Source organism: Anguilla anguilla, chromosome 18, assembly GCF_013347855.1.
Source record: "Anguilla anguilla isolate fAngAng1 chromosome 18, fAngAng1.pri, whole genome shotgun sequence".
NCBI lineage: Eukaryota > Metazoa > Chordata > Actinopteri > Anguilliformes > Anguillidae > Anguilla > Anguilla anguilla.
This window is the reverse complement of record NC_049218.1, coordinates 22,638,490-22,710,578: the sequence shown is the minus strand read 5'-3', so window position 1 is coordinate 22,710,578 and position 72,089 is coordinate 22,638,490. Positions and strand designations below refer to the sequence as shown.

The 72,089-nt window shown below is 43.3% G+C and overlaps 1 protein-coding gene across 2 annotated transcripts; it reads left to right on the top strand.

Moving 5' to 3' along the window:
- The first annotated feature begins 36,459 nt into the window (after positions 1-36,459).
- LOC118218034 (sprouty-related, EVH1 domain-containing protein 2-like) lies at positions 36,460-69,397 on the top strand. Of its 2 annotated transcripts, none has more exons than XM_035400377.1 (6): positions 36,460-36,910; positions 55,651-55,828; positions 60,687-60,855; positions 62,112-62,176; positions 68,053-68,202; positions 68,718-69,397. In XM_035400377.1, exons 1-6 carry the CDS (start codon positions 36,885-36,887, stop codon positions 69,390-69,392), a joined length of 1,263 nt encoding a protein of 420 aa, XP_035256268.1. In that variant the 5' UTR covers positions 36,460-36,884; the 3' UTR covers positions 69,393-69,397. The 2 variants fall into 2 exon arrangements, with proteins under 2 accessions (XP_035256268.1, XP_035256269.1); XM_035400378.1 differs by lacking the exon at positions 36,460-36,910 and adding an exon at positions 44,520-45,035.
- The last annotated feature ends 2,692 nt before the right edge of the window (positions 69,398-72,089 follow it).

Sequence of the window (72,089 nt, the reverse complement as noted above, 5' to 3'; positions counted from 1 at the left end):
TCTGTCCACTAGACCTTTTTCCTAAAATGGAGGGGGGTCTGTGTATAAAAACTGCTGTAATTTCTACATTCTACATCTAGACTTCTACATTCTACATCTAGACTTCATAAAACATCACACCAAGTTCATAGCACAACAACATTGCCTTTTAGAATTTAACATGCCTGATAGCATTTGTGATATCATGAAGTAGGCCAGCTTTAGTTTAAATAAAAAAATAAGGGGTATAAGGATGCATTTTGAATGTATGTGAACTATATGTGGAGACATTGGGCTTTGTGTACGAGTACTGTACATGTACTGACTGTTAAATCAAATTTCCTCATAGTGTACAATAAAGAATATATCTATCTATCTGTCTATCATTTTGTTTCAATATCCATTATCCAAATAACCCACGCCATGTTCAGAAAAACATAATGAGAGTGCTTTCCAGTCAAAAGTTGCTCCGTCAGTGGGCTGGACAGACAGGCACTGCTACTGGCCATCTTTATTGGAGGCAGATGCCAGTTTGGTGTATGTCTACTGATTTAGTCATAAAACTCAACAGTGATGAGTGTCACGATTGTGTGCCATTTATTCTTATTTGTGCCTCTCCTACTCAACAGAAATCATGTTTGTGTCAGTGCACTGTGGATTAAGAGCAGGTCCTGACTGCCCCAATTTTGCACCCAGCAGTGCAGATCCAGTATTTCAAGCCATCACTGCAGTCATGTCTTTAACATTTATTTTGAGAAATGGGATGTGTAATTTCTGAGAAATAATCAAAGAGGGCCCCTTTTCATTCAGTGTTGTATTGTAGTTCCCACACCTGTCAGGTGTATCTCAGTTGCTTTCATTCAAAAGACATTTCACAAAAGCTGCACCAGTACATATTTTTTTAACTGTAGAATTAAAAAGAAAATTGATGAAAAAGGTTTAAGGAGAGTTTAAGAGAAGTTGGGTGGGAATTTCAGGTGAGCAAAACATCACATCAATCAGGTAGCATTGCAGATGCTTCCTTGAGGAGGGAAATATTCTGAATGAGTTCTGCATAAGGGTTCATATTTACTGAAGGCAGACACAGCCAGCAGCATTGCGCCTCCAACCTGCATAGCCAGTGGTCCATTTCCCAGGCTTTGATACCTAGCCTTGAGTGTGCTTTGCTGTTGGCCTGCCATGGACCCTCAGGCTCATTTGCATGTCGATGGCAGGACGGCCGGAGAAGGAGGCAGCCTCCAGATTAGGGACATTCCGCTGCACACAAAAAGGCAGCCCCCTCCCAGTGACAAAAAAGAGCAAATTTCAATCCTTTTTCCCACTCATTGCATTCTCAGCCTGGACCAATCATGAAGCAGGCTGTACAATACCGCTCGGCCTGGACCGTTCAAGATGCAGCCTGTACAATACCAGAACGCAGAGTAAGATCAATCCAGCTGTCTGCCTCCTTTCCTTTCAGAGAACAAAGGAGGGAATAAAAGGACCTAAACCCTGGAATTAAAAAGCTCTGGAGACTAGGGGGTGGAGGTAGGGAGGGGGTATAGGGTGCAGGTGGAGGTGGGGGGGGTGTATGATGAAGGTGGGGAGGGGGTATAAGGTGGAGGTGGGGAGAGGCTGTATGGTGAAGGTGGAGAAGGGAAGGGGCATAGGGTGGAGGTGGGGGGGGGGGGTACACAATCTGAAACCTGAAAGAAGACCTGGTTGAGCACAAAGTGATTTGTAGAAAGTCAAGCAGGCATTTGCTGTATAGCAAACCACAGTTAGATCTATCCTAAAGGTGTTCTAAGCATATATACAAGCTCAGTGCAGGTTGCAAGATCTCACCAAGCAGCCAGTGAGTAACCCACGCTAGAGCGGTAAATGGTCCTCTTTTCTAAAGTCTGTCCTCCAATCCAGATGTTCCAAAATAGGACTTGGGGAATTCGCTGACTATCCTAACAACCTGCACTCTTATTCAAAATAATTTTGTATAACTAATAGGTAACACAAGGCTACAACTGGCAATTTAACAGGCATGTTATAGAAAAGTTAGTTAGCACCGGGTGTTGTCAGGGTCAGCAGACAGCAGAACATGGAATTTGGACATGGCGTCTCCTCTCCAACGCATCTTCAGATCAGGATCTCCACAACCGGACCTTAACATCATACCTCCACCTGTAGGGAAGACAGAAACAAACAGAAGCAGCACAGAAAGCAAAATGATACACAAAGCAGGGGATACAAAAACAGAGGGATGCAATAGCAAAGCCACTGGGACACAGCAGTGGGAAAAGGGGGAAAAGTGTATGACAGGCATCTAGAAAGAGTAAGCACATATAGAAAACTGACATCCCCAGCTGAGACAAAGTCAGCGATGATTTGTACTGTATCTTCTGGGGATAAAGGCCCCTCTATGGGATTTGGTTGGACCCAGCATGTGGAGGTGGGGAGAGAGCTTCGCTTCTCCCACAAACAGAAAGAGAGAAATTCCCATCATTACTGAGGAGTGTTACACATCTTGGCTGTGTGGCCCTGTACCTGCGGTCAGGCCCTTCTTTAGACCCCTGTGCTGGTTGATGGCACTGATCTGGGAACAGCACAGAAGTGCACGTTAGGCTACCAGGGCAGCTATTTCCCTCTTTTTCATGGCTGTTGCTTCTCTCTCTGTTTTCAGCCGACATTCATGAGTTTTTTTTTTTTACCTTTAGGGTGTAGAAATGATGCCTGGCGAGACATCCAGGTTTGGCAAAAGAAAAAGCATTCATGACAAAGAAATGGTATCATGTCCATGAAGGAGGGTTCTCATTCACTGGAGAAACGATATCAAAGACATCTTAAATGCCGCAGGGCGGAATATTACACTGTCTGTCTCTCCTCTCTCTTTTTTTCCTCTCTCCCCTTTCTCGTTCCCTCTCTCTCCCGTCCGGCACAGAGACGGGAGTTCACCTCCATCGGGCCCCTCTCATAAACGGCACTGAACAGGTGACGGATGTGACGGATGCGACAGGGATCGGCTGTGATCAGCACCTCGGCCTCCGTCTCGGGCCCCCAGGGTGCTCTGCCAGAATGAGAAACTTGTTTCTTTTTCTGCCACTGATGTTTATTGATTGAAGAGTTCATAAGAGGGGCTCCCATAATGCCCTGCTTTCATGTTTCTGCTTTACTGCTCGGGTGCCGGACACAATATTGCAAATTGATCCGTCTTCCCAATCGCCTTTTGTCCTGAGCAAGCTCCTAATACGTTATCTCTCTCTCTCTCTCTCTCTCTCTCTCTGACTTGTCATTCCCCTGACTCCATCTTTATATCTCTCTTTTTTCTCTCTCTCTCTTTCTCCCTCTGCCACCTCCTGTCTTCTTTGGGTAGAGTAAGCACGGCTAAACACCGACTCCAGAGTTGATTAATCCCGCCTTCGCTTGGCCGACTCCATTGATGGGGTTTCCCTTTTTGATGATCTATGCAATAAATCGACACTTTTGATCGTTCGGCCACTCGCAACAGCCCACCTGATAAGCCCCAATCACCCGCCGCCCCCTCAAGCTGTTTCTCAAACCTCAGATGAAGTTAGCGTCACGCTCACAAAGGGTAATATGTGCACGCAAACCAGGACCGCAAGACAACCCTGTAAGAAATACAGCCTATATCTTGATTTTTCAAATAGGGACGCACATGCGTCAGGGAGAGTTCTCAAGTTTTCCTCTGATTCCAGTCACACAACCAGCCGTGCTACTGCACTTTGCGTTTGTCATTTTTATCATCTTTGAATAGTGCGGTTCAGATCATATGGAAAGCCAGAACGCATCCCTCTTGGCAGAGTAACTGCATCGATCCGGCCTGGAGAGACCTGGAAACCTCACAACGAATCCACAAGGATCGGGGGAATTAGGAGATTAGTCAGGTTTTTGTCTCTCTGGTCGGACTTCGTGTTCTCCTGCGCGCGTCGATGCAGCGGCATTCCTCATTGACATAATTGCGTCTGGAACGCGCTCTCACCTTGGTGGATTTGCGGTAATTAAGATGGGATCTGAAGCTTCAGATCTTTTGTCATACTGTGAAGGGAGGTGGGGGGCTGGGCATGGGGGGGGGGGGGGGTGGATTTCGGTGGGCAGGAGAGGAGCTGGGGGGAACGGCGCAATCATCTTTATTTCTGCGGCTGAATGATTACACGCCATGCTAATTGCTAGCAGTGGGATCTTTAATAAATATTTCATTTACTGTAGCATCATTACTGCCTAATGCTGTTATTAATCTTAACTGATAATTTCCATAGGAGGGGAGAAGCTCTTTTGTGTGGGAAGCCGCAGTCCCCGAATGCAGAGAGAGATGGCTAAGGGGTATAAATTACTGGTCCGCAAAATTACATCTAATTCACTTTCCCCAAGTACATCGCAGATGCAATAATACTGTAGCCAGCATTCGCCATTTCGCAAGTTTATCGCCATCCCAGATAATCAATTGGCGCCCTTATTAAGGTGCTCGTTTAGCAGGTGTGGGTCCACAGACTGTTTATGGTGTTTGTTGTGTGATCACAGCGTGTTTATGGATTGTGGGTAGCTGCGTTGGGCCTTGGCGCCAGACTGAGGAATCGCTGCCGCCTGCTTTAGGTGTGACTGTGGCCGTGCGAGGGGCCTTTTCAGAGCCCTGAGCCTCTCTCCCACGGCAATGGGAGGCCAAAGGCCTATGGCAGAAAGAGGACCGTTTATCTTGTGCAGCAAACAAACTCACTTATCGCAAGAACTGTGGCGACCCATTCCAGTTCTGTGAGCTCACAGAGACAACCGCTCTGTGTGCTTGCGTCTCCTTTGTTTTGTAGACGATGTCCTTTCCGCAAGTTTTAAAGGAAGTGTGAAAACGGCATTATTCTAAGCCCGTTATGGACCGGACAGACATCAGCCCCCCTCTCTACTGCAGAACCACAGAGTGTCCATAATGCATCTAACCACAGTCAGCAGGACTTATTTATCTAAGTTTCCACAGCCTTTTTAGTGCTATTTTGGAAAAATCTTATTAACATCTTTACTAAAGAAGGAAGAAGAGAAAAAGGAGAAACAAAGTAAGGAAAGATTTCCACATCAGGGGAAAATCCAAGAACTGCCATAACGTCCACCTTCAAAACCATGTGTGTCCCACTGTTTTTCTTCTTCCAGCAATGCCTTCTGTTTATTTTCAAATAATTAATACATTTTTCCATTTGCATAAATATTTCCGCCCATCTCCTCTGTGCATGGTCCCTGCAGTAATATAAGCAGGAGGAAGGAGGCAAGTCCGGGAGGTGATGGCTTACTTCCAGCACGGTGGTGCAGGAGCAGCTGTGCGTGGGAGGACATGTGTGTGTGTATGTGTGTGCGTGTGTGTGCGTGTGTATGTGTGTGTGCGTGTGGGTGTGCGTGTGTGTGTGTGTGTGTGTGTATGTGCATTCGTCTGTGTGTGTGCATGAGCAGAATTTTTCAGCAGAAACACTCACGGTAGGTGCACAGCCTTCATCTACATCACTGTAGAACCACAGGCACTGAGCAGCCATCATTTCAGCCGGACTCAAATAACATAAAGGTAGAGGATTTCTAAGAAAACGAGGGTTTGTGTACTTCCAGCTACCCATCAGGCAAGACAGATCGCCCCAATAATATATTCACATTAAAGCCATGGATCAATTTTTAATCAAGCATAGAATTACTGAGAGAGTGGGCTAAAACAGCCCATGAGATGTGCCCTTTAATTCTCCAGCAGGATCTGCCTTCATTCTGAGCCAGTCAAATTACCGCCTCTCACAATAAGCTGTAATCGTGCCTTCCAGAATATTCTCTCTGCACGCTTACAGCTATTGGCATGAGGTGCATGCCATGTATATGGGGGTCAAGGATCAGGGAGTGGTCTCATACAGACATTCACTCCAATGATAAGGTGATTAGTTCTTTCACGAAGCCTGCTCTGAGTCTAGAAACTTCACTGTGAAGACCTCCTTGGTCCCATTATGACTGGGGTATCTGGGGTGTCCTGTACTGTTTAATGGTGAAAGGCAATTTGCAGTGAAACCTTCCTATTTGTAATAAACTACAAGAGCGAGGCTCGTAACCGGTGCCCTCAGAGACCAGACATGACCATACTAGAGCAAAAAAATCATAAAACAAATGAGTGTTGAGGTAATTGCAGCCAACAAAAAAAAATTACATTTCCAATTAACCTCTTCAGAAGCCATACGGCCCAAGTGTTCCCTGCCATTTAGAAGCTGTATAGCCTGCCTGACCTCTCTCACCACTCAGGAGGCTGAATGTGCCATTTCAAAGCAAACACAGCCAGCCTTATATAAAAAGAAATGCGTCCATTTCTTTCTGATGAGTCCAGGTCAATGGTTATTCATTAACTTCATCCCTGTGATTTTGAATTTGAATATTCAAGCCACCAAAGTTGCAATTAATAACAGTCAACCTTTTGGCAAACATTACAAAGTGATTTTTTGAATATTCTCCTTTAATGGTGCATGACAAAATTTGATCCTTAGAATGGTTCTGTTAGGATAGTCTATGTTATTTTGTGTACAATAAAATGCTTATGAAAAATACATCAATATTCTGTAAAAGTTATTAGTCATAGAATCATTTGACATTTCTGTCAATTCCCATCATTCCACCCAATAAGTCATATCCTAACTGATTCCAAAGATGACTGAACAGACATAATTTGATTCCAAACTTCTCTCATAAAGAGATAGTTTAACAGGGATGCTGAGGACTGCTTAGTTGAAATGAAAGGCGTATCTTTCAGCATCCATTCAAGCTCTACAGAATCTTAGAGCACACTCCAAACTCTGTCAGTCATATTCACCTGACCAAAAGACCACTGCAATTTTCTTTAAAAGGACAGCAGTTGCTTAGTCAACAGTGGGATTTATGTTTTTCTGTGCTTGTGAAACATCAGTGTGGCAGTAAAATTACCAACAGGTAACAAAAAAAAATTATGAAAACTGATCCAGTTAGCTGTGTTTGAAAGTTAGTCACAGATGTGCGTGATGGTCTGCCCCCTCCTGAGTTGATATAGTATGTTGCAGAAATGAAATGAACCTACAGTTGCGATTGAGTACTTTGAATTGTTGGGTAATAAGGGATACAATTTCAAAGCTTTTGGCACCACTTGCTGCTCATCAGTTGCACATGGTGCAGAGGCAGCATAATTCAAACGCTGTAAACACTGTGTCCATCGCCAAGTCATTTCTATTTCTTGTGCACTGCTTTCGTAATCATGGTTTTGTTTTCTGTGGCACTGACTGGTGAAACGCACTACACAGATGACCCAGAATTCCACTGTTTAGGCAAAAAAAAAACTCGAACTTGATCAAATTTCTTTTCTCGCTGACGGATGTCTGGGCAAAATAAAGGGCTGTGTGTTCGGGGCAGAAAGAATTGTCACACAGCACAATGTAGCAACATTTTTGTAAAATAAAACCGTTAATCTCATCTGCGCCGTATAGTTGCCGTGGAATAAGCGTAACTGTAGCTATCGTCAGATGTAATCTCCGGTTTTGCACTTTTGAACTGCGCCTGGCGGGTGAGAGAGAACTGCGCCTGGCGGGTGAGAGAGAACTGCGCCTGGCGGGTGGCGAGCGTCACATGATGTAAACGGTCGCAGAACTGACCGTCTGCCTTCGATGTCCTGGGACCGAATAGCAGCATCAAAAGCCATCGGGCTCCATCTTATACTCGGCGCAAAGCCGCAGTAACGCAAACCCGGGAGTCTTTGCTAGTTTCAGACTGACGCGGTTTAAATTTTCTCATTCAAACAATTTTTCAAGCGAATAATGCATTTATTTTTTTATTTTAAATCACATTGACGTGTTATTACAAATGTTTTTGAAACATGGTTCCCGGGGATTCACAGCGCCTTATGGTTTTTACATCACCATTTTTCAAAATAATTTCGACAATATCCTTGATTCATCGTATTTATTAAATGACACTGACCTGGTTTCTATACTTTCAGCAATTAAAACCCCACTGATTTCTCCTGTTACTCCATAACTGAACAGAACTATTTTAAAAAGAACTAAAATTCAAATTAAGAAAAATAAACCTTTTAAAACAAAAGTGCAACAAAAGCAAATTTGCACCGCATTACACAATTACTTCTGAGAATTTTAATGAACTTGCGCATGAACAGGTCTGTTTCATCAGCCTTTTTGAAGACTTGCAAAATCTGCCATTATATTAGCAATCTGCCAAGGTGAATTCACAGGTGGCTTCTGAAGGGAATAGCAGATGACACTCTGATTGGCTTATTGCATGTTACGCCCAAGACGTACCAATTAATTAATTAAGCCACTGGGTTCAGCCCTTTTGAACCTAAGTTAACGGTTGGATAACAATAGTGTGTTGCCTTTTATTGTGAATTAGTGTTCATAAGCATTCACAAATTCACTGCTTATGTTAAAATACCAGAAATCAGTTTGGATTTTTTTTTATGAACTAGGCATAATAAATTAAACTGATAGCTGTTATTTGTGCTTGCAAATCTGTAACAGAATTCTGGGGCTTTAAGGGAGAATGACGTGAGGCTTTCTAATCACCAATTAATATTCAGCCACTTGTTTTGTTGAGTTTTTTTTTTTTTTGGGGGGGGGGGGGTGTGGGGTGGGACATTGGTGGAGCCAATTATCATTAAGCGGCAAGCAGTGGCTACAAAACATCCTTGATCAAATTGTTTTATTTCAACTTTATATAGCTAAAGGCAAATTTTCTTCTTGACCTTCTTAAAATGTTGTTAGACGACACAAATTGCTCCAATCCAACTGTAAGGTGTAAAGCAGGGGTGGAGATTTTATAACGCAGGTCGGTGAGATGTGGACCCACCGCAGAATGAACGCAGAGCTGCGCAGGACAGCTGCAGTGAGGGGCCCACTGGAGCGTGAGCAGCCCGTAGCGTCAGAGCAGAACGCAACGCAGTGCAGCGCAGAACGCAGTGCAGCACAGAACGCTGCGCAGCGCAGCGCAGAACGCAGTGCAGAGCAGAACGCAGTGCAGAGCAGAACGCAGTGCAGAGCAGAACGCAGTGCAGCGCAGGACGCAGTGCAGTACGGGGCTGCTGCGTACCAGTGGCTGCGCGCAGTGCACCAGCCGCGCTCCTCCTGGCTTAATCATCACATGCGGGGCCCTCGCGCTGCTGGCCTGGGTCCCTGTCTCTGATGCGATTTCCATGTTAACACTTCCCACCGCCTCAGGTTCATTCTCCACTACCAGCCCCACAAAGCCCATTTACATTTTTCTTTTGCATGGTGTGATGCAAGTTATTTTACCCATTAAAATTTCAGGCTTTTGTCATATTTTCCTCCCACTTTTTTACACTTTCATTTCTTCCCCCCCCCCCCCATTTCATTTTTTCCCTCTAAACAACAGCAAAAAAAGAAGAAGAAACTACCACGGTAAACATGACCCAAATCAGGCACATTTTCTTGGTCACTGAATCATTTACGGTTCTGGATGTGGCGGTGAGGTGAGCCAAGGTGAAGAGAAGCGCTTACTGCGCTGTTGGGCCCTGGGAAAATTCAAAAGTGTCTGGGGAAGTTTGAGCCAGTGCCCAGTGGTTTGGGTTAGCCCGGGAGGTCCTGCAGGGCACAGGAAGTCCAGATGTGTTGCCCGTGTCATCATTGCAGGTATGGGTATTGTGTGCAGCTGTGTGGAATCTCAGGAGCTCGGGCGGTAGGCCTCATGCACATTTCTGACCTGTAACAGGACTTAGCCAGTGAGCGCGGGGACTTCGGACACCTCCCAAATCTGAGGACTGGGAGAGCTAATGATCTGCACTGGGCCATTTTGGTGTCATCTTTTGTCTCATAATAATGGATTGCATTTTTATATTGACTTTCATATTATTATCCCAAGGAGATGTCCAGTGATGGAGGAAACTCGTTTAACCAACATCACTGTTTAGCTCATATGTGGGTATAGCACAGCACCCATTCACCAGAATGCTCACCCCACATCAGCCCATCCCATACATCCTTGTAATTATGCAATCAACTCTTACCAAACAAACCTTTCCTTAGCATCTCTCCTCCCTTCCCTCTGCAAGTCTGTGCCTCTGTCCCCTCATGCTAGGCTCCAAGCCCTGAGGTCTGCACGCACTTGGCTTCTCGTTGGCTGCCGAGGAGCAGGACTGCCCCAAGTTTCTGCCCCTCGAGAACAGATGTCAGCGAATAACTCAGGTGAGGAAAGAGGGAGGCTGCCAACAATCAGCTGGCAGCAAACTGGGAGAAGCATGAGCGTCTTAAATATACAAGGGCTCGGGACGCCAGCATCCTTGGGATCACTTTGACTAAGAGAGATTACAGCACGTATATCTTGGAGACTGGGGTTTGGGAAGGCAGTTCAATCTGAAAGCTGAAATAAATCACTTGTGTTGACAGTAATTAGCCATCTGCTTATCTGGATGGTTGGACAGTTCTTAATCGCACTGGCTGTTGTGCTAGAGTTAAAATACTTTTTCTGTGTTCCTTGTTCTTCAAATGATCAGTCACATCAACTGTATTGCATTCATTTTCATGAGTATTTACAGTGAATCTTTAGCAAAATTTCATTCCTTGTTTTATTGGTATCATTATACAAGCTCATTGCATTGTACTGCATACACTACTAATTAATAACTACTACGGTAATAAATTGCAGTACATGCAATCAATGGCACATTGAGAGATCTGAATCCTGGAGTGTGTGATCTCACTGAGAGATCTGAATCCTGGAGTGTGTGATCTCACTGAGAGATCTGAATCCTGGAGTGTGTGATCTCACTGAGAGATCTGAATCCTGGAGTGTGTGATCTCACTGAGAGATCTGAATCCCAGAGTGTATGATCCGTTTGAGAGATCTGGATCCTGGAGATGGTCCCTGATTGTCTGTTTCTCCTTGCAGCTAAAAAACACCATCACCTGAGTGCTTCTTCAAACCTCAGTACATCTCAGTGAAAATATACACACACACGCACCCACACATACGCACACACACACACATGCACAGACCACCGCACTTGGTTGCTTGGTTCATTAGTTATATTTAAAATATAAATAAGGACTGTAAAGTAAAAACAATTATCGATTTCCCATTAGGACCTTGACTCATACTGGGACAGTGTGGCCTGCAGGTAAACAGATGAGGACCTTATGGTTTAAATATTGATCACATCCATCATGTATGCATCTTAAAGCGCTACCCAGCACATTTTACTACCTAGCATTCAGCACATAAAACTCCTTCACTACGGTCTCATTGATCTCTGAGAGTACAACGTTGTCCACGGTTATTTCGCTTTTAATGGAAATGAAATACGTCCCGAGGCTGAGCCTCCTGGTTTTGAATGCATGTATCTAAGTACTGAAGTAATGCGAAGGGTCATCCTTTTGTCTATTAGTTTGCGTATTTATATTGTTCATGTTATGTTATTATTATTAGTGGCGTTACCATTAACAATGATAATTAATTGAATTAATCATAGTACAGCGACGGTCCTTTTTAATGATTTGCATTGAAGCTGTTATGTGTTCATGTAAAACGCGCTGCTGTATCAGACATGCTGCACACACGTGGGGCGCTGGGGGTGCGGGGCGTCAGTCAGAGACGGGCGGGAAGCGCGAGGCGCGAATAGGATGGGGTCACAGAGACGCGTCTCGCTTCTAAAAGCACGACGCGCCCCCTCAGGTCACCCCGCTGCTGAGAGGCGAGGGCACACCGCATCTCCCAGGACCGAGGCGAGGGCACACCACATCTCCCAGGACCGAGGCGAGGGCACACCACATCTCCCAGGACCGGTCCTGCAAGGTGCCAGGTGACCCTCGGCTGAGACACACCACGTTGCTTTGGACCCTGATTACTTTTCACTTCCTTTCAAATAAACATGGCGTCCTTTCGCTTTCCTCTGAGAAAGACGACCTAATTTCCTCATGGCTGCCGCAGACCGTGTGGTGGATATATCTGACAACGGTGGGAGTTTGAACTCCTTTTTTGAAATTGACATCAGTAATATGTTTATGTTTCCATTCTTTAAAAAAAATTCCACAGTTAAATTCACTCAAAGTGATGACCCCCCGCCTTTTTCTCTCTCTGACAGTAAGCCACTCTCAGCGTTTCTGCTTTGCACTGATCCAACCTTTAGATCCCACACATTCTCAGTCTTTCCCCCTCACCCCCACAGGAACTGCACGACAAGGAAGAGCCTTTGGCAAACCCTCTCCAGTGACTTTCTGAACTTAGACTTCAGAGAGGAAGAAAGCTCCTCAGATAATCCAGCCTGACGGGCTCGGTTGAGACGGACCTTTTTCATTTTCGTTCAGAACCAGGTTTAAGAAATAGGGATTGCTGGCAAAGAACAAATCAACGCTCTGCCCCACCCAAGACGCCAGGACTTATTTGTCGTCTTTCATTGCGCCTTGACGGCTTGCCTCGCTTCTCATCTCACGGCTAGGCTAAACATCATTCCCAGGAAGTCCCAGCTGAAAACATCCATCGGCAGTCTGTTAAGACACAGCCCGGACGGTAAGCATTGGGCTTTCTCTCCTTTATGTGTGAAGACACAAGAAAACAGGACACAGCGAACAGAGTATACACCTCCAAATGGGGGACAAAGGCACTTGAGAGGAAAACAACACAGCTCATCGCGCTACTTGTCACAGCCCACTAGCGGCAGATAGGCGCTCCCGGAGCTGTGGTTTGAAGGTTTGGCAGGAGTTCAGTGAGTGTGAAGGGGAGGGCAAGGGGGCAGAATTCCAAAGTGTTGCTGTGACTCATGAAGCCATAAGCCTCGAGGAAATAAATAATTGAACACCCCCTCAAAGCGCGTTGCCTTGTTTCTACACTTTTGCCTTATATCCTGTAGTGTAAGAAAGTGTTGAGAGCCACACATATGCAGACATCACAAACCAAAACAGCCAAACTGACCATACTGTACTGCAATTTACCCTTGCCGTGTGTGTGACCAATGTTATCCTCTCACTGCCTTGCATTCACACACCTGCACGCATGCATGCACATGTACATGCACACACACACACACACACACATGCACACACGTACATACACAAACACATATGCACACATGTGAACGCACACATTTTAAGGGCCATCTGAATGTATGATGTAATAGTCCATGCCAGAGGCAGTGAGGCCTACAACTCTTGGCTCCAGCATTCGGCAGAATGCAGTACATTATCCAGACTCATAAAACAGAAAAACCTAACAAAGTCAGGACTTCTTTCAACTTGATGCGCCGTGACAAGGCTAAACGCTCAAACAGTCACAAATGAAATATATATAATTTGTTGTGTTTGACGGATTCATTTATTACAGCAACCTCACAGGCTACAGTCCGCCACCAGAGCCTAATCTTAAGCTGTGTCACACAGAGGTGTGTGAGTATGGGTGTGTGTGTGTGTGTGTGTGTGTGTGTGTGTGTGTGTGTGTGTGTGTGTGTGTGTGTGTGTGTGCATGTGTGTGGGTGTGTGTGTGTGTGTGCATCCGTGCCCTAGGGACAATACTCTAGTTGCACAATCCCTCTAGCACTGTCCCAATAACTACTGCTCACTGTCAGCACCACATCAAACATTCACCAATATACTGATCAAACACTACACACACTCCAACACTAGTGCAATGCTCTGCACACTAGGTGGTTGCTTGGTGTCACAGGGGGAGCGAGTGCTTGCCCCAGATTACATCAAATGTATTATTTCAGGTTCCTTTAACAGGCTGGTTTCTATAGTCCCCCAGTGTGCTTTAGACATGGGGCCTGGCACAAGTAAGATAATCACGCTGATTTGCACTGAAAGTGTGAAAAAAAAAACAGGTGAGACAAACATTTCACTCAGTAGTTTTTGGCACTTTAAAAAGAGCCAGCACTACATTGGATGTTGCTCAGGTTGGTCAACTGTGAATTTTCACATTTTAGCCTGAGCCTTTAGCCTGTTTAGTGGAAAATCTGTCCACTAAACAGGCCATGTGACACAGTAGCCACAACTCCTACAGCATCTCCGGTGAACTGGCCATTCATGCTACGGCTGTTAGCATCGCACCTTTCCGTACACTTTCCTAATTTTGCGCTCCACTCCTCCTCTTGTGTGAGGGGCCCTGTTGTTGAGGAAATGGGGGCTGATGTTGGGTGTGTGTCCCACTCTCCAGGGACCTCTAAGCCTGCTGTTCACCCATTCATCAGGCGTAGCCAAGGGCACAGGTTTCATTTTAACATGGGGGGGACACAACCGCCGACCACTCAGTTCCTCCTAACTGCAAATACTAATAAAAATAAATGTTTTAGGCCACTGGCCGAAATAAACGACACAGCATCCTTGACTTTTTTTACATTCACTTACATTCTTTGTGTAATGCAACGGCAAAAAAACACAGCCTATTAATCATTTGAAAAGTTAAAGCAGCATAAACTTAAAAAAAGGCAACAAAAAATGTGTGTGTCTGGGTGTGTGTGTGTGTGTGTGTGCAAGTGTGCATGCGTGGGTGTGATTTCCTTTAACAGCAACAGAGTAAAAAAATTAAACCAAAATTTCAGAAATTCACATTAATACATTTAATGTGCTAAAATGTTTAAATTTACATTTCAGCTAATCATCATATATTCCAGAGACTGTTTTGATGGAAAACACTATAATTCAACATAAAAGTAAGGGAACAACTAATCTTGAAATGGCGTATATATAAATGAGGCTTGATTACCACCTGAAATTATTCAAATTACAGGGACGGCAACAATCTTTTAACTAATACAAAAATTAGCATGAATGAACAGAGATTTCCCCGTTGGTTATGAAGTTTTCCAAAAAATAAAAAATAAAAAATAGAGCACCCCCAGGGGCCTGACCCAGCCTAATTTACACAATCCAGGCTTGTGAGCAGTAACCTTCTGTGCTCTAAAATCCCACACGGGGACACCTTGCTGGACGCACTCTCTCATGGCAAGACTCACGAAGTCGAACCACCTCAGCTTCCCAATACTCCTTCAGTCCAATGCAGCTTCTCTTTCAGACAAGCTTCGGGCTGTACAGCTCTGTGGATCAAAGTGATCAGGGTGACACTGCCCTCCAGTGGCCACCAAGAGTATGACAACCTCCCTTGTTGGGCCTGGCCTTGAACACAGATATGACCCAGTTTAGGGGAAACTGCTGGGCCTCGGCATCACAAATGCATGGTGAATTTTTGGATACTTCAAGGTATTTAAAGGTACCTTTCCACCTTTGCTCAATCTGAAGTATATTCCAAACATGAAAGTGCTTTATTTTTCACGTTAATTTCCTCAACAAAAAATCTCATCCTGGGCTCATTTCATGACTTTTGCCATTTTTTTTAACAACTGCATTTCACAATACATTATCGCTTGCTATTTACAATTCTGCTAGAACTTCAGCATTAAATTACCACTCTCTTTGCAAGTATGACATCCATGTTGCATTTACGGAGAAGAAGACCGATACATTTTGGACCAGAGAAAACCTTTGCAAGTAAATGCATGCATTAAACTTTCTCTTCACAGACTCTGTTTGCTGAGTTAATTTTAGTGATTTTGGCGAAGTTGATGATTCTTGCTGTTAATTGCTATAACTTATATAAGAGGCAACTGCCTAATATAAGTTGTAGGCTACGTTTATCCTTAAGAAAGTGCTCTATAGATGTTCAAAATGTTAGCAACAGCCCCACACTTAGCTGAGCTCGGCAACAGTTTTCTTTTCAGATTTTTTTTTGTGATCAGAGCGCATATTGTTTTTTATTGTATTTTGATTATTATGACCAGCCTCATTACGCCACATAATGAACCAATGAACCATTGCATTTGACGTGTGTCCCTGTGTTGGCCTGCACATAGTAGTGTTGTCATGGAAAATTACATGGTTTTGTTTCCAGCTGAAGAGAAAAGTTCATCATTCAGGACCTGTTCTCCATGAATAGAGTGTTGGACTGTTCACGTGCACACACGCTGGAACAGTAGGAGGCAGGGTAATGTTTTCTGAGAAGCTATTTTCTCCACCTTAAAGCACCAGCTTTTTGAGAGGCGTCGGTGAAACAAAACTGCTATTTTTTCTTAAACGCTCTCAAAATAGCAATGGAAAATTCTCACATCATATATATATATATATATTGACTGTCTGTTAAGTTAATCAAAAATTAAACCAATGTAATGCAGTCATGAAGTTGACACACATTTCTGTTCCTGCCTATTTCCAGACATATCAACAGCCATAGAGGCAGAGGGCTCACGTTGAACAGAGGCCAGTTTAGAATAACAAAACATGGCATCGCCCCACGGAGTGGACACAGGGGATCGGGTGGGGGAAAGCAATACTTTCGAAAAGCCTCTCATTGGGCTTTACGCTTCATAAGGTCCCATGCTCAGAACAAGGACAACCATTTAAGCCTCCATGACACAGAGCAGCAATCCCTCCCCCCTCCTTACACCACCACCCCTGCACCCCTACAGTTAGCCAGACAGTGAAATTCCAAACAAGACCAGCAAGCCGCATCTGCCAGCCCCACCAATGACAGATCGCATTCCTTCGACCTGAAAGATGGGCTGGAATAACTTCTTGAAGTGTTTCCCGTGCCTTTCTGTAGGTGCTATAATTATTTCTGTATAATAGTCCATGCTCTTGTATGTTCCAAATACAAGCTCAGTGCAGCTGGTACAGTGACAGCTAAGCATCCAGGCAAATAATACACTCGTAGATCTTCATAACACATTCCCAGACCTCACCATTATCCTCGTGCCATCTAGAAACACATCCTGGATCAGCACCCCTACGAGGCAGTGAAGCTGTTCTCAGGTCAGTGACTCCTGCTCGAAATCGCCATCGTGAACTTTGCCTTCATATCCTTTTTAAAAGATTACTCCAGCAATGCAGTTAACACCTGTATGAAATAAAACACCTTTCACACAATTATAAGAGGTGTAAAGACATTAAAATGTAGTAAAGTATGTTCTGCTGCAGTTTTATGAGAGACAGGGGTATAAATAACCCACTCTGTGCCGGGGCCCAGCAGGTGCACAACCTGTTCCTTCTGCAGCAGGACCTCTCTGAACTATAGCCTCAGTGACTGAAGGTTCTTGTATCACCCAGGTTGCAGCCTATAAAACCAAAACATGCAGGGCATTTATGTTTTGTGTAATTATTCCCAGGTATACACATCACACATGTAATGTCATTGCATGTGATTTTCACTTTGCATGTTACATTTACCTAAATAAATTCAAATAGAAAACCAAAAAAAACAAGCACTGTTTAATCACGTATAAGATGTTACATGACTTGCAGTTCATTTGTCAACAAACATATTCAACCCCTCTAAGCTTAAATTCATCAATTTTATGTAACCAGTAAATTTGAATTTCAAAAGAATTTACCCCCTTAGTTTGAACTATCTCAATGGCTAAACATTTCTCTGAATTTTTTACATATAATGCCCATATCTCATGTTGAAGCTGATATTATGAACGTGGAGCAGTATTTCTGTGTGTGCCCTGCATTGGATTGGTGACCTGTCCAGGCCTCACACTCAAAGCATGCTGGGATGCATTGAGCATGCCCGCAACCCTGACCAGGAATAAGCAAGTTAAAAAATGGATGTTGCATATTTATCAACAAAGCTGACATCAGCTCCTTTCAATATACTTCAATAAGGTTTGGTATTATTAATCCTTTTTGTGTAAAGTTTATGTAAATCATTACCAATGATTGTGAAGACCAAATTCGTTCATTCATTCGTGGTCTGCGGCCCCACATTTTCCATCTCGATATTTTGAAGAAGCCTTAGGAAAAAAAATTAAACCTCCTAATATTAATGAACAGTGGCTGCATTTTTTTAAGGAAAGTACCTTGGGTAATCATGAACTCAAATTACTTTTATATCAAGTGACAATCAATTATAATAAACTTGTGAATTCATGTATTAAAAGTACCTGAATAATTCACCTCTGACTGGTGTGTGTGTGAGTGTGTAGTCCTCATAAGTGACCATAAAACTGAAAAACTCATACAAACAAAATTGTGTGTGTGTGTGTGTGTGTTTGTGTGTGTGTGTGTGTGTGTGTGTGTGGACGAAGGCCCAGTAGGGCCTGGTTCTTGTCGGCCAGTTCCACAGCTACATGCAGTCGTGTGAAGTGCCTGATCAGAGAATAAACTCAAATCAAATGTGTGAATATTAGCTAAGCGAGCAGCCGTCAAAAATAAGAAAACATGCATGACATGGACACAGCGAGGACAGAAAAATCCACAGAAACTAAGCCAAGAAAGGAAGAAAGCATAGAGGGTTAAAGATACACTTGGGTGGAAAAAAATAAAAAATATATGTAATTTAGTTTATAAGAACAAAACCTATTTTATTCTTTATTTTCAGTCAGAGGGGATTTCTTATACGAATAATAAATTCAGTTAACGAAAAACTGAAGCCTTTGATGAAAAGCTGATTTTCTCATCGACCAAACAGGCCCAGGCGAGTGTGAAGCCATGACACGATCAGTTTAAAGCCTTAGTGCAATTACAATCCGGGGACACGGGGACCGTGTCTGGCAGCGTCTTTAAATCCGTTTCTCCCCCAGCGAGGCGGCGGTGGGGGTGTGCTCACGCTCACAGCCGCAGCCGAACACATCAGCGGGATGTGACTGTTCCCTGACTGTCCCGCAGTCACCTGCAACGGCCTTCACGTGTCATGTCTAGTCATGGCTTCCAGGGTAGGCTCCGTCCTGTGTGTTGAATAAAGCCATGTGCTCATCTCATTCTGCAGCGAGGCTAAGATCCCTAATCCTGCAGTTCTGCTCTCTCTGTGTCTGCTTCTCTGGGGAAAATTTGCCTCGGCAAACAGTGCTGTTTGCTTCACTTAAATGGTGCACTAATTCACCCAGTTTGTATAATTAAACCGGTGCCTATGACAGAGAATGGCATTTTATTTAGCAGCTAATTGTGCTGACACCAGGGAACTGAAGCTTTTATGTATTCTCTTTCCAGGGGCTTGAGAGGGGGGAAAAAACAGGATATCCATTCCCTCTTAATTTGTAACTTGAATTTTAAACAGGAGAGAGTTGCGTTAATCAGTCTTAATTCTGCTGGGGAATGTCTAGTTACCTTATAACAAGGTAGATGCATGCATAATTAGAGTCTACCTCCCCCGTTATGCTGTATATAATAAATGCCGTGTTTACAAACAGGTGTTTTTAATATGAAGATATAAATTAATAATTTCTGGAAATCTGCCCGCTGGGCTACTTCGTGGATGTCCGTTACCAAGTGCTAAGGTTCTCTTCAGCCACCATCCTGCTCCGACAATCACGATAACAAGCAGCTCTCACTGTCATTAAACAGAACCCCAATTGTATGCAGAACTTTTTTTCCTTTTTAGCACTATGGGGTCTTGCATTTCATCGATATCATTACTGACGGGAGGGGTATCTTCTGAGGGAGGGGTCCTGGGACACAGGGCTTTTGGTAGCATGTGCTTGATTTCCAAATGAGCAGGGGTATTTTCAGTGAGGAAACAGAGAATGTTCTGGCATGTGTATTACTACATTTCAGTCCCCTACCACGGGTATGATGTCTGAGACAGGCTAATCTAGTTGTTGGTCATATTACTGGGTATGGACCCTTTTGCCTGTGGTAGAATTCCTGTTCCCATCAGTGAAGCAGGATATGTGGCCATTACTATGCCCAGCCTTCACCCTGGCTGGCCAGCTCTTTTCAGACATTTTCCCCAGATCTTCCAATACCCTTTGTACTTTCACACCCATGGCCACTACCACACCTCCTATGAGGCTTTCAGACCAATTAAGGGCATGTTCTCTCCCCTGCAACTCTTCTGACCAAACGTGCTTCTGCACATTTTGCAGGATTAAATGCAACAAAGAAAAAGAAAGAGAAGATATGTTTTTTATAAAAGTAAGTTGTCCCCAGGGTCATAGTGAACACGGAGGATGTGGGGGACACGTCCTCTGGACTTTCACTAAAACTTAAATCTTTTCCCCTCACACTTTTTCAAGTTTTCACACCATTCTTTAGTCCAGTTGCTTTGTAACAGCCTCAAAGACCTCACACACTCTGATTAAGCTAAAGATTAAAATATACGGAGGGGTTGTTAATATTTTTGGGAAATTCGCCATCAAAATATTGACTTTTTTGCTGACGCTAACTACTGTTTTTGTGAATACTATTGTAAAAATTATTTACTAGCACCACATTCTCAATCTCTGGCCTACTGCACTGATGATTAAATGAAGGCTTGGGCCAAACCAGGAGAGGGAGCAGCAAACATATTATTGTTTCAGGCAATACATGCGCTCAGCATCTTGGACACCTCTGAACTGTGGATTCCCTACCTGTGCCACATCGTGGAAGTCTGTCACTTGCGGTGCCTATCACAGATTATTAGTTTAATGTTGGATGGCAGTTGGTTATACGCTGAAATGTTACTGTGATGGTCACATCTTCACCAGGGGCAATGTGTCCTACCCTCATAAGCAGCAATGGACATATCTAGTGACAGACAATCTGTGGCGGTCTCAATAACACATTTCCTGTTTCCTCATTCCTTGTGTTTAATTCTGGCACCAAATGTAGGTCTGATTTTACTGTACAGCCCCGAATGCTTTGTATTCCTCCTTAACAGAGGCCTGTCACAGCCAAGCAGTGGGAATCACTGAGGATGTGAATCTGCTTTGCTGGCTGAAAATGGAAACTAGGCCTGAATTTGATTTATGCTGATTCAGTTTTCATGACTGTTTGAGCATGGCTGTATATAGTGTGGACAGGAATCTCCTTTGCCTGTGTTTATCTTTAAAGGGTGAAGAGTGCTTACACATTTGACGTGCAATGCAATTTGGGTGCTGGCACCCCTGAGATCATAACCCAGTTACTGAGCCTGAGCCTGAGATTTTCCCTGAACCTGTTTAAGATCCTCCAAGCTTCCCGGGGCAAATCGGGTATGGTTCTCTCATATTTCCAGCGTAACATCTTTCTGACATATCGGTCATGTACTTGAGGTCTTTGTCGTTCCAATGACCTTGTGACATTTTCAATGACTACCACTTCAATCAGGCATTTATTTTTAGTGAAAGATCAGAGCTTTGATATCCTGGGAGGAAGAGGAAGCTGCTAAATCTGAGCAGAAGGAATGGTGTCACTGTTTGTGCTGATGCTGAAGAAAGAATCTTACACTATGGTCGTCCAACCACAGTCACCTCCCCACCCCCCACCCCCTTGCCAGCATCCATCTGGAACACACTCAGGTACTAGGCAAACAAGGAGAAAATTAGTTCTACGTTCATGCAGTGTAAGAATCAAATTATTGTCTGTTTGTGTTGCGTACCATGTGCTACAACAAAACACTTCCTAATTAAGTGCTACAAGTCACTGTTTTTTCCACCTCCACTCGTGAATTTCCAAAAATATAGAGCGCAGCATGCCAGTCTACGTAGAGGCGCGCTCAGTAAGGGAAACTTGCCCGAATTACTTTTTCACACTTTTTTCTGTCCTTGACAGATTGTTAAAGCAATGGCAATTTATCATCCAATTTCAGCAGTTCTGTAACTAGTGTGAGAATAGAAGCAAAATAAATTAAAATGGGAATGTGAGGTATTTATATTAAAGCTAAATCTCACATGAAATAAATCACCTATGCATGTTCCCCTTTTAAGAACAGCTCTTTGTCTTTAGTCAAGTCAAGTCAGCTTTATTTATAAAGCAGTTTTTTTTAACTGAACAAAGTGTCTAATAACTTCAATAAATAAAAACAGATACACCGATACAAGGGATAACAAAACATTACACAAATACATGCTGAAGAGGATCTCAACTGGTTTTAAAGCCCAAGGAGAAAAGATGGCCTTTCAACCGGAATTTAAAGGTGTCAATAGAAAGGGCAGATCGAACATGAAGAGGTAAACTATTCTACCACTTTGGAGCAACAACAGCAAAGGGACAATCATACTTTAGCTTTAACCAAGCCCGTGGGACTGTCAAAAGCATCTGGTCAGAATATCTAAGTGACCTAGACATAGAATAGGGTCAAAGAAGATCAGAGATATAAAGAGGTACCAACCAATTTATTTAAATTATTTAAAAACAAATAATAAAATTTGGTAAATGAAGAAAGTGGCCCTAGGTGGCCAGAGATATCACTGATAGAGTTTTGGGGGCCAAGCAGAACAACCTATTGTTGCCATCCAGCATTTGGGTGTCCTCCAAACAATCAAAGAGAGACTTCAGAGAGCTCTTGATGCTAGGCTTCAATGGAGGTAAAGCTTAGTATCATCAGCATAGTATCAGTGGATAGAAAATACATACTTAATTATAGAACCCAGGGAGAGCACCTGCAGGGAGAAAAAGATCAGACCTAAAATAGACCCTTGGGGGACCCCACAAGTAAGGGGAACTGTGGAGGGTGAAAAATTACTAATGCTGACTGAAAAGGTTCTCTTGTTCATGTAGGAAGTAAACCATTTTAGAGCAGCACCCTGACTGCCAGGATGTGCAAGGAGGATGTCATGGTCCACTGTGTCAACACAGCATTAAGGTCCAAGAGAATTAACAGCTAACAATAGATCATTGATCACTTTCAGGAGAGCAGAATCTGTACTGTGTTGTGCTCTGAAATCAGACTGAAATACTTCAAAGATACAATTTTGTTTCAGAAAAGATAGCAGTTGAGAAAAAAACAACTTTTTCAAGAACTTTAGATAAAATTAGTCACTTGTAAATGGGTCGAAAACTATTTAGAACTCTGGGGTCAAGATGGAATTTTTTGATAAGAGGCTGAATGTTACAGGCATTACTGTTTTTTCCTTTCCCCTTTTCTGTGTTTTCCTGTAGATCCGAGCAGGTGTAATTGGTGGCACCTGGGCTTGCTTTTCTGACTGGAGGTAGATTCAGGCTGCTGCGCCTTTTTGTTTTCTGCTGATACTGCTTATTTTTTGTTATGAATTTTTCTTTTTTTCATTGCTCCATTTTTCCACACAGTCACATGTCACACACGTGTGCATCCATACATCCATGTGCTCACCTTACTGACATGCTTTATTCTTTAAATAGATTTAGTAAACTTATTTTCTGTCTCTTGTGTATTTATGTATTGGTCAGAGTTCAGGGGTCTGACCATAACACTAAACCACTGCATGTTTACAACAAGATGGAACAGAGCCTGAAACAAGACAGCTGTTAATAACAGATAGAATGCTAGGACCAACAATGTCAAAAGCCTCTTTAAGGAGGTGTGAGGGAACAATGTCAAGGGGGCAGGTTGTGGGCTTCATATGACAAGCTATTTCCATCAGAAAAGAGGGAGGCATAGGCTCGAACTGATTTAGGACAGTAGTGTACATAGGAGCAACAGAAGGATCATGAGCATATGGTGAGATCTACGGTGAGCTCTAATATCAGCAATAATAAGAAAAGAAGTTGTGGAGGACATATCAAAGCTGGTACTAAGAGCACGATTAAGTATTGCATTTATAGTATGGAACAGGACTTAAGGTCTATGACCTTTTTTGGAGATACTAATACCAGAAGTACTTTGCTCTCACAATTTTAACAGTTTCCTGGTATTTTGCCAGACAGTCACTCAAAATATCATAGCACACTTGAAGCTTATATTTTTTCCACTTCCACTCTGTATTTCTGCAGGCCTATCTAAGAGCATGAAGAGCATGGGTAGCATCATTTAGCAGGGGGTTTGTATTTTTAAAATATACAGGATAATATATACAGTTGTGGGACCTCCTCAACAGAACTGCTTATTCATTTGGCTGATACGGTTTGTTCTTTAGCCCAGAAACCTGGACTAAGTCTTCTGCTAAACAGCGGACTCATATACTGTGCAGTAGTTGCAAGCAGCTGAAAAGAAGGCCCACCAGCCAAGTTTCTTGACTCTATTAGCTACATGTAGGTAGATATCAGCCGTACCTGATTGACTAATTTCCATATGCATGAACACATAAAACGCTGGCTGCTGAAATGTCAGTAGTTTCCATGTAGTTGATTACAAAGTAATGAAATCAGTGCATTATTGGAAATATAAAAATATAAGAGGTTTCTAAACTCAACACAAGCATTTTCAGCCATTTTGGTAGCTATGTATGATTAAAGAAACAGGAAAATGTAGGTCTTAACTGAGGGTTATTGTGGGTAAAAGCATCTATGAGAATATTGCAAAAGCCCAGGCTGACTTACCCAGCGTTCCCCAATATCCTGGCCTACCTATGCTCCAACATCACTGCAGTACAAGGCAGCCAACTGTACGCTGACAGACTTCCAGTTCCACAAACAGGCAAGAGGAAATGCACAGTCAGGCTGTGGTTATGTTTGAGGTTTGGTGAAGCCAAGGCTTACAGAAAACTCAAATGTGTCCAACACTGCTCCCAGTATTCTTAGTTTGCCCATGCATATCCACCAATGTGAGACTACCTCTTAGAAGTGCCTACCAGGTGGTGGTGTCTACCCTCAGCCTCTGGGTCCTGGTTTTGTGGTTTCCTGTTTCCTGTTACCTTTCCACATGCCACATGTTCTCATTTCTGAGCGACTTACATAACTTTGTTTTTTTACATTGCATTTATATCGCATAATACGGCTGGATGTATACCGAAGCAATGCAGGTTAAGTATCATGTTCAAGGGTACAATGGCAGTGCCCTACCTCAAACCTATGACAAGACCAGCTCCTTACCCATTACACTACATTACTGTTTCTTTATGTTAAAATACAACACAGGCTTGTTGGATCTACTGTAGGTGCATTATATATACACAAAGTTTTATAGCCAGTTGTACTTGAAGGCCCAACTCATCACAGCACAACGTCCACCATCAATTCAGAAGACTGCAGACAGGCACATACTCTCATCCTTCACACTCCTTCCTCCTGGACCTCTTTTGCCACATCCACAAACCAAGCCACACTACATTTGTGTCTGAGGAGTGTGATCCATGCACACAATAGGCAGCAGATGCCAGATCATCCAGAGAAGGTACTCATTTACATTTCAGCATTTAGCAGATGTTACTACCCAGAGATACTTATACAGCTTACATGAAGTTCATTCATACAACCTCTGATTTACTGAAGCAATTCAGGTTAAGTACTTTGCTCAAGGGTACAACGGCAGAACCCTGCCTGAGAACTGAACTCATAACCTTGTAGTTGCAAGACCAGTCCCCTAATACATCATGCTGCTCTTGAGCAATGAGACAGGGATAATTCCTCTGACAAAAGCCGTCTTTTTTGGGGCAAGGATACAGCATGTTGTGAGATGCCCTAGGGTTCTGTTGGCCACAGTCAGTGTGGACACAGCCAGGATTTAAAACCAGACTCAAGGCAATGTGCCTACACTGCATCTGTGTGTTTAAGAAACACATTGAAGAAGTTACCATGTGGCTTTACCTTAAATGAAGATGTTCCTGTTTCTGTGGCTTTGCAGATAAATAGCAAAACTTTAAAAAGAAATAAGAAATCTCTCATAATCATTGACAGCCCTTTCTAGAAATGTATCTCAAAGGCATGAAGTTACTGTGTTTCCCTGCAGTGATGCGATGGCTGAATTTTTAAATTAAAGGTGGCATATTTTTTGATTCCCTTCCCCATGTCCCGAGACTGCCCTCCTAGGAGTAGAAACTTCATGGGAGAGGCAATGATTTAGGGTGAACGTTACGACCCAATAGAACACTCAAAAATCAATGGTATATTCACTTAGGTAATAAGCTATAGGAACAAAGTGATAAAGACACAGTACACCTACTGTAAGAGTGGGACCAGGGTTTAGAGATGGTGTGTGTGTGTGTGTGTGTGTGTGTGTGTTTGAGTGTGTTTGCGTGTCTGTGTGCGTGCATCTGTGTGTGCTTGCATGTGCGTGTGTGTGTGCGTGTATATGTGTGTGTGTGAGAGAGTGTGTATGTATGTGAGTGGAGGTATGGGGTGAGTGAACATTGTGCTATTAAAGGCAGTCAGATAGTCTGTGTGCCGGAGACTGCTCTGTGCAGCAGTGTGTGTGTGTGTGTGTGCACATGTGCGTGTGTGTGTGTGTGTGCAGGCGTGTATGTGTGTGCATGAGAGAGTGTGTGTGTATGTGAGTGGAGGTAGGGGGTGATTGGACATTGTGCTATTAAAGGCAGTCAGATAGTCTGTGTGCTGGAGACTGCTCTGTGCAGCAGTGTACGGATCAGAGCCTCTCCATAAATCACCTTGGCCTGGCAGCGGCTTCAGCGGAAAGCTGGAGTCTCCCAGCCTGCAGGGAAACCCACAGACTAAACAACACTGACCCTCCCACTGACCTGGGGTCGGGCCCATAGGAGCCACCACCCGGCCCCCTGCTCCCCCTCCCCCCTCCCGCCATCACTGTCTGCGCATTTCCCAACAGTAATGCTGTTTACACCCAGCCTCTGTCTCCACCACCCAGGCATATCCATGCCTTTTCTGTTTACAAGGGTCATTTCCTCAAGAATCCAGAGACAAGGCAATGCTTCTCCCTTTCATGTTCACCAGCCTGATCCCACCCCCCTTTCTCCCCCACCCTACAAAAAACACAGCATATTCACATGCAATTATGACGCATCGAGGAATATGATCTACAGCTCCCTGTTTTAAACCCACCAGGCCTCTGACTATTACCTTCCCACACACACACATACGCACACACACACACACACACATATACATACAGACACATACACATGCACATACACACACAAACACACACACGTGCACACAGACGCACACAGACCCATGTTTCAACATGCCCCATGTTAGTTTGTGCCCTAGTCTCCCATACCTCTGTCTGTTACTGGACCAGCAGTGTGCGCATCAGGGCGGTGCTGCCAGTTTATTCCTGTTGCTGTTTGAAATACGCACATCCATGTCCCATGTACCTCCTCCAAAGGCTTCAGACTACGCAGGCATTCTCTACATCTCTCTATCTGCTTTCTAACAAATCACTCATACCGTGACATGGTGGTGACAAGGTTTATGACATATTGTGAATAAACAGCTTATCATCTTTTCCTTGTTCATATAAAAAAAAGTTATACATGATCTTAAATGCTTAATTTCTTTTGCCCTACTGAATCTAAAAAACAGAAAAAGCTTTTTATTTAGCGTTAAATGATGTGAAAATCCTAAAAGGTGAAATAGGCGAAGTTTATCAGATAAGACTTTCAGCATCGAGTATCAAAGGAGAGCGTGACTTTAATAAAGGGAGCGACAAGCTCCAAACAAGCCGGCACCCTGCCGTCAGAGGACCGCTTCGAGCCGCCGCGTTCAGGGAGCCGTATTGATGTTTGGATTAAGGCACGCCTGCGCGATCAAGTGCCCAAACACTAGATAAAAGCGGGAGAAACGCCCTTTAATCCCCACAAACTCTCCTCCAAACAGGCTAGCAGGGGAGCGGAAAGCAGCCAGGCTGTTATAATGCTCCGCTGTCTTTGGGGTTTAATTCCGGCTGCGGCGGCTCCAGCGCCACCTTGTTAGTCACGTCTGAACCGCGGCCCGCTCATCCGCGGATTAGAGCCGCGCGCTTCTGCTCGTGCGACCGCGCGGTCCCGGTTTCTCGGGCTCGCAGGTCGCTCGTTCGCTCCGCCGCGGCCCCGTCCGTCCGCTCGTTAAAGAAACGGCATTAGCGGCCACAGGGATTATAGCAAAAATCATGCAGCAGATAAAGCCGAAGGCCATTCTGTAAACGGCAGCAATTACCCTGGGGACAGTGTCCTGGTGCTGGGGAAAACTCAAGCGGTCTGCAGGTGAACTCTCTCCATCCGCCACTCATTCACTGAGCCAAGATTTCACCTTGTATGATATTAAAAAGGTGCTTGGGATTGTTCTCTAGACTAACGGATCCTGTACCATGTCTGCCAATGATATGTAAGACGAAAAAAAAATTAATTCATTATCCTGACAGAGCTGCTACGGAGCTATTGTAAAAGACAAACCCATTTCAAACCTCCCTTTTCCCACTGATACACTACACAGAGCTTATGAAGCTTCATAAGGTATGCCACTGAACCTCGAGAGGGTTTACTCATAGACCGTTCCTTCATAAACCTTGCTTCTCACCACATCTTAGCCTCTTCCTGGGTTATGACTATTGATCCTGGCTGGAAGACTCCAGTGGGATATTCAGATAGAGCTGTCAGAGGCCACCTCAGTCTCTTTCAACTAACGTCCACACATCCATTCAGATCTTTGTGGGGTGATTCACATTAGGCTCAAGTCCTGGGAGACTCTCAAATTGGCAAGGAAGGTGGGTTAAAGGTTGTGTTGTAACTGATGTTGCAGTTGATTCAAGTCCCCCCAGGGTGTGCAATTAGTGATCTTGTGATTGTGCCGACCCCAAAGCATTATTTTATTGTTCTAAGCTCAAATTTTAAGGTGAACATATCACATTCTCTGTTGAGCATGAAATAGCCTTGATGATTCAATAAGAACACTGATTTAGAATAGTGTCATGTATTGTATCTAACCGTAAGGCCCACTGAGTAATTAAAAAATGAGCATGCATTAAATCTATTTTTATGGCACAACAATTCATTAAGAAGGATGAAATCTATTAATGAGGTTAAAACCCATCCTTACATAACAATTTACAGTACAGTGATTCTCTTCCCACACCAGCAAAAGCTAAACAAGTTGCAATTATTATGGATTCTCTGGAGTAAAATGTAGGATAAGATGCTGGTTTGTTCTCTACTTCATTCATTAACTCCATACAGAATGGCCACAGCCAGGATTCGAACCAAGGACTTCATGTGAGCAGAGAAGTTTTAATTGACCCAGCGTGGATGACATTTGTCCATATTGGCATGAGTGAGAAGTCCTAAGGGACTTCTGTGTGATCAGTGTAGGCTAGTTGGACATCTAAGAGCGAGAGCCAGGATTAGGCATGATTGCACTATAAACAGGCCACAGCTTGTTGATGTTAAAATCAAATGAACCTCAGCCTCATTATTGATGGCTGCACAGGCGGATTAAATCAAATTAACCTCAGTCCTGATGACAGAGAATAATGACAAAAATATATGAGAAAGAACTCAAGATTAGTGATTTTAGTTTGGGGGAAGGTGCCAGTATGCTGTTGGACAGAGAGCTTGCAGTATGTTTCGACAAAACGGTGTGTCTGTTGAGTAACATTTTATTTTCTGCTATTGAGCTCATAGTGTAAGACAGCAGACCAGGGGTGGCCTAGGGGACACACACACAGATAGACACCAACATGCTGAAGCATGAGCCCCAGCCCTGAGACAGCGCCCTCTGGCTGCAGTATTCTCTTTTTAAAGGTGCCCTTTTGCAATCACAATCGGTCTCTGGTCTACAGCGAGCACAACACCCCCTTCCCCATCCCGGGCAGTGATTGCAATTTTAATCTCCCCACCACCCTCCCCCTAGTCGCTTTACACAATCTCAAATCTCAGTCTACCCCCTAAACTCTGTGCCTGGCCCTGTGGCCAAGCCCGGTCTTGGATGGGCTAAGGTTGTATCATTCCACCTTAAAATCAACAACCAATTTACACCTAAGAGATCATGATAGATGAATTAATCAAATGTTTTTAAGCAACAGTTAATTACTGAGCTACAGCACAGTGACCGTCCCTCCAATCACGTCAGACCCTTGGTGCATCTGAGCTACGGCATCTGTGAGTTTCTTAATTTTTTAGTCTAAAATGATTAGTCAAGAAAATTACATCAAATCAAAATGAAAAATTGCAATAATCCATTTATTTGAACACATGAATTTAAAGATTTATAAATTATTTTGGCATTTAACAATATGTTCTTCAATACATGCATAACACTTTGTCATTGATCTGATGCATATTTTGAAATATGCAGGAGATTATGTAAGCATTATTATTAAAATGCATTCTTTTAAAAATATTTTCCCACACATTGACTTATACTCTTGGGGGTATTTAAGGGGGTATTTCATAATTACCCTCTCATGAATGACTGAAGAGCAGCAGAGTCTGAGAGACTGGGGGCATTTAGCAGGCAGGCAGTCTCGGGAGGGGGGGTAAGGGGGGCACAGTAGGGTTCCTCCGCCCCAATCACAGAAGAGAGAAGGAGAAAGAAAACAGTTAAGACTATGGATGAGAAGAACTACAGTGAAAACCACAACAGATGCGTGTTCACCCAGCAAAATCAAGTTAAAGAAGCGGGGGAAAAGGCATTGTTCTTTTTCTTGTCTCATATCGTACAAATATATAACACCAACTTCCTTATTAATTTCACAAACATTAATTCTTCATATATTGCATATTCCTATTGGTGAAATTTTCCTCAGTGAGATGTAGCACTATTAGCCCCAGCTCTGTGCTCTGGACCTGCGAGGGGCAGCCTGAGCTCCAGATACACGCAGCAGGCGGCTCTGTCTCTGCTGGTGTTTGAAAGGTCGTGTGTGAGGCCCACATGGAAAGGTTACTGCCACAATTACCTCCCGCTTTGACTTGACCAAGACAGCTGAGCAGGCTGCTATTCTCACGGTGGCCACGGCCATTTTGGGCTGACTGTCCCAAGTGCATCCTCCCTCATGGGCTTTTCTCTGACACAGAGAGCAGCTTCCAGGCTTCCAAACATGCTCTCTCCATTTTTTATGCACAACAAAGTTTAAACAAAGGCTTTGTGAGGTTATGGAGCATAAAATGTTGGAGAAATGTTTAAACAATGTTTCTTTTTTATCATCCTGAAGTTGCACTATACAGCTACAGCCAGTCTCAGAACTTTCAAAATGAAAAAAATTGAGGGCCAGCTTTACTAATTAAACAGGCGCAGCGCAAAAAACATTTGTTGTACTGCAGCTCTGTTGCGGTCAAAAAAGATACCAACACATTGAGGACCGACTTACAAAGACTGTTACTATTTACGCAGTCAGAAAACTTTAATGCCCCCATTCCCAATTTTGCGGTAGGAGACACCCATAAAAAAGATCAGAAACAATATGGCATGTTTACACACCCAGATTACAAGGCGCTAAGAAATGGGTACAGAGCAATCAGACACAAGTAGCACAGGAAACACATGATAAAGTAACATAACTAATTTACACAACAGTAAATATAGGTAAAAAAAATGAACATGAAAAAGAAAAAAAGGCCATGGAGGTAAAACTGTGTTTGCAATTCATGGCATACCTCGCTGAACACATATGCAGAAGAACTGCTTAAATTGTTTCAGTTCAGAGCTGTGTTTTCATACTGATTCCAGCAGATGATTTCAGCCCTGCGTCTTTACGAAAGATAATTTCCTATTACATCTGAAAAATAAATTAGAAGTGATAAATAGAAAAGTATGAAACAAATGTTACATCCTCTCAGTCTCCTTTCCAGGGTGTTACAGATCATAGGATGCAGTCGTTCATCTCCACCCCATACAGCCCACAATGGAAAGTGATTTGAGGATGTGCGTACAGCTCAACACCCTTCTCCTGTGTGTGAGCACCAGGCAGACAACAGACAAATTACTACCTGCGTTCAGGAGTTATAAAATATCTCACGCAAAGAGAGGAGTCACAATTAACGCATGCTTTATTAAATTAGACAGAATAATTAATTGGCCTGATTCACATAACCACTACCCTGTTCTAGCGCATTTACTCCAGGTATACATATGCATGCACACATTTAACTATGCATCAAAAGGAAAGTTGCAGAGTGATAATCCCCGCAAATTATATCCCAATAGCAATTTTGACCCATTGCGACAGTTTAGTAAATCCCATTCAGATAGCGCAACCATGTAATGACTGCTTTTGCGTCAGAAAGCCATTGCAATCCTTCAGTAAGTCCGACACGTCATTTGCAAAATTAGCTTTTGCCATCGGATCGAAACATTGTCATTACAGTGTGTGTTGCACGTGCAGGTTTGCACAATGGCTCCCATTGACTTTGTATCTGAAAGCTGAAAATCCATGCTCCTATTGATCTGTGTCAGGTAACTTCACTGGGGCGCAGTGTCATTCAAATATTATTCCAATGATTTTTGAGGTTGTGTGTTATTCACTGCAATGAAGGAAATATTTTATCTAATAGACTTTGGCTCCCTCTATTGACACTGATGTTGTTTTAGAATAAACAATCTAATAATAAATCTTATCCCCCTGAGACCCGGTTATTCACTCTGGTCCTTTGTAGAGGACATGAGTCTCTGGTCTAAATCTGAAGAACCATTGTATTCTACTGACCTGGAACCTACACTACAAGGGACATTCCAAAAAATAATATTTTATAAATAAATAATATTTTTGAAAATGTTTTCACTGCAACATGATTTGTCATCAACGACACTTGTATTGTGACGTAATTATAGATAAAAGATAAAAAGATAAGATAAAATAATCACTATACCATTTGCCATGATTGCAAGAGTGACATCATATAAATACAATTAAAATCGTCACAAGCAAAGCATTAACTCATATATTAATGCCTACATATATTACATTAGTCAGAAACTTAGTGAAACAAAGTTGTAACATTTTAAAAAAGAGAGTAACCTCAACACCCGCAGGAGGTGGATATTTACCCACAAGGTATAATTTTTAACGCATGCCAAAATCATATAAGCACAAATGGAAGTTCTCTGGATGTTTGACTTGTGGTGCCTCACTCATTTCTTGAGCTTCGACTACGAAAACCTTGCTAACGTTGCCTCTAAATTGGACAGGTAGATAAAATCTACAATGCAGAATTAGACTTGACAAAAAGTGCTAATTGCTCTAATAATTCCCTCCTATGTACTTGGCCTCTGTGCTCAAGATTGAAAGCAAGCTTTAGCAGAGTTACACAGCGAGGGCAGGACCTGCTCCCTGTCGTTAATCAGGGGGGGGGGTGTAGGGAGCGCGGTGGAGAGGCTCTGATTACAGGCTGATTAAGCCTGCGTTTGGGGCTCCATGCGTGTTTGCTCTTGTGATTACGCCCCTCCCAGGGCACAATGGGGCCTCAATGGAGCACAGAGGTGTGCGCGGGGCTCCACAGTAAGTCATAAAAAAACGCAGAAAAAAACTGTGAATGGCAGTCCTTGTGCTGAGGGCTGGCTGTGTGTAGCACAACAGCATTTCAGTTACTGTTCGCGGGTAAGGGCCACCAACGTCCTCAATACACACACACACACACACACACTCACATACACTCAAGCGCACATGCACACTAATTTTGGGGTGTGTGCAAATTAGTAGGCTGTATTTTGTTGCCATCTATGTTATGTTATTTATTCTTGAATTTATTTGAATAATTTCTCTTCTTCCTGCCTTACTGATAATTAGGAGAGGATATCAGTTAATTAAGGCATTTAAGAGCTGGCTAAAAAATGTCATTATTTATTTATTTATATTTTTAATGAGGGGAGACAATAAATGGAATGTGTAGAGGGAGGGGGTGGGGAAAAACTGATTCACACAGTAGACACCTGCCCTCCAAGACTGGAGTCTGACACCAAGGCCATAAATCTTCATAGGATACAGTGAAGATTATGTTCTGGAAATGGTAAACAGTTCTGTTCCCCTCAGTGCGTCAGTTTCCTTATGAATACGCCTGCCGACAGGGCACAGAATGCTAAACTATACTTATCCTATTTGTTTGTGGTTGTCCTGTCATTGCTGCATCTGCCTCTAAACACCATGCAGACACATGGTGACCTTTGCGTCGGGTCAAATCACAGCCCTGTGTCCTGTGTATTGACTCCCACAGCACAGACACAGACTCCCTGATCCCTACAAAGGTCACTCAGGTTTGCCTTTGTCCAAATCAAGTCCAGTTTATTCTTGCATGTCACTTTGTTTTGGGTAAGATAAACCCAATCACAGCATGGCTTTGCTAGTCTTCAGTGTTTATGCATGTGCTCATTTGTTGATTTTTCCATAGGTTCCTTTGAACTACTCTGGTTTTGACAAGCTATGAGAGAACTGTGAGCCCCAATTTGGTTTTCCTGCTCAGTCTTTGACATTCATTTTTTAAGCCCACCACCCCACCCTGGAATGTTCCCGAATAAATGCTTTTAATGGTGTTTATTCTGAGCAGGTCTCTAAACACACATTTCAGACATAATTTGAATGGTGCATGGAACCTGCATATGCATTGAAAGCCAAATATAGCATTTCAGATTATTGTATCTTTGGAAAACAAGTAAGTATGTGTTCTGCCTACTCCACATTTAGCCAGAAGACAGTAGGAGACAGGACATACCTCGGGGGCTCTTCAGGGTTCAAAGATACAAAATGCTGTCCATCTTCATCCTCTGACTGGTGCAATTAAGACTTCCTTCCAAAAGGGTCACACAGAGCCGCCAACCATCCCCCCACCCCACCCCATAAGCACCTTCAGTGATGCACCAGAGCTTTCTTCAGTGCTCAAATCAAGGCCAAAACAAAACTATTTCCATCTTGACCTTAATGTCGTCACAGGCCCAGACAGACTCCATACTTCCTCCTCCTCTGTCTCATGCGCAACTGTGAGTATAATTACACATTATAACTCAGTCTATTCTGGTACTTCCCCAGACAGTGATTTTCAAAGCCATTCTAGTGTTTCCTTTGAGAAGTTTTGTTCTGAGGAAAAAGATTCTTTAAATATACACTCAGGGGGTGTTATACTTCGCTTTCCCAAACAGACGTTTGGCGCTCCCTGCTGGATTTAATAGGAACAACTGCCGTTATTTTGCTGTAAACAAAAACAGTACTTCAAACGCAAATTAGCCCCCTTCATTATCGTAGTGGTTCCTTTAGGTCGAAAACAAATTGTTTGCTTGTTTGGTTGTTTACTTGCTTTTTATTTATTTGTATGCAAAGTACTAATACGTTGCTTTCAAAATTAAATCATAAATACATTTTAAACATTTTCAAGGTTTTCAAACGATTGTTGCAGGATCTGGAGAGGCTAACCAGTTATTTTAATCAGTTATTCTGGGTTAAACCATCTGTTTCCATCTGGTCGCAGATATAATCTGCCAAGATGCAGGACCAATAGATTTAAGAACTCATTTGTCCCTGCTGCTATTGGCCTTTTGAATAACATTATGTAATTCTGTGTTTTTTGTGTGAATTGTTTGTGTGTTGATTGGTGTGTGTTGATTGTTGATGATGATTGTATTTACTGCTGGCTGTGCAACAAATTGCCCCTCGGGGATAATAAAGATTACCTTACCTTATCAATGGATAGCTTCACGTTCAGCAATATCCTACAATGCTCGTAGACCAGAGCTCTTTCTCTGAACTGGGTATATATTTTTTTAGAATACGTAGTCACATTAACTTGCGCATGAGTTCTACATTTCATTTTCATCCCCGCCTTGTGCCAGTCTCCCTCGTTGACGCATGCGCAGGAAGCCCCATGATTTGAGCAATATAAATCATCAGATATATTTCATTCACACTTACTAACGTACCTGAATATATTTCGGATAGTCAATAGACTTGAAACAAGTAATTTAATTTCAAATGATTTCATTTGGAGCGTTCCATTGCATTTACGATGTACTCAACGTCCCCTATAAAAACCACAAGGTGGAGCTAGACACTAAAATTTCAACTGCAAGAGCAACTTGCCCTACCTTTTTTGCTGGTACACAGTAGTGTGTGTGTGTGTGTGTGTGTGCGTGCGTGCGTGTGTTGCTGGTTGGTTATTGCTTACAGTTGGGAATCAGCAGCACTGGATTTTATGTTTTTGACAGGCAACAATCAGTTGCTTAATTTATACTTTTCTGGTGAATTTACCAGGATCCAGGGTCAGTTTTGTAGTTTCTGAGATGCAAGACAGAATATCTGAATAATACGGTGTCTAGGGTAATCTTTAAAAACAATGGCTCACACTTATATGTAGCTTAAACGTATCATCTTAGTCCCAAATTCACAAAGAGGGCGACAAACAGTGGGAATAGGCTCGGTCACCATTAATTGATAGTCCACTTCTCTATCAGCTCTCAACTACAATCCTGTGCTTGCAAATGAACTACCGGTACAGTCTGATTTTGGATAGGAAGTGCTCCGCTTCTCAATCATTAGATGTTAATTCTCACAGCAGGTGAATGCTACAGCAATGGTGCCCCTCCTTGTTGCAAAGCATTCATTACCCAACACGAGTCAGTAAAATGAAGTACCACTTTAAAATATATTCTCACATTAAAGGCCAGTCAGACACTTTATGGTGAAATGACGCAACACATACAGACAACAGCCTAAGCCTTGTTGTTTTGATAACACATAAGTAGCTACCTATTAATGTGTTATTTAGCTATTTTGTTTGCTGATAAGCAGCTAGTAACTATCAGCAAACGAAAATGGACATTATTTTTAAACGGGTTGAAATGTATTACAAATGTGTTTTTATTATTGTTGGTTTATGCAAAGCACAGATACCACAGACGGCAATACCTCAAGCTAATATAACCCGACATAAAACTTCCAGAATGACCGTAAACTGAAGTATCCTTTGGTGGTTCGGACAAAAAGTGCCGTGGTTTTATAAAAACCTACAAATCCTCACGCAGTTCGCAGTCAGTCCGACGTCATCGCTTCCGCCCAGCACTTTCTCCCCCCTCCTGTGTCGGTGGCGCTGGCTGCTGTCTACAGAATCCAACATGGAGTAACGAGAGATGGGGCTCGTACGGGGCCACCCTCAGCAACATCAGCGCATACAGGAGCTCAGTTACCGAAATTATCACTTTAGGTTAAGGGAAAAACTAATCTGAAGACATTAACTTGTCGGATGCACTCTTGTTGGATCGCAGCTTCCATAGCCAATTAGTTTGTTACTGGATAAGAAAAAGAAGGGATAAATAGAAAGTCGGAGGGGAACGAACAAAACAAACACTGACCGAAAAGCTACAAGGGAAATGTACTCGTTAGATATGTGAAACAATTGCGGAATATAGAAAAGGCACGGAAAAGATGAAGAGCCCAAAGCGTACACCCGTTGTGGGATTTTATTGGAGGTGAAACTGAAGAAAATGACCGAAGAAAAACACCCGGACGAGTAAGTAGTCTAATTTAAAACAGTTTTCTTTCATGTGTGTTTTGCAAATACAGTAATACTTTTGGAGTTCTTGAGGCTGGGAAATGGCTTGTATTAGTCCCTTGTTGTCATGCTTTGTGCGCTGTTCGGAAGTTGGTTCGTTGAAGTTGCTGCACTGTTTTCGGAGTTGGAAAACGATTTGTGACAATAATGGGCCGATATGCATTGACTGTGGACACAGAAAGGGGGTAGCTGGGTCCCCTCCTCGCTTCACAGATTGAGTCTTGAGGAGGGAGGGAGGGTGGGGTGGGTATTTTGTAAAGGGTTTTGGCTACAGATCAGGGTTCTTTAGAATGTTGAAAATGCAAACGTGCGTAAAGTCGTTGGAGAGTAAACAGAGTTTCAAAACGGCGTTGTGCATGCACAATGTGCCGAAATGTTTTGTAACCAAGCATGAATAGTTTTTATATCAAACAAAATGCAGTCTCTTAATTAGCAAAAATAATTCCACGAGAAGTCTGACAGGATTGTTATTATGTTATCGAGATAGCTAGCTAATATCCGCCATTTCTTTTCTTGAATTGCTCTAATTTGCATACCGCAGTCCATTCATAAAAACACTCACCGATCGTGTCAGACTAGGGGATTTGCTATAGACGTAGCGTGTCGCTAGCTTGCTATTCTGGACATTTACGTTAAATGTAATTGCAACGTTTCCCCCCTTAGATATTGAAGACCTTTTAAAACCAAGTAGCACTGTTGCTTGCTGAATATGCATTTAATGGCAGCGAGCACTCGTGAGAACTAACAACAGCCATTTCGCAGCGTTCGACTTGGCCGATATTCGCGAAAAGGGGTTGTTTCACAACACGAAAGCTGTAACTGAAGATATGAAAACGGATAGCACGCTGGCGAGCTGTGTGTTTGCATTGTAGTTGATGAAAGCGGCTATATTAAAATTGCCGTTTCGTTTAAAAATGAGAACCAGGCCTTTGTGATGGCTGTTCGCTACCTGTTAATTTAGTTGGTCATTGGCTGTTTATTATTTATCCATTTTTATGTTCTAATATGCATGCAATATGCGCGCTGGGGCTTATGAAATAGTCTGTCATTGAGCGAGCTTGATTTTCAGGTAGCTATTATCCAGCCCATGATGGGAATTGTTGACATGTATGCTAATTCACACTGTATGCACAAGAGAAAGGAGGAGGAAATGAAAGAAACGTCTCGGTGGCATGACGCCCACACATTCATAAATACCAGGTTGTTAGGTTGCAACCTTCAGCCTGTTCCTTAGTGTCCACTAATGGTGGACTCGTGAAACTTTGACACGGGTTGAGGTTACACCGTACTGATAAGGTTACTTTGGGTACGTTAACGTTTACTCTCACGCTTTGTGCATTGCCAATTTATAGCCTACGTCATTACGGCACATTAATAGAAGGCTAAAAACGAATGGAATGTTTTTGTGATTTGTTTTGTTTTTGTCTGTATTCTTTGCATTGAAATTGAATATTCCTTTATCCCTTGCGTACATAGGCAGTTCACTGTCCTTCTTGAAGTTCACCAGATCATTTGATATAATAGGGGTAGCCTGCAACCTCTCATAACTGCTTGTGACTTTCTGTAACACCCTTTTGTCAAAGACATGACTTTCGTTTGAATAATTGGGAGAGACTGAAAATGCATAAACCCTGAGAGCTGTATCTTTGTAAGGGGGTCCAGGGGCATGCCCCCCAGAAGATTTTTAAAAAAGAACAGCTGTGAAATAAACATTTCTGGTGAATTCTTAGGGGAAAATACTGGGCTACAGATTACTGATCAGTAAAGCTGGGTGTTTGTCACAGAAAATATTTGCAGAAGTCGCAGAGCAGTCATGGCAAAGTTGTTGAAAATCATGGAAAACAAAAAAGCGAAAGAAATCAAGGAGTTTTCTAAAAGGTTAATAGATCTCAGGTGCAGCAGAGTGTAGCGATTGCAGTAACATGCACAACTGTTGCAACAGGAACAAGTGCTTGAAGTTTAAGAAAAACCAACCCCGCAAGGCACGCTGGACGTCATGGTCGATGCTCACCTGGCTCCGCCAGGCTGTGCCACACACTCTGTCACTCACGCACATGCACATGAACATGAACACTCACAGGGACGACTGGGACCTCGGGCACCGCTGCCATTAAAATTCCTGTATCCCGCTCATTTGTTTACCCAAATGCTCGCAGTGTGAAGGACATGATATTCTGAAATGACTGTAAAGAGCTGTGAAGCTACACAAAGTGTGTGTGTGTGTGTGTGTGTTTGTGTGTTTGTGTGTTTGTGTGTGTGTGTGTGTGTGTGTGTGTGTGCATGCATGTGTGTATATGTACATATATGGTTTTTTCTTTGCTCCTGGCTCTTCAGACTGTTTTCCTCAATAGCTGTGGCAGTGTGTGCAGTAGGCCCGGCAGGATTAGATGGGGTTTATGGGTAAGGAAGCAACAGCATAAGAGCGCTTATCAGAATATTGGTGCTACTGTTGAACCCACCTGTCAGGAGGGTGGAAGTCAGTTAGTACGATTATCTTGCTGTGGTTTTTTGTTTTTTTTCATGTGTGTTTCTCGTGGGGGGTGGGGTGGCAATGGAGGTTAGGGAGCAACACAGACCAACAGCCAGTGTCCACCTTTCAAGAGAGCAGCTGCTTTAGCTCACCAGGGTAGCCGTGCAATTCACTGCCAACCGGAAACTACGTCTGATATGAAGTCAAACCTCATGAAAGTATGTCTGAATATGAACAGCGTAAAATATGATGCTTGTCTTGTCCCTTTTCTTTAATCTATTTTTATATTGTGTATTATTATTTTTAATAATAATGTGTGCTTCAAAGGGAAATATGCAATAAATAGAGTAACCTGTGGGTTTTTACAATCAAACTTTTGCAGACTTGCCCCTTAAATGCCTGCATATCAACTGCAACATATTCATATTTGTCTTTATTTGTAAACTGCAAATTCCTGCAGGGAACTTCAAGTTGCTTGAGAAAATTGTAGTAATTTTTAATAATCTTACAGTTAAAAGTTTAAAATTTTAATTTTGTTATTGTGTTTCAGTGAAATATTTAAATGTCAAAATATTGGTTAAATCATTTCACAAATTGACTGATTACCTCACATAACATTGACTACCATATTCACTATATAAGACTATAGTGAATATAGTAGTCATATATATAACACTACACATCAGTGCAGTGGCATGATGTGTAGCCAGGCACTTCAAAAAGGTCAGCTTAGATGGCCCACTTTCTGTGCCTGGACCCCTACCAAATGGATTAATGGTACTTATGTGTCATTTGTGGAATCATGGTTGCAAAACATTTAGCAGCACACACTGTAGAGTCATTCCACAGGAAATTGACTAGGCTGTCGGGCCTGTTGCTCAGATTCCCTTAATTTATAATATGCATATGCCTAACCTAACTAAAATAGGGATTAGAGTCTTGTTCTTTTTGTAATTACATTGCATTACATCACATTAATTTGGCAGATACTTTTATCCAAAGTGACATACAATAAGTGCATACTGAAGGAAAGTCACTCTGATAAGGTACAATACTCATTTTGTAACAGTCATTCATAGCCATGAACACATTAAGTTCAGTGCACACAGTAAACATTACTCTGACCTAACTTATGCTAAGTCAAACTAGGAGGCACGACAAGCTACAAAATCGAGACAGTGATACAAAGTACAATAAGTGCTGGATGAAGGTACATGAAAACATGAAAGTGGCACATGCCTTGTGTAGCATGAAAGAGGGGGATGTAAGTGTAGTATAATGGTCCAAAGAGTGCATTACATCAAGATATGGTCCATGATCGGGATTAAGAATGAATTCCATCCATCCATTATCTATACCCGCTTATCCTGGGCAGGGTCGCACGGGGTGCTGGAGCATATCCCAGTATGCATTGGGCGAGAGGCAGGTATACACTCTGGACAGGCCACCAATCTATCGCAGGGCACACACACCATGCACTCTCCATGCATTCACACTCTCATACCTATGGGCAATTTAGAGTCCACAGTTCCCCTTACCTAATGTCTTTTGGCTGCGAGAGGAAACCGGAGTAACCCGGAGGAAATCCACACGCTCATGGGGAGAACATGCAAACTCCACACAGAAAGGCCCAGGCCAGATTCGAACCCAGGACCTTCTTGCTGTGAGGCACCACTGTGCTACCCTAATAATAAATTGATTTTAACCATTAAATAATTCCATGAGGATGATGACCTGGTTCACATATCTTCATTATTCCACTATGCTTCATTTGTGAATGTGTTGTGAGTGTATGATTATGCCCACGTATGACTTTTCATTCTTAAAGATTTTTGTCGATCTAATCTTCATATGTACTATGTTCATATTTTCAACAAAATTGTACTCATTTTGTCTTATTTGCATTCTGTGTGTAGTTAGGCTAATATAAATCTCCTTGTATTTGCTTGCATACAATCATATAAATGTTAACCCACCAAACTGGCAAACATTTTGCAACTTCTTTAGGCTCCTCTAGGCTATCTGTTAAACATTGCATGGTACTATGTCTTTAATTCTATTTTATTCATTTTAATACCCAACTGCCTGAAGGAAAATTTGGAACATAAGCCTGTGTATAATGCTTAAATCCTTGATTGAATTTTGATTGGGAGACCCTATGTCAATTTCTTTTAATCATTCAAATTACTGATGAAAATCTAGCCCCTTTTACTACTGTTATAACCATTATGTAATTACTGTAACTACTGTTACCATGTAAACAAACATCACACCCTTTGATATTTGCCCTTTCTTTAACTTCAAACAATGAGCATAGTACGCTACCTTTCTTATCTTTTGGAAAGGTACTTGCAAAGGGATTGCTATTTGTGTACTATATGCTCTATCCCATGCAAAGGGGTCTATAAAAATGAATTAAAATGTGAGCATATGAACTGAAATCTGTTTGCTTTGATAAGTTTGCGTAACTGATGGCAGTGTATGGTAACTGAAATTCTCCTTACCCACAGTTTTTGGTTACTGCCCTGGAATTTTTTCCCTTTCCCCCCCGATTCAACTTTAATTAGAAATTACTTGGTGATCTATGTGATCCGGTGACTTTGAACCTAAGTCTGTCGAGTTGTTATTTTAGTACACAGTTTTAAGACAAATTGATATTTCCTTAATTTTCCATTGGCCATGCCATGTCACATGGAAAGCTGACCCAAAGCTTTAATCAAAGAGGTCAAATTATTCAGTGCTTGTGGGAGACATTCAGTCCTTTCTACTACATCAGAGGGGTCCTTTGGGGTCATACCCTGTCATATAGGTTGCTTAAAGTTGCATGACATTAAAAAAATTTGGTTACACTATCTGATATTAGATTAAAATTGTTTTTAAAAGGACTAATGGTATAATGGTGCACACTGGCTTTCCTGTAGTTGTGATTATTGTACTAATAGTAGTTGTTTAGTAGTATTTGTTATTGCACTAGTAGTAGCCTAGATGTTTTGGTAGTTTAGTTAATTTCTCCTAACAGAAAACTAATAGTAGTTTGGGTTGAACTTGCATTGATGATGCTAACATTACTTGCCAGAGATCTGGTATGTTAGAAGCTTTGCAAAAGAGACAGCCGATTTTGATGTCAGCTGCAAGTGAATATCATATAATGGCAAATGTGTTAGAATACATCCTGTATTTTCACCTAGTGAGACGCATGTACTGTACAACTGTTAGGACTGCTGGCACTGCTTGTTGTACTGTGCTGTACTTAGAGCAACTAGGAAATGACTGGAATATGCTGTATGGTTAATTTGTGTCTAATTACCTTTGCCCCATGGGTATAGCATTTAGTTCCTCTTTGTCTGTCTGTTTGTTCATCTGCATCAAAGTGGTGTAGTCATCTTCTACCACTGCCTGTTAGCATTTCATCAAATTGGATGACAGCCTGTGATCTCTATGGAGACTTGTTTGAGTTGAATGAAAGAGGGCGTATTTAATGTGGCCCATCTGTGGATGTGGAGGAATAACTGCTGCTCGGCTATGCCTGGGATCTGCAACCTGAACCAGGAGAAGCAAACCTTGGGCAGCAGTGTGGCGTAGTGGTTAGTGAGCTGTGCTTGTAGCTTTGAGGGGTACAGGGTCAAATCCCAGAGAGCAGCCTTGGGATCAGTGGTCCGAGGGTTGTCTCCGCTTAAGATGACAAGAGCAGAATTTTCACTATATTAATGACCAAGGCCTACAGCCCCAGAGCCCGTCGTTATTGGTTTATGCATCCACATCTGAGCAGTGTCTGTACACTAAGAAATAAAAGGAGGTGGCCTGGCCTGTTTGCGATGTAATGAACTGCATAAGGCAGGGTACATTTTTCTCTCTCACGCCGCTGGCTAGAAAAAACTTATAACTGCATACTTTTAATGGCTTTTTTGGTATATATTAAAGACTTAATAGAGCTGAGTCTTGCATTCCACATCATTGGTGGAATATTTGTGTGGTTAGCCTATTTGTTACTTGCCTGATCACTGAATTTTAGAAATTTGATCCATTGAATACCATAGACAACTTGATCTAAGCACAGATGGAAATGAGGCCTAAATTCATTGCATGTTTAAAAACATTAGAAAAAATAACCGCCTTGCTGGAATCTGTTGCATATTATTTCCCATTTGACTTGTGACCTGAAAAATAACAGCCTACCCTGATAAAGGGGCCTGATCAGAAACCACATCCTGCACTCAGCTTAGGAACTACAATCATGTGTAGTGTCTCATCTGACTCTAAATGAATAGATCCTTAAAAGAAAATGTTCTCTAAATAAGTTTTGACAAGATTCCGGGCAACAAAGTTTTTCTCCTCCCTTTCCCCCTTTAGTCCAAAGCTAGACCTAGATTTGCAATTTGCGTTTGCTATTGCTGTATCCACCTTTGGTACAAATTTTACAGAACGTGTGTCATGTACCACCCATATTTCATCATACCCTGAAATGTGACCTTTTCAGTTTTTCATTGACGGTTGCATTTGAATTGAAAGAGTGTGCTTCCAATGGTAGCTAAGAGCAAGGGTCTGCCAATTTCATGGTATATTGATTGATTGAAAGTTTTATTTTTTTAGGCCATCTATTTTGTTAGTGCAGTAGGCCTATAATATCATCAGTGGCATTATTAGTAACCTGTAGTGAATTCATGCTTGGCTTTGAGATGACAATAAACTCAACTGCCAAAGTGGACTTGGCTAAAGTTGGCCAGTATATGTTTGGCTGTAAATTGTGTGTGTATGTGTAGGTTCTGGCACTGTGGTGTGACTCTTCAGTGCTGGTGCTGGGTTACTGCAGACTGGTGTGTGTGGGTTCTGGCACTGTGGAGCGGCTCTTCATTGCTGCTGCTGGGTTACTGCAGACTGGTGTGTGTGGGTTCTGGCACTGTGGTGCAGCTCTTCAGTGCTGGTGCTGGGGTACTGCAGACTGGTGTGTGTGGGTTCTGGTTCTGTGGAGCAGCTCTTCAGTGCTGATGCTGGGTTACTGCAGACTGGTGTGTGTGGGTTCTGGTTCTGTGGAGCAGCTCTTCAGTGCTGGTGCTGGGTTACTGCAGACTGGTGTGTGTGGGTTCTGGCACTGTGATGCGGCTCTTCAGTGCTGGTGCTGGGTTACTGCAGACTGGTGTGTGTGGGTTCTGGTTCTGTGGAGCAGCTCTTCAGTGCTGGTGCTGGGTTACTGCAGACTGGTGTGTGTGGGTTCTGGTTCTGTGGAGCAGCTCTTCAGTCCTGGTGCTGGGTTACTGCAGACTGTGTGTGTGGGTTCTGGTTCTGTGGAGCAGCTCTTCAGTGCTGGTGCTGGGTAGCTGCAAATCCTCTGTGGGCCAGAATGAGAGAGCCCTGTTGCTGCTGCTGCCGGTGCTGCTGCTGCTGCCGGTGGTGCTGCTGGTGCATGCAGAATGGCTGCCCGCGATGACTCATGCTCCTCATCACTGCGCCGCGCGTATCTCGGGGAGGCTGAATCACACCGAGCCGTTCAGCTGCAGAGCGCTGCTTCCAACATGGACCCGCGTCCTCCTGACTATGGGAACGCTCCGGCGAGAGCCCTTCTGCCCATTCCCTGACCGAGACCACGGGATGTAGAGAAATGTCTGATCCCAGTAGGTAAGAGAGGACAGGGCTGTTGTGCTCTTTTTTTTTTTTTTGAATGGAACATTTTGTGTGGCATTATTTAATCTCTCCTTCCTCTTTTCAGTGAAGTAGCCTGTCAGATTTTGTTTTAAGATGCAGACTCGGGTCAGGGGCTTTTGTTCCTAATGGTAGTGAATAGGAGAATGGTTGTATTTTAGGCTACGTGGGTTAGCCGAGTGAATGGGGAGATTCAGTGGATTATGTGTGTGGCTGTGGGCTGGCTAAGGGAAGGAGCCAGGCTCTGCTCTCGTGCTGTAAGGACAGTGTTGCTCAGCGGTTAAGGGGCGAGAATGAACCACTTCACCATTTCAGAATGAAGCTTAATTTGACATTCGACTGCGATCAGAAATTTTGATGTGCGGGAGAATGCTGCCCACAGTGAGGCTGGGAGAGGTAGGTCAGGGTGATGTTTCATGAAAGCTTGTGTATCCTAAGGGCCTTGATTTAAGGGTGTGTGGGTGTGGGTGTATGCGCGTGCATGTGTGTACGTCTGTGTGTGCGCATGGGAGTGTGCATGTCTATTTATACGTGTGTTTGTGTGTGTGTGTGTGTGTGTGTGTGTGTACTGGTCTGGCTAGTCTGAAAGCTGGTGAATGCAGGTTCTTGTCACTGGTTTTGTGTACCCATATGTGTCACCAAAAGTCAAAGTCAGCTGGTTATGCAAGAATGACTGACGGGGCCAGCAGCTGATTTCAATGTATGGTTCACCATTTGCTTACGTCCTCAAACAGATGTTTATAAAGTGATCTGACATCTCTTTCGCTCTCTGAACATGAAGCCAGACCATGCTGTTTTTCACCACTGGCATTCAGGTGTTCTTTTTCTGCCTGTTTTTGATTTTACATCCTTCAGTTGTGTATTATTGTAGGATTTCTCTCAACAAATTTCTTTTAGTTTTGTTAAATTAGATTTTGTTCTGTACAGCTAACTGTGAATGGGCTAACAATATAGGCTGTACATTTTTTTGCATTAACTAGTAGTATTGCCCCTCACCACAGCTAAAATACTCGTTCTTTATTAGTTTTGGGGTAATAGTGGTGTTGTAGTTTAAAACTGGGCCAGCCATTTTACCCTTTGAGGCAGGTAGTTGGAGAACTCCCTTAAAACGAGAGATTTTGTATACTGTATTTAGTGTTGTGCATGATGAAGTCAGACCTGCATGCGGGAAGTGGAGCAGGTAGGAGGAAAAGTGCTCTGCTGGTGATGATGTACTCTGCTCATCTCTTTAGCAACGGAAGCACAACCCACCAAGACTCACACAATGATGCAGAGACCAGAGGATTGTGTTCAGCTATCGCATGTCTAAGCACTTTTTGCTATCAGTGTTGTTTGACCATGAGGGAAGTTTGCACCTTTGTGTATGGATATGTCAGGGCTTGCAGAAACCAGCATGTCTCCAGAATTCTCAGTACCATACCCAAACATTTTCTTTACATGTGCCGGTGAGAAGGTCATACCTTCTTTTCCAAACTCTGACCATATGTTCTTCAATTCACCCTGTTCAAGCTCACATCTCTCCTCGTCCAACACACTGTAGAACTTATTCACTGCTTAATTTGAGACTGTAGAATACTAGTCAATGTAGGCTAATCAGAGCTCACTGCTTCACCTGGGACTGCAGAATACCAGTCACTGCAACAGGAACTCACTGCTTCATCTGGGACTGCAGAATACCAGTCACTGCAACAGGAACTCACTGCTTCATCTGGGACTGCAGAATACCAGTCACTGCAACAGGAACTCACTGCTTCATGTGGGACTGCAAAGTATAGTGCAGCTAGCTAAAAGTTTAACATTGTTTAAGAGACCCGACAGAAACAGGCTGTCAGATGTACTCCATATGTGAAGGTGTGTCATTGTGTGGGATATTTTTAGACTCAGATCATTAATGTAGGTATGCTTACTGTGGTTTGATGGCTTTGGGTGTGCAGTATCTATGTCTGCATGCCATACAGTTTGGTCCATACACTGAGATACAGCGGTTGGCGAACACAAGTACCACATGAAAAAGGACTTTGGAAATGGCTAAGTCACAGTTACAAAAGCAGCTATACAATCACATTACTGTAAGTACTGTGAGTCCAACAGTCAGTACTCTGTGTGAGTTTCCAAAGCAACATGAGCCAACTAACAGTTTCAAGGAGACCAAATAGTCAGAGCCTGAATTACAGGCGTTTTGGTTACAAAAACTGCAAAATAATTTAATGTGGCAAAAATGATGGCGACGTAGGCCTATATCAAACACGTCTGATGCCTTTTCTATTTTTGCTATTTTTACTTATGAATCTTTCAACCCACTATGTCTGTTGGCAACTGTTAAACATGATGATGGATCTGTAATGGTATAGGCAGCCATCTCATGGGAGTTATTGGGTCTACTGATTGCTCTGCAAGGTCGTATAACAGCCAAGAAATGTGAAGCCATTTTACAAGACCAGGTGCTCCCTATGGTGTAAACACTTTCCCCCCTTGATGTCCCCATATTCCAAGTTTAGTTAAAAACTAAACACACTGCTAAACAAATTCAAGAGTGATTTTGTGAACACCAGGATAAACAAAGATTCTTTTATAGAGATGTGCAGCACCTTCACTTACCTGGGGACTAATTTGACAGATGTTTAGAAATATTTCTGTAGATGATTTAAGGTCACTATTGGTACATGGTTGGCACCATTACTTGGTGTGTGTGCTCAATTTTCCATTGAGGAACTTGACTGTATCGATTCCGTAAAAATCAGTAGGTCCCATATAGCAGGTCAGCACATTTCAGCAGATTTCATTTAGAATAAAACCATGCAGGTTCGTCATTCATGCAGCCTCCATTTTCATCTGTATTCTTGCACTGCCCTAGAGTATTTTATCCTAGTTTTCTCCTTATTAATCACAAGGAAGGCTGAACCTCTTAAATAATGAGTCATCAGCCTTCCCTCCTCCAGCTTGTCTGTTGGTCATGAACAAAACCAATTTCTGTGTCACATCCCAGACTAGCTCTAGGACCAGCCTTCAGTGCTCCTCTGTGTTAAGGACTGAATGTATAAAAGTATAGTATATCAGAAGGGAGTAATTCATATTGAACATGTAAATGCCAAAGGGAAATTCTTTTGTTTTTCAAAACCAAACTCAATGCCATTTCACAGGTGGACTACAATTGCAATGTGCTTGCCAATTACGACAAATTAAGACTTTTTATGTGCAAACATAACTGAAATTTAAATTCAATGAATCCCAACACAAGACCACTAATTTTGAGACATGCATGCTTTTTATACTTTCATGGCTGCAGGCTTCATTAAATTTGAATGAGACCTCAAAATTCTGAAATTCATTGACTTAACATATAGACCATACTAGATTTTAAATCAGACAAAGTTTGAATAATTTCTAAACAAACTTGAGAACAACAGGATACCATTAGCCTATGTCTTAAGTGCTGGTCTGAAGTCTAATCTGGTTCCCCTGTCAAAATGGATTTGGGGGTCCCTTCAGGATCTCACTTCCGGTACACAATTTGCATAATTTTGCATCGCATTAGGTAGCTTTAGGCTCTGCCAGTGTAAAAAATAAAAGAAAGAAATATTTTGTGCTTTGCTAGCCAGCTAGCTGTATATTTTAGCTGAATCTGAGCAATTTCCTGATTATTTTAGTTATGGGCTAGCCAGCTGTATATATTACACAAAATAATGTGAATGATGAGTTGTGTGTCAATGTGTGATCCTGAAGGCTCCCCTAGATCCATTTTAAATGGTAAATGGACTGCATTTATATAGCGCTGTTCCAAAGCGCTTTACAATTGATGCCTCTCATTCACCCATTCACACACACACACACACTCATACACCAACGCTGAAAGGCTGCCATGCAAGGTACCAATCAGCTCATTGGGAGCAATTAGGGGTTAGGTGTCTTGCTCAGGGACACTGACACGCCCAGGGTGGGGGATCGAACCGGCAATCCTCCGACTGCCAGACAACCGCTCTTACCTCCTGAGCTATGTCGCCCCATTTTGATGGGGGACCCAATTTGCTCTGACACCAGTACATCTTCATCCCTATGGAGTCTGTCTATGGGCTGGATAGTATCTTAACACCATATCAAGCCTGGTCTTGAAAACCCCCAGAGTTTCTGCCTCAGCTACATGACCTGGCTGGCTATTCCACACATTGACTGCTCTCTGGAATCCTTCCCAACGTCTGTGCGGAATTTGCCTTTTGCTCATTTTCATTTATGTCCCCTTGTTCTACTAACAGAACTCAACCTGAAGAATTTTGTAGTTCACTTTGAGGGTTTTTAAATTCATAAAGGAGATTAACAATCAAATTACCCCTAAGTCTCCTTTTACTAAGCTTGAAGAGATTATACATTATAAGATTTTAGTCGTAGCTTTTAGCTTTTCATTCCAGGAATCAATTTGGTTGCCCTTCTTTGAACCTTTTCCACCTTGTTGGAAATCTAAGTATATAGGCTAATATCATAAGCATTTTTATAGTCAAAACACTTGGTAGCTTCAAAGAATACCTAAAGGTTTGTCAGGCATGTCATTCCCTTGAGAAAGCTATTCTGGCTGTCCCTTAGGATGTTGTTATTTTTAAGAAACAATTCTAACTTGTCTCTAAAGATAGGTCCCAGTATTTTACGTGTTATGCAGGTTAAACTGACTGGCCTGTAGTTTCCTGGATCAGTATTTCAACAGATTTCACCGTTTATGGTGTTATGGAACATTGTAATGCTGATTGAAACCAACTGAGTTCTAAAACATTGACTTTGAATTTTGAAAAAAACATTCCTAAAAACCTGCTCTTCAAAGGGTTTCAAAGATAATTATACTGTTCCATCCTGGCTCCGCTTACTACACAATTTTGAAAGATGCTTCCTGGGTTGGGTGGAGTGGGTGTGCCCATTCATTTGCATAAACTATTCCCTTCAGCATAGCTGAGCCTGGCACATGTCACTCGCATCAAACTGTCAAACTCAGCATTGCGGATCGAATATGAATCAACAACAACGGCAACAAGTAACAACAGCAACAAGGCATGCAAACATTGCAGTTGACCTATACACAGCATAAAATTAAAGTGCTCTATGTGTAATAATATAATAACATAAGGGGCAGCACCCCCACACACCAAGGTTCAGTTGTTTTGTTCCACAGGTTCAAAAGTCCAATACCAGTAGGCGCGAATGATCTGCGAGTTTGGTTGGTTCAGAGAGGTAGCACCCTATGCTCATATGCACTAAATTGGGGATGTGATGCATCTTTAATAATCGCCTGCTCTTTCCTTACCACTCGGTACTCACAGATAATTGTCATGCAGTTTTTTTTTTGTTTTTTTTTTGCTGTCCAGCTATCTTACTGGGCATGTGGACTATCTTATGCAATTTGTTGTTATTACTCATTGACAATGCAAAGCACTAAGCAATGAAACTGAAAGTCAATGCTCTCCGCACAGGAGCGATGGAAAAGGACAATTATGTCTCTGTCCACTCTGACTCACTCTCTCACTCACTGTTCACTCAAGAGTAAGTGGAATTAAGCTGTGTCAATGGCACAAGCAGGTGTACCTAATAAAATGGCCAGTGACAGAGCGAGATTGTGTGTGTGTGTGCGCGCGCATGTGCTCATGTATACATATATATGTGAGCGTGTGTGTGTCTGTATCGTATGTATGTGTATGTGTGTGTGTATATATATATATATATATATATATATATATATATATATAAAATAAGAAATTGACAGAAAAAGCGATACAAGTTTTTTGAAGGACTCCCATCCTGCATTTATTTTAAAAACTTGAAGGATATTTCTCTCACCTCTTAGGCTACACTCTCTTTGAAAATGAAAGGGTTTCAGAGTACATTACAGTATGACAGTGCTGGTCAGATCTGTTGATCAGTTTCATGGGCACTGAAGTCCACAAGCCTGCCTGGCCAATCCCGTCACTTGTACATTAGTGCTGTGCATCTGCGCTTCACAGAAGATGAGGGGGTGAAATTTCACAAAATGGAGAAAACTGTTTTGCAAATCTTCGGATCACAGATGGATGGCAGTGACTCATATTTCTTATCATTTTCTTGAAGGTAAATGCAGTGAAAATTGTCAGACCATCCAGCAGTACACATTTCCATTGTTTATTACGGGAAAGTTTACTCCAAAATGTAAATTTCATATCTTTTAATATGTGCAAAAATTGTGCATAGCCATTTTGGCCTTGCATACACGCAGAAAGTATTGTGTACATAGGACTGTTATTTTCTCTGGTTTGTATAGACTCTCTGAAACATGATGAGCTCATCCACCATCTTCTCTGATGAGTACTGGGTAAGCAGTCCCTCAGTATAGCCAGTGGGACCCACCGTACCCAGGGAAGGACTCGACTTAGTATCATTTCTGCCCAGTACAAAGCTGGCTAATGGCAAGCTATTATAGTGCAGACTGCAAAGCTGGTGAAATTGTTTTTCTAATGGTTTCTAACACTGCTGACCATAAGATACTTTTGGATCACCTAAAAAATACATTGGTGTTCAAGTGCTGGCTCTTTCCTGGCTTGAGTCTTACCTGTATGAGATGACATGCTGTTTGCTGCAATAATATTCTTGTATAATGAAATACGGTGTCCCGCAAGGGTCAGGTCTGAGTCCACCACTTTGTTCCAAGCTATATGCTTCCACTTGGAAATATTATTTGTGATCCTGGTATGATCTTTGCTTTGTTGCTGGTACCCAGTTATTATTATTATTTTTTAAATTCTAAAATATCGACTCTGTAAATAAATACAGGAAGTTTGTGCCATTTTCTTCACAACCCCCCCTCCACACCAGACAACAGGCAGAAGTTGTTGACATCCAGGTGCGAATGCCTCTCCTCTGGAATGCTCTTCAGCAATTGAATGAGTCATTGAGAAAGATCGCTATACTGCCCTATGTCAATGCATTTTTGCCATAGGCCTGCTTAATATTGTTTGAGGGTAAAGCCATAACCTATAAATAGAATAATGGCATTATCTCTATGACTGTGTTGAACAAAAAACGAATGAATTCCAAAAAGCAATAGAGACAGCCTACCCCAAAAGAAGCCCTATAAGCAGAGAAGACAATGCAGTGGCAGTGCATAACATGAATGTTTTTACAGTTTCACAGTTTTGGTTTCCATTGGTTTGGTTTCCAACTTCAGAACTTTCTCACAACTGATTCCAAGTGGCTGATATACAATACATGCTTTTTCACTGTTGGAATTAGAACCAGGCAGTGTTCTGTTTCCAGGTGCTTTTCCATTGTCTTTTTATGAGTAGCATTTAATGTCAAAAGAAGTATCGAAACCGGTCTAACAAGGACCAGGGCCACCAACATAACCAATCAGATGGAAGTGAGAGATATCAATAAATATATATATATATATATATACCAGGGCCACCAATATAACCAATCAGATGGAAGTGAGAGATATCAATAAATATATATATATATATATATATATATATATATTTATTTTTATTTATTTATTTTTTCACAGAAATGTTGTGTAACCTATTGGCCAGCAGCAGAATAGCCTGTGGCTGTTTTCAGAGAAATATCTGCTCTTAGCTTGAGTAAAGAACAGAGTATTTAATCTTTGATTGCTCAAATTGTAAATTAAGTCTCTTAGAAGTTTGGTGTGGCAATATGTATTTTTCAAGGCCAGTGCCAATATTTGTGGGGGCAGGAATGTTAATCGGCCGAGATCTCCTGATTTTTATTCTTGTTTCCCTCGTGAGAGAAGTTGAAAATACCAGGCAAACCACATGAGACTAATGAGAAGTAACACCTTATCTTGTCATCATCAGGTCTAAGGATGTCTTCTGTTAGTCAAATTGGTCTTTGCTGAACTAAAATTAATTTGATGTCAAAGGCTTGATGTCAAAGGGAGTTCATTTAACATGTGATACTCACATCATGACACTCACAAGTTGCTTTTAAGCTAGCAATTTCCTAAAAGTTAACAAATTCATCAGCATTCAAGATTCAAGATTTTCAAGAAGTGTCAAAGCAGAACTTTCTGTTGCACAGTACTTCTAAGGAGTGCGAGAGACCAAGGTTCAGACCTTCTCATAAAAGCATGCAGAACAAGTCTGCATTCTTCCCAACAGTTCAATTTCTTCTCCAGACCTAGGAATGGTCATCGCACCAAATAGGCTACTGCTGTGCTTGTTGTGTGAGAAGAGTTTGGGGGCACAGCTTAATTTGTTTTTAGAACTTGCCAAAAGCCTTGAAATGATTTGAGAGCAAGGAGATTGCAATGTGTGAAACACACCAAGTTTAGCGAGTGAAAAACGAATATCAAACACTGGCTCAACATAAACACAGTGCATTCAAATTGATAAATACCCATTTCCTCGAAACTTTCAAAGGACATGCTGAGACATTCCCTCCAGAAGAAACCACAGTTCTTTCAGCCATATTATTAGCACTTGAATAAGGTGCTGCATTGATACTCTGGGAGAAGTGGAAAAAAATATTCCAAATATTGTGCCGAAGGCAAAACAATACTTTTCTGTTCCAACCAACCCTGTTAATGCAGAATGATTAGTCTGTTCCAACCAGCGCTGTTAATGCACAATGATTAGTCTGTTCCAGTGGACACTAAGAATCTCAAAGAATGACAGAGGAGACTGTTAAACACATTTAATCATGTATCTATTTAAGCCTGTGCTGCTGCAAAATATTTCAGTTTCATTATTGGTCTTATTTACCCATTTTTGTACAGGTAATTGCAGTTTTTATGAGTAGACATAGGCTACTTCCCATTGCTTGTAAAGAAAAAAAAAACATTACCACACAACATTAATAATGTACGACATGTCTGTGGTTCTATACACTGGAAGCACCACATTAGACATTGCTTTCAAGCATCATCTGTGCTTAACCCGTGGCAATCAATTCATATAGACTTCTGGGGAGGAGCAATGTCATCACTGATGGGCTAGTAGGCTCTGTCGATCACTTGCTGAGGGATGCCTGAATTTTATTTAGCAAAATTGAACTGAATTAGCTGGTGTCACGTAACAGTGCGGTGAGATCTATAACGCTGGTACAAATAATTTTTTCTTGATTTGGCTCTGTTATCCACAATTTTTGATTTGTAATCAAACAATCCACATGTGGTTAAAGTGCAGATTTTCAGCTTTTTTTAAAGCATATGCCTATTTTTATACGTTTTGGTTTGACCATGTAGGAATGTTTATACATAATCCCCCCCCCCCCCATTCCAGGGCACCATAATGTTTGGGACAAATGGCTTCACGTGTTGCTGATTAGTCAAGTGTGTTCAAGTCCTTCCTTAGTGCAGGTAGAAATGACTTTAGACCAAAGATGTTTATTGTCCCTATACCAATAAGCATGCAACTTCTGAAATGATAACTACAGTATTCCATTTCACACTCTGACCACAGTCACCCCTGATTGGCTGTGTTAGTGTGACAGGGGGAGGGGACAGCTCTGAGCACGAACAGTAGTGCTCCCAGCGTCACGATTCCGCATTTTGTGGGTCTTTTTAGTTCAGATCACAACAGATTGGCCTGGCAAACAGAATGGAGCAAAATGCGCAGCTTTATAGACAATTATTGAAGGGATGCGGGTACAAAGGGTGTGTTAAAGAGCTCCCAGCAGGCAGCCCTGGCAGTGGCAGTGTGGTCAATGTACAACAAACATAACCTCAGGATCTCCGATCATGTGCTGTCCACATGGTCAGTGCAGGGTTTTTTAAATTATTTATTTTTATTTTTTTGGGTTCTTGCTACAGCTCAAGAAATGGGGTGTGAGCCCTGTAGCTCTGGGCACTGGGGTGGACCGCCTGAGGAGAGGATCCGCCACACGGGCCTCCGACTGCAGACGTGCTCCATCACCACACCTCTCCTCTCCTCTCCTCTCACCGGTTAATTATTTAACGGCCAAGTCAAGTAACCATATACGGCCAGCTCCTGGCGCAGCAGGAAGTCTAGAAGAAAAAAGGTGGCAGGGGACTGTTTGCACAGCCAAGTCAAACGATTTTGAAAGTAAACCGTGCCGCAGCTTGTGACCTGTGCGTTTGCAAACACTTTCCAGGAGCACGCTTCTTTTTCCCCCGGTCCCTGCTTTGTGATGTCTTTTTCTGATCAATGGAAGAACTGTCAAGCGCTCCTGTTTTAAATAGCATCAGAAACGAACTCATGCTTGAGGACACACGTAAAAGCACGAATGCGGAATCTTTCAGTGAGCCTGTGAATGTGTCTGAGAGGGAGGGCGTGAGCTTTCGGCCTCCTGATGGGGCTCAGAGGAGAGCCTGCAGCGACCTGCTCTTCTGGTTGGGTTCCTCATGTCTTGTGTCCTTGGGGCCGTTGCAGTCTTGATGCTAGCCCTTCACCAAGACTCTGCTGTGGGTGCACCCGAAAGCCAATGTCTAAGCCAATGAAAGCCGACTAAGCCAATGTGAAAACCATTTGTTCCATTTGGGCAAATGCTTAAAAATGACTAAGCAGGTTAAAGTAGTCTAGCACAAGATTCTTGCACCAGCAGTGTCATTCTAACCCCCCCCCCCCCCCCCCCCACTCTTTCTCTGTCTCTCTTTCTCTCATAGTGACAGCTACATTGTGCGCGTCCAAGCAGTGGTGATGACCCGGGACGATTCGAGTGGGGGCTGGCTGGCCCAGGAGGGCGGGGGGCTGAGCAGAGTGGGGGTGTGCAGGGTGCTCCCCGCGGACCTGGCAGGCCGGAGCTCCTTTCTCATATACGGGGAGCGGGTGAAGGACAAGCAGGTGAGCCGCCTCCTCGTCTGTACTTCCGTACCGTCGTCATTTTGGACACGTGTGTGTGCTTCGTCCTGTGGATCGAGGTCAGTTCTGCAGCCAAGGCCCGCAACGTTAGCTTCGTTTCCTTTTCTAATACGTGCAGGCAATTAATGCATGAAATGGATAACGTGGAGCTTGGGCCTGACACAGCTGACCTCTACAGGTACTACAGGGTGTCTTGAACCCATGTTTTTATAGCGGGAACAGAGAAAGGTCCCCAGTAGTATAATCCCTCGCTTACAGTCCAAACAGTATTTTTGTGCATGTGCATGTCATTTCAATGGAGAATTTATTTTATATCTTTTCAGAGATGGATTAAAAGTGGACGTTTAGTAAAAACACAAGATGTGTCCCCTGCTCTCACGCAGTGTTGCCTAAAGTAATAGTTATCATATTTCTGTGATCATTTCAGGCTCAGTACATTGCACAATCTATTATGTGAAAAATGATCATTTTGATATTACAAAATGTATAAATTGTTCCTCTGATGCCAATGCAGATAAAGTGAGTTGTGAAGCTGACGTGACGATCACTGACTTTATAAACTGTGTGTTAGCATACTTATATATGCTATATATGTATATACACTTGCACACACTCACACACACACACACGCATACTCAGTAGCCACTTTATTCGGTACCGGTACCGGTATTATCTAGTATCGGGTAGGACCCTGGAACAGCCTGAATTTTTTCAACAAGGTGCTGGAAACATTCCTTAGCGATTTTGGTCCATCACACAATTCCTGCAGATTTTTCAGGTTTTAGGTTTGCGTACCAAAACCTAGTAGCACTGTGGCACTAGCTCCAATACGACCAGTACCTATCTGAATTCTGTGTGTTTACGCGAGGTCCGAAGGTAAAGTTAATGTCCTTAAGGGTTGACAGTCTGTGGTCACTGTGGTTATTTCTGGTGGAAACCCTGGAAAGTGCTAAGCTCTTGGTGCTGTACAGGTATGGGGCATACCTCGCCAAGCTGTAACTAGGATGCCATACCTGCTATCGCAGTATATCAACATATTTGAAAGAGCTGAAGATTTAACGGTTATCTGAGAGGCAGAGCAATATATATTCCATCTGTATATATATATTCCATGTGACATAACTGTTACTTATATGGCTTATCCCTCGATGAACTGTTTCACATATGTATATACTATGAAAATCATAGCTCAAAAAATCAGGAGCTTTATGGGCATTTGCATATATTCAATTTAACTGCCGTGCCATGTGAAGTAGTTCATCTTATTTTGCCTGTCAAAACAGTGTCGCATCATGAGCCTCTCTGCACTGTATGAAGGTTGAGCTGCACATCAGGGCATGAGGGCTTTCACTGAAAACGAGTGTACATTAGCCTGTGTGCAACACAGCTACTATCACATCTGACTCACCCAACTGTCCGTTCTCATTTGCATATTGAATTATTGTTGCTTAGTTTCGTGAGATTTAAACCTTTATGCGAACTACCGTGCCAAACTATGCGACACCCATGCCGTCAGAAGCATTGTACATGCAGATATACAATAGTTACTGGTCTTTTCTTTTGTGCCATTTGTTCAGTTTTCTCCGCAGTTTCTCCTGTGACAGTCTCATAGACTGGCTATGATTCACTAACCGGATCAGTTTGTGAAAACACACTCCTGTCTTTGCGTCCTCGTCTGACTGAAACTTCTCCATGCTCCAGTCCCACAGTTCCACTGGAGGAATCAGTGCCCTTGGGCAGTAATCACCCGACTAAAGAGAAATGCCACCACAGAGCCCCAAAGATCTCATTTTCACTGAGCTGGCAGGCATATAGAGCATGTTCTCACAACCACTGGATAGCAACCTTGGTTTGGCCTTGAGTGTAGAACATCAGTAGCCAGGTTTTGCAAATGGTGGGCAAATTTCCCAAAAGTTGGCAAAAGAAAATGCAGATCCAGTATGTGTTTCCATCAGCTACTGGTATGCAAATATTCTGAAGATGGCGCATCAAGATTACGTAATCATCAGAGTGGCAGCCAAACACATTATGGAGAGTTTGCAAGACATACACGTTCTTGGAAGAATGATGGTAACAGCCCTCTCTCTGGTATGCATGGCTGTATTACATGCAGCCTAGTGACGTTGAAGAGGAACTGCAATTTAGTTTTGCAATTATTATTATTACTATTATTATTATTATTATTTCAAGTGTTTCCACTCAGGATTACTAATGCGCAGATTTAAAATTCACATGAAAATAGTTGGATTTGAACCGCCACTTATGTTGGTGTGTGCACATCCAGTTTAAGTGTCCCATCTTCTTCAGGCCCTGAGAGAGGGGAAAAACCAGGTGTTGTAAAAACCACATTCGGCTGGCATCTACATTGGGCGTGGCCTTCTGAGGAGTAACACACACGTGAAACCGCCCCCCCTCGGGTTTGTTTTAAAACCCATGATGGCTGTTGACAGCGGCGCCCAGAAAAACAGGACGTAAAAAGACAAACAAAACCAGAGCGCTAACAGCCAAGCTTCCGCCGCCCGTGGGTAGGATCCCTTCGGTGGAAAACCGCGGGCTCGCGAGCGTGCTGCTGCAGGCCGCTACAGCGCAACAGACGCATTAGCATGTTCGTCGAGAGCTCGGAGCTTCGTTGGGTCCATTGTATGAATCACTAGGGCTAAGAAGCAGCCCTTCCATTAGATATGAACCACCTGGCGGACGTGTATGGCTCGCATTTCCATGTCCGTGCATGCCCAGATGATACCAATAATAACTCCTGGTTCGTTTCCTTTTTATTGTTTTTCTTTTTCTTCACGTCTCAAAGGCTGTTCTGGAAGCAGCTGGAATTGAAGCTCACCTGAGCACACCCTGCCAGTCATTCACTTCACTGGCTGCGTAAGCTCGCCCTGTGGTTATTTTTCTTGTTTTGCTGCAGAGAACAGCGAATTCCAGTTTTGTGCTGTCTTTGACAAGTTGTGTTGTGGCAAAAGAAGGGTGCGAATCCTGGGTGAGAGGCGTGCACCGTCCTGAGCGCGGCTGCCTCTCAGCCACGCACTGCCCCCCCCCCCCCCCCCCCCTTGGTGGGTGGGGGGGTTTGATCACCACTCCCTGCTGTGGTGCTTTCTCAGCTGTGGCCCCTTCTCTGTCCGTTAGCCACTTTGCTTTACCTGTCTGAGTTAAGCAAGAGGTTCACAAGAAGGGTGGATTGTCCTGCGCTCCTGAAACGAACAAACGTGCAAATCGTAAGTGTATTCATGCCTCAAGAACCGCAGAGCCCCAGAGAACTGTGGGCCTCTCGTCACACGCCACAGTTCCACTCTCTGGTGATGGTGTAGGTAACATGGTCCTTTGATGAAGTCTAGTTTTATACTTGGGGGGGGGGGGGGGGGGGGGGGGGGGGGAAATAGCAGCAAATAGCCTTTGTCTCTAGACTGAGTAGTGTCAAACTATTGCATCACACAAGCTTTATCATAAGCACATATCCCGTGTGTATTCGAGGGTGGAGATATAGGTCAGGAATTTCAACTCCCCCCCCCCCCCCCCCCCAAATAATATTTGACTTCAGTGTTTACCTTACCAAATAATATTTCCAGCCACAAGCAAGAAGTTGGAGATCAAAAGTGGCTTGGCGCATTCCGTCTTACAGCCTTCTGTTTGTGGATATTCAAATTTCGAAACAGGTTACAGCGGTCAGAGGAATTTTGTTACTTGATTTCTCCAGTGACAGGTGTAGATTTATTCTTTGAATTGACGCTTAAATATGCTTGCGATAGCTTTGAATAAGAGACCTGATAAAAACGAATTGCAAAAGGCATGCTGAATTCTGCAGCTGAAGCTGAATGACGAAGCACATTGTGGTTAATGATCTGGCACTGCACGCTGTTTTTTGTCTTTAAGGTGTCACCTTGTTCTGCATAAGTCATTTTTAAAGAGGAAATGTAAAACATGTAAATTATTTTTGGCAAACTGTTGGATTAATTTGTTGATTGGCTGGAAAAACCTGTTTTATTATATTGTGACAGCATGAGCTTGTTCGTGTTTTTATATTTCAGAGGAAATGCCATAAGTCGGGACCATTGCTAAAATGCACGCAGACACGTACATGCATGCATGTACACGTGCACGCAGACACACACACACACACACACACACACGCACATATGCAGGCACGCAGACACACACCCACACACACATGCGCACGTGCACATGCATGCATTCACACACACGCACGTGCACACACAGGTGCACACACACACACTCACACAGGCACGTACCCACACACACACACACACTGCAAGATGCAATTTGTTAGTTGCAGAAACAGGATGGCCAGGTTACAGTGTGCTAAGAAGTACATAAAAGAGCCTGCAGAGTTCTGGAAAAAGGTCTTGTGGATAGATGAGACCAGAATTCACTTGTATCTGAGTGATAGCAAGAGTAAAATATGGAGGCTAAAAAGAACTGCCCAAGATCTACAGCCCCCCCCCCCCCCCCCTCGTGAAACATGGTGGTGGGGGGGTGTTATGGTTTGGGCTTCCATGGCTGCCACATGTACTGGCTCGCTTGTCTTCACTGACAAGCGAGCCAGTTAATACCAGCCGCAGAATGAATTCTAAAGTGTACAGAAGCACCATGGTGAAACCAAAGTGTATAAAAAATACCCTTAAATAAAAGCTGAGAATGTGCACTTTGAAATTACAAATCTACATTTGCGGAGTAGAGAGCCAAATCAAGAATGTCTTTGTCCCAAACATTATGGAGCTCACGGTATTTGATGCCAATCGTTCCTTGTACAAAACCCTGACAAATATGGTTATTGCTTGTGCACATTAAACATCATCACGGTTGTCTTCTGTGGCAGGCGATTCTGGAATGTTTCCTGAAAAAAGACTTGGTTTACACCAAGGCCACGCCCACATTTCACCACTGGAAGGTGGACAACAAGAAGTGCGGGCTCACATTCACGAGCCCGGCCGACGCCCGGGCCTTCGATAGAGGCGTGAGGAAAGCCGTAGAGGACCTGACAGAAGGTAAGCTTCCAAAAGACAAACGTGTGTTGAATGGAGTCCAGTCAAAATCCCCAGTTGTTATTTCATGTCCATTTCATATGTCCAAAGAAAGAAGCACAAGCTCCTTCAGTGTAGCCTGTTTAGCGTTGTTATTGAACGGTAGCTTTTGTGGCATTGCATGGATTTGGATTACTACTAAAAGGGTATTTTCAGTAGCATATAGGCGACTGTTATTATTACATTCCAGTATTACGTTTTAACTGCAAACCTAGTCAGAAAGGCATTTCTTTAAAGAGGGTAACTATTAATTATACAGGTTAAGTTTTGTATTTCTGGTTTGTGAAGATTTGTGGGGGTTTTTTTTTTAAACAGGACTGCGATTAAAAAAAAAAATTTTTTTACGCAGCTGAATTAGATAAGATCCTGGTTCTGTGTGGGGGAACTGTCATATTGGAGTTTTAGTGCAGTTTAACTGGGCTTTGCTTTATATGTGTAGTAGCATTGAAGTTTGGCTCCAGTTTTTCCCTTTAATCTGGTTTAAATTTTTTGCTGTATGTAGATGTATTCCATCTCAGTCACCAGAAAATAGTTTCTGGATTTAAATCCATCACAGCCCCTAACTTTTGACCCATTTGTGTGGGTCTGCAGCCAAGCTACACTTCCTCCTCTGTTTCTCATTCGGTCCCATCCCAGTCTGAGCCTCACTGTGATTGGTGCCTGGGAGACGCCCCTGAGTGAAAACACAATGGCTTAACGAGCACCGGTCCCTCCTTCCCCTACATTTTTGCTGCAGACATTTGTCTCTAGAGTTTCTTAATGTTTAATAAGGGTTTATTTACTGGATGACAGCGGAATATTGCCATGGTAACATTATGGTTGCACATTGTGAGTGCATAATTTAACAGCTGCTTAACTCCTGAAGTCCTAGTGTAAAGGAAATGTTTTAGCTGCTTTGCAATTGTGAGAAAGCATGCCCCAGGAGAGATGGCCTGTCGACTGTGGCCTTGCTCCTGATCCGGAATGCCCCCCCGCCCCCCCCAATTCTGTTTCATCTATCATCTATCAATCACCAGGACCATGCGACAGCCAGATACACCCTTTGCCCAGACCCAAACTCTCTCTCTTGGCCCCATTTCTCTGTGCCCCCCAACCCCCCGCAACTATCTCTCTAGGGTTACCTGTCTGTCTCATACATCCACAGCAGGAGGTGGTGCACTGGTTATGTGTCTTCAAAATCAGTGTTTTGCCCATTTATTCTAATTCGTTCTGTTTTTCAGGATCCACAACTTCCTCTTCGATAAACCAGAATGAGGTGGAATTGGGTGACGATGATGTTTTTACCGTAAGTGCTGCCTTTTTGATTTATGGTCTTATTCCCACAAGTCCCTGTTCTGGCCATTTCATTAGACTGTAGGATTGGAGAACGAACTGAAGTACATGATTCAGGGAGCCAAATTTTTAGCCTCTCTGATTTTTAATTGACACTTTTTCAGAGTTGGTTATTATCTATATCAGGATGTGGAGGCTGATGCAGTTTCTCTGTTTGTTTACCTGATTGCAACGTAGCAATATCATAGACTGTTAAAGCTCCAGTTTTCCTTTGCCTTGGTTCAAAAACCTGGGTTCTGGCAGAACCGTTGAAAACAGGGTTTTCTCTTGATTTTTCCACACAGGAATGTTTCACATTACTGTCCCTGTCCATCTCCAGCTGGTTTTCTTCTTCTTTTTTTCTGTTATCCTTTTTGTTGTAGGTGCGTGTGTGTGTGGTGTGTGTCCGTCTGTGTATGTCTGTGTGTTTGTGAGGGTGCGTATGTCTGTGTGTGTCTGTGTGTTTGTGAGTGTGTGTATGTCTGTTTGTGCATGTGTGCCTGTCTGTCTGTGTGTGTCTGACTGTCTCAGTCAGTGTGTGTGCGTGTGTTTGTGTGTGTGTTGTGTGTGTGGACTCCCAGAATAGGAAGGCAGCGGTGTTGTTTTTGTGTGGCGCAGCCTAAACTGGGAGAGATGGGCCTTTGTTCGGTGGAGATGGTCAGCCCTGATAGAGGGGGGAAGGGGAAGTGGGGCTTCCTGTAGTGTTTTGACCAGTCTCCTCTGACACTCGCCATTTGCTGGGTTTCCGTCCTTTTGTCACAGTCACAGGAGATGAGGAGCAACAGTCGGGGTCACGAGGTCACTTCCTGCTCTCCCCAGTAAAGCTATCATTAGCAGCTGCTTCCCAGCTAACTGCCGCACTGATTTACTGCCACAGTGGGAGGACTGGGGGGAGGGAGTGTGCTCTGATAGCTGGGGGAGGTTTGGGGCTGGGGGGGTGGGGGGGTGGAGGGGTTCAGCCGCAGAGAAGCCTGGTGTCCTGGATCCGAGCCAGAGCTTAGCAGCGCTACACTGGTGACCCGTTAAAGAGCCACAGGTCTGGTTGTCGGTGCGGGCCTGTTTTGTTAGTGCTATTTTGAGTCGCTCTTTTTTTTTTTTTTTCCAGATGGGCAATAATTTTAGAGAAGGAAACAGAACTTTGAATACACGGGCGTTTGGGTCTTCCGAGTGCACTGATATAAGTGCTTCATTCCACCAGCTTCAACCTGCTTTTGATGAACTCAAATTGCTCTGCATTGGGGGCGATGTCGGAGTCTTAAGCCCCCTTTTCCACAGGGTTGTACATGCTAAAAGCGGGCAGGAACTTTCCACAACAGGAACTAAAACTGTTCTTGGGGCGTGTTCGGGTTTGCTTGTCCACCGCACCCCGAGAACCGTGAAGATTTGTGTGAAGTGGCCATGTACTGGCTCATAGCATCGAACCATTACAGGCATTTTTTTTACATTGTAAACCAGTAACTGGTTCATCATGATGACCAGCTTAGCAAGGTTTTTGGAAAAACTACACAGTTACATGAAATTGCAAGCACTAAAATCAGATTTTATATAAGTTATAGCTACGTGTGTATGTTTTATTTCCTGCAGTTCTACATCTGTGGTTGTTATCGACCTAATCCACCACTTGTGTCAAATGCGTTAAAGATGGTTATCTACCAAGAGATCTCTGTACGCCATCCGTGTTCGGGCTTGTGTTAGGTGTGTTCCGGTCATTGTGTTTTTGAACGTTAGTCACTTTTGAAGGCGAAGGGTTCGAACATAACATCACTGACACTTCTGAGAGCTTTTGTCGGGAGGACACAGCTGTAAGTTGTTTGTCGATTGGAAGGATGCAAAACTTAAAGTGGTAGTAGGGTGCACAAAAGCAAAAGCGGACAAATACCGATAGATTTCCTATTATACGTAGTGCTGGAGGCTATCTGTAATGTTCTGTTAAATATACGTTTACTGCATTATTGTCTGTCAATAAAGAAAAAAACGAGTTGCACTGAATGGCTGATTTGACTGGAAATGGAATGAAGGAAAGGGTGGTCTCTGGCTTTTTTGCGCAGTGCTGTATGTTCTGACAGAGAGGCGCCGTTTCCTTTCCCGTTCTGCGTGAGGGCTGGATTTGCACGCCTCCTTCGTGCGCACGCTGTGGCACACTGCTCCACGGTTACATCATGCATTTGAATAGACCTCATTTCCACAGTGGGGAGCTCATGACTCATCCCTGTCTGCAGTACGGCCTCCGCTCACCAGCTTAAATGTGACAGAGCAGTGTAGTACTTAGCCTGATATTTAACATTTCAGAGTGCATTACAGAATAGTACAGAGCTACAGGGACCAGTATAACACAGTACATACTGTAGCTACAGGGTCCAGTAGAGCACAGTACAGAACTACAGGGTCCACTAGAGCATAGTACAGGACTACAAAACCCAGTATATCAAAATATCACTTGTAAAGGTTCCTTTGTTTGAGGCCACAGTTGCCCGTGATGTTCCCATAAATGAGGGTGGGTGAAGTTCACTAATCTCCCAGAATAAAGGCCCAAACCGGTGGCAGTTTCTGTTGGCAGATTACCTGTAAAACATTAACTAATGCATTTTGAAATACCCCATTACATTTTTTTTTTCTAAGAATAATCAATGAATCACTTTTGCAACCTAGTTTGAATTTGCATGCCCATTCATGTGTGTGTGTGTGCATGCATGCCTGTGTGTGTGTGTGTGTGTGCGTGCATGTGTGTGTGTGTGTGTGTGTGTGTGTGTTTGACCTACTTCGTCTGTCAGCGTTGGGCATTTTTGTTAGACTTTCTTCCTCTCTCGGGTCAGTGCACACAGCTCAGGCTGGCCTCAGTCTGGGCGCAGCCAGCAAACACTGAGCTGTTTGCAAAAGGCAGTGCTGGCTGGATGACAGGAGGGGGGGGAGTGATTGACAACTTCCTGTGAAGCAGGGCAGAGGGCGGAGCCTCACAGCCAGGGGCGTGCTTGAAGGAAGTGTGGTGTGAAAGACCCAACAGCCCTGGGGGGGAGCAAGTGGGAATTTCTGCCCCTTTATACCCTGCTATGCTCCAGGCCTCTCCAGCAACACCCCCCCCCCCTGCCAGGCACTTACCATCTGTCTTTGGGGGTGACAGGGCCCAGCACTTATTGCAGCACAGGCCTGGCACACTTGCCTCTCTTGTCTTCAACCCCCCCCCCACCCCCACCCCAGCCAACTCCTTCAGAGAGAGGAAGGGTTAGCTTGTAATTTCCACAGGATATGCAGTCTTGGGAACAGGATTGACAGTAATCTATTGCTGCCTTACTGTTTACATAGCTGGTTGTGCTTTTGAATAACCAGCCCCTTGTACTTGTGAATTTATAGCTCATATCATATTGCTTTCATTTTTTGAAATCTTCCGATATTCCCTACGGCTACATGGTGTTTTCATGGTTTTTTAAATAGGTTGGTGCATGTCCTTTTTTGGGGGGTGTGTGGCCTTGACTTTCCAGCTGCAAACCGTCGAGCAGCTTTAGCCATCGTCAGAAGATCTAGCCTCATTGAGGCCGTCTCCATTGAGGAAGGCAGGGTTTATGTGGAGACCAGGGCTTCTTAACAATCGTTAGCTGCTCCAGTCCTTTCTCTGCCCAGCTGGTGAAAGCTTGTAAAGCTCAAAATTATTGTGACTACAGTCACCTCACTCCTGAGCTGCTAGTGTTCTACCTCAGTGTTCACCTCACTCCTAAGCTGCTAGTGTTCTGCCTCAGTGTTCTGTGGAAATGGGGTGGTTAGGACGATGTGATCCTAACCGATGGAGATTCCTCAGATCTCCAAGCCCAACCATTTGAGTTTTGAGGCAGTCGAGCTGATCGAATGTAAGGCAGCACCTGTGCAGTTCCTGTAGGGCTCGGACTTCCGTTGTTTTCTGTGTTTGGGTGAACTGAGGATGGAGGGTCAACCCTCTGTGCTTGAGTCGTGTGTTTAGCCCCAGTGCATTCTGGGAGATTTAATGCTATAGTGTTTCCCACCACAGATGCTCTATCATCTAGCCTGAAATGTGCCAGATGAAGGGGACTCATTTGGGTAATTACCCAAAGACTTGAAGCCCCCCCCCCCCCCCCCCCCCAAGTTCTTAACTGACTCGTTATCATAATTTACCTCCTTCGTTGAGGAACCGACTGTGAGACATTAAAGATGGAGAATTTGTCCACTGCAGCAGCAGTTCTCCTTTGAATCAAAGCCGCACCAAGTATCCTTTGAAGTTCCCTCTTTATCTCCCTGCCATAAACTTCTTGGGCTTTCGATAAGACGTCGGAGTTAGTTTGAGGGGTTTTTTTCCCATGCGCTGTGGACGAGCGTAGTCCCAGTGATGTGAGGTTCTGCTGTGTAAACATCTGAAAGGGTCTGTGTTTTTAATTATCTCCAGCATACAGGTCCCGGCTACCCTCATAAACATATTTTTAAACGCTGCTGGCTTAGGATCTTGGCAGAGCTCACAGGGATGCCTGTATTATTTTTGGCAGGGGGTACTGAGGGGAAATCACCCCCCTCCCCCACCCCCCCCCCCCCCCCCCCCCAGTTCAAGGGCAAGCTGTGCACAGGCCATCCCATTCACCCCCCCCGCCCCCCACACCATGCCAGCATAGGGGTGTGTACCTGAATGGACGGTGCTCCCACACCACCATAACCTTAAAATATACCTCTTGGTCATGCTATGCCTCTGATATTATTGAGAGACTGTAGAGATCTGCGTGTGTGTATGTATGTGTATCAATATCATATATGTAAAGAGTTTGTTTTGCTTCCTCTTCCTGACCTGCTCTCCACTGTTTAAATCTTGGCATCAGTCCCAGCATGCCGTCTCACAAGCTTCATAAAAAAGGAACATGAAGCGCTTGGTAATGTGGCTCTGGTTCATTTGTGATTTTTTCCTTAGATAAGATCTGGCCCTGGATTCAATTATGAAATTGGCCCTCATTTGCTTGAAGAATGAAATAAGGTTTGCTTTTTTTGAAGCTACGAGCACTAGAGCACAGACGTCTTGGAAAAAGCCAGGTTGTCACGTCACTAGTTTGGTTTGTCTTGGCTGCTCGTGCTATTCTTGTTACTAGACAACTGACTTTCAATGAGCTCAGCGATGAATCGTGATGGGGGAAAAAACAAAACGTAGAACCCAAGGAGAGTCCTTTGTATTGCCTTGGGATGCTCAAATGAGTATTACCGAACAAAGCATATTCATTTTCATGAGCTGCCAGAGTCCTTCTCTGGAACAGGGATGACAGGTCTGCAGTAACCACCTTATTTAGTTTGCAATGGTAACATCTTCAGTCACATTTTTGTGTTTCTGGAATGGTGTCCAGTGGTAAGCCAGGCTTATTGGTCTTACGGGTTTTAATTGCTCACAAAAAAGCATGTCATTGTTTCAGAGCCAGTTTAAATATGGCAAACTCCACTTTTGGATGTCTCATCTCAAGTTGTGCTGCTCCATGTTCTCCGTGCTAAACAGTGGGACAGATTGAGAGCAGGAGGATCTTTTGTTGTTAGTGTGAATATCCTGTTTGGCTGCGTTGAACGTTTAACCCTTTGAGATGTACTTCCAGACCGGCCATCTGTTTGCCATTTCCATCCAGAAACAGAAATCTAGCTCAAGAGCAAAGGAAAAGTGTTAAACTTTCTCTGAGGAGATTGCCTGCATTGTGAAGTCCAGCTCTAGCCTGTGGATGCATCTGTCTTGGGGTCACAGTCTCACAGTGAGATACAGATCAGAAAGTTAGCAGCGTGATTGGTTGGTTTCTGCCGCTGTGTGTAAAGTATGTTGCGAACTTGGACATACCCGTGGGGTTATGACATCACATACTGAGTGGGTCTGTGTCCCGACTCTCTCAGAACGCCACTGACAGCTCCTCCAACTCGTCTCAGAAGAGGGAGCCGCCCGCACCACCGCCGCTGGCCTCCACCTGCGAGCCCTTCAGACATCACTGCCTCCTGGGCCACTTCCACGACCCCTACAGGCCCGACCACTTCTACCTGGATCAGGTACGGGGAGCGGGTGGAAATTGAGGAAAGATTCCTTATGTGCAGTCAGTTTGGACAGAGATTTGAACAGCAGGGCCCCTCTTCTGGAGAGCAATAGCTAGGCCCTTCATCAGTGAAAGGGAGTTGGATGGATAAGCTCCTTTCAGTGCCTGAAACTAGAGCTCCCAAAGTTTACTTCAAATGGCAGTTGAGCTTTTGCTTGATTTGTTCGATTACTTCCTTTTAATGTAAAAAAACTTGTAGTATTTGTAGTTGTGTTTATTTTTTCCTGACAGTATTTGTCCTTATTTGAGGATGACATCCATAGGCTTCTTGCAGTCTTGAAGTCGTTCTCATTCCTGCTGTCTAATAGCAGAGCCCTGTCTCACGTCTCCCTCTCCTCTCCTCCTACCCCTCCTGTTCTTCTACCCTCCCACCCCACTCCCTCCCCCTCCTACCCCACCCCCTCTCCTACCCTCCCCTCCCACCCCCTCCCCACACCTCCCTTCCTACCCCACCCCCCTCCTCCCTCACAGTCTCTGCCCACGTTCCCCCGCCATGTCAGCTTCCAGGACGTGGAAGAGGAGATCGTGCGCATCAACCCGCGGGAGCGGGCGTGGCTGACGGGCTACGAGGACTACCGGCACGCCACCGCCCGCGACCGGATCACCCGGCCGGAGGACGCCGACTCCTACGTGCACTTCGCCAAGGGCGAGCCCGCCAAGCACGACTACACCTACCCCTACGCGCCCGGCGTGGACCCCGCCCACCGCGACGCCCCGAAGGGAGGGGGCTGGGACGGCGGCGTGATCGGCACCCAGCCCCGCCCCTCCAAGCCCAAGGGCCGGCGGCGGAAGGAGGACGGCGAGCGCTCGCGCTGCGTCTACTGCCGGGACATGTTCAACCACGAGGAGAACGGGCGGGGCCAGTGCGAGGACGCGCCCGACCCCGTGCGGACCTGCATCCACCGGGTCAGCTTCATGTGGTGCGCGGACAGCCTGCTGTACCACTGCATGTCGGACCCCGAGGGCGACTACTCGGACCCGTGCTCCTGCGACAGCAGCGAGGAGCGCTTCCTGCTCCGCTGGCTGGCGCTGCTCGGCCTGTCGCTGCTCGCCCCCTGCATGTGCTGCTACCCCCCCCTGCAGGCGTGCTACCGCTGCGGGGCGGCGTGGGGGTGCTGCGGGGGGAAGCACAAGGCTGTGGGCTGAGGAACCTGGGGGGGTGGTGGGGGGGGGCAGGGTGGGGGGGGAGGGGGCTTTATCCTGTTTGTGTTTTGTCTCTGTTTTCCAGATGGACAAAACTATTTGGAGCAGCTCGGTGGTTTTTACAGTGATTTTTTTGTCTTTTGTTTTTTCCCTGCATCCAGGTTCTCTCACCCAAACAAATCCTGTTTTTCCATTCATTGCATTACAAATGATTATATATGTATTACTTACAGTGGGCTCCATAATGTTTAGGACAAAGTATTTTTGATCTGGCTCTTAACGCCAGTTTCAGTTTTCTAATCAAACAATGCACATGGTTAAAGGCAGATTCATCTTATATTAAAGGGTATTTTTATACATTTTGAGTTCGCTATGTAGAAATTATAGCACTTTTTAATACATAGTCCCACCATTTCAGGGCACCATAATGTTTGGGGTTTCGGATTAGTCAGGTGTGTTCAGTCGTTATTAGTGTTTGTCAACATGAGGACGAGAATTGTACCAATTACAGTCAACGAAACCAAGGGAGTGTATGAAATGGGGAGGGACTATATAAAAAGTGCTTTCATTTCTACATGGTGAAACCAAAGTGTAGGAAGATAACCTTAAATAAAAGCTGAGTGTGAGCTTTAATCAAATGTGAATTTTTGATTACAAATTTAAAATGATGGGGTACAGAGCCAAATCAAGAAAAGAAATGTCTCTATCCAAAACATATATGGAGCTCACTGTGAATATATATATATATATATATATACACTTTATATTTTTTACACTGAGTTTTAAGAACTTGAATTGTTTTTTTATGCTGTGTGCGGTCTATGTGAGGAATGGTTGTAGTTTGCCATGGCTTGCCAGATGAAGATAATTCCCTTCAGCAAGCAAAGGCACTCAATTAACTGGTGTGTTCTCAGCCCTTAACAAAAGAAACAAAAGCTTTGTCTGACTGGTGTGTCTGTGTGTATATGAATGTATTATGTAAGCTGGTGTGTGTGTGTGTTTGTTCTTGTGTGTGCCTCTCCAAGGTGTGTGTGTGTGTGTGTGTGTTTGTGTTTGTGTCTCTGTATATATATATGTGTGTGTGTGCGTGTGTGTGTATGCAGATTTGTGTGTACATTTGTAAGACAGACTGTGCCTTCTTTAGATATATATGCATGCCTGGGGCGGTATTGTCTTTCCCTCCCCGGAAGTACGTACACATCCAGAGAACGCGCTGGCTGGAGTGGTTTATTCCACTTATACCACGGCTACTCACCTTAAATAAACAAATAAATAAATAAATAATATACAGCATAATAAAATTAAGTTATCAAGCTAAAATGAGCACATGTTGATATGTGTAAATCCATCTTCATTGGCCAGTATTTTGAAGAGATGTAGCATTAAGTTATGGATACACCAATGTTCCAGGAAAGACCAATGTTGTTAAAGCAGGACGAAAGGGAGAAATATTTGCAAAGTATTTTGTAAAATTGTTGGGGAAACTGGTATTTATTCTGCAGACAGAATGATATCAAAAACCCGTCTGGTCTGGATAGACAAATAGATAGAAAATAGCAGTCAAGGACAAGTTTCAAATACATACAACATAAGCAAACCCCTGTATGATCCTATTTCATGTCCGTACTTAACTAGTTGGCACCTGTCAGTCTAAAGGGTGAACTTGCACTGCCAAGGTATTGTGAAACATCGCTTTCTTTCCACAGTTCTACTTTTTCAGTCCCCGCACAAGGATGAAATGTACAGCTCTGTTATCCATGAAGGTTTATCTTTATTTAGAGTACCATTCCTGCAGCAGATTGCTTTTCAGCCGCTGAAAAGATCTGATATATGTATGTTTGCAGTGCATACGTGCACTGCAATGTAATTCCTGCCAAGTTTGATGAGTAGTGCCATCTAGCACTTAAACTAGCACTCGCTAGGTGAAACCAAATACGATGTATATTAAGGGAGTAGGGTGTACTTCCATGGTTATGATGCGTAATGGGTTATGTAGAGAGTGTTCAGAGCTGAGGAAAGGCCTAAATATATATTCAGACTTATCTTGGATTGCAATTACATTTTTTTAGGACTCATAATAGACACAACCCTACTGGAATAAATCATGTGCTTTGCTTCATATGATCAATAATACATTTTAGTGTTAATACAGAGCATGCAGTACAGAAGATACAGTGGACATGAATATTCATAAGGGGTGACTAAAAGGATGGCAGTATTTTGGAATGGAAATATTAGTTCTTAGTGATGAGTCCATTTGGTGATTAGTGCTGGTGCCAGATGGGTTTGGAAAAAAATACTGGACTTTCACACTGAACCATACTTTGGAAGGTAATACCCAACTGGTCTTTATAAACATAATATTGTCAAACATAATTCCATACTGTAATGTAATTTATTTACCATACCACAGTGCCACCTATGGAAAAGATGCATCAAGGCAATGCAGTAGACCATGCCCCTTATGAATATTCATAAATATGTGAGTTTTAGGGCAGCATTCTGGCATCAAGACCGTTCTGCGAGAAAAAGTGCATTCTGGAACCATTGAAATGCAGCCCGTATGCTTGGGAGTTTTACAGTCAAACTCGTTTGAGAAGGGAGATGGATTTGCTGTGTGGTATATCTGATATACACACCGTCATCAGCCAATCAGAATTTAGTATTTTTCCAAGCCGTGGTGTAAATGTATGTATATAT

Coding starts and splice junctions, on each gene's coding strand:
- LOC118218034 (XM_035400377.1), top strand. CDS start 36,885: ATGACCGAAGAAAAACACCCGGACGA. Junction 62,177..68,052: donor GTGACGATGATGTTTTTACC/GTAAGTGCTGCC, acceptor CGACTCTCTCAG/AACGCCACTGACAGCTCCTC. Junction 68,203..68,717: donor ACCACTTCTACCTGGATCAG/GTACGGGGAGCG, acceptor CCTCCCTCACAG/TCTCTGCCCACGTTCCCCCG.